This window comes from Carassius auratus, chromosome 42 (genome assembly GCF_003368295.1).
Source record: "Carassius auratus strain Wakin chromosome 42, ASM336829v1, whole genome shotgun sequence".
In the NCBI taxonomy this organism is placed as follows: Eukaryota; Metazoa; Chordata; class Actinopteri; order Cypriniformes; family Cyprinidae; genus Carassius; species Carassius auratus.
Window position 1 is genome coordinate 10,713,508 of NC_039284.1, and position 72,089 is coordinate 10,785,596.

Below are 72,089 nucleotides of genomic sequence, written 5' to 3' on the forward strand. Positions count from 1 at the left end.
AAGAAAATACTCTTGCAGATGTTTGAAACTGAGAAGCTATCCTGCCATCAGTATAACTGATGCTTCTCTTGCAAACTTGTTACAATAATTCACTGTCATTTGCATTTGTACAGAGATCCACTGATTCAGTGATGTAATTAGTGGTACTTTCTATAGAAGCAGTATTACTATCTCTAGTACTTGCATACTAGCAGCTTACATTTAAGTTACGTTCTAGCAGCAATAATGGCCACATAATTGTATTAAAGGTGCAATAGGAGATCTTGGGAAATGCTAACATTAACCTGATAGCACTGAAAGTGAACGTCCCACCCTACCTGCAATCACAGTCCAAAGCCACGCCCCCGGAAAGCATTTATGCTCACAGACCAGAATACCAGAGACAACATTACTACAATAGGCTACATCAGTGGTTCCCAATTCCAGTCCATGTTCCGAAGCGAAGCAAACCCCTGCTCAGGGAGGAGGAAGCAATGAACACTGTGTAGGGATCATATAGATCGGAACACAGTTTATTCATGTAGATCACTTCTAATGAGTTGGTAATCTGAATCGGGTGTGTTAAAGCGAGACTTGCAAAATATGTGCGCGAGGACTGGAATTGGGAACTACTGGGCTACATCATGTGCCATTCACAAGTGAGAAAACTTTAAAAGTACTACAATACCAAGAATGAAGACTGGGTTGTTGACGTTTGTCTGCCATTCTAGCTCTGTCTGCACAGCGTGCGTGAACTCGCTGATGATGTCTGTGCAAACCAGGTACACAGAGGTATTCAGAGATACCTACGTTGACCGGTAAGTAGGAAAGCCATTTAAAATGTTCGGACCTAGCGTTTTGATTTGACGTACATTTCTTGGTCCTACGCCTTGGTCCTACATTTCTTGGTCCTACGCCACAGAATATATAAATACATTTAGACTAGTTAATTATTTATATCGGGGTGTGAAGAGACTTTCAGCCAGCATTACAAAAAATGTCTCTGAAGACAATCACCTATTGCACCTTTACTACCTCATTGTCTCATTACCATACAAATGTCTGGACTTTTTCTTTCTAAAAGAAATTTATATTTTTATTGGACAAGGATGCATTAAATCCAACGTTGATTACGTAATATTGTATTTTGGTGGATTTATGCTTTACTCAAGGACAATTTAAACTGACTGGTATTACTTTCTGAAGAAAACAATAGTACTTGTTACTCCTTACAATTTAATTTCAGCTTACAGTAAATATGGTAAATGGTTAGCTCAAACATGCATTCTTGACGTGTGAGAACCAATGATCTTTTTGCGCATCAAATATATGTTTCAGTTTCAGTTGTAACATTAATCATTGAATTTCTGTCTTTAAACCAAACTTTTGTATGTCTGACATTTTTTTTTTATTTAATGCATTTTCATTTGACATTAAGAAGATGAAACAAGAATGTTGTTTGTTTTAATTTTTGCCAATTTACTTCTTTTTGAATTAATCAAAAGTGACAGGAAATATATACTGTTAAAAAAGTAAATGCCGTTTTTTTATTTTTTAGTCTTTCTATTAATCTAAGAATACTGGGAAAAAAGAATATATATATATGGTTTCCACAAAAATATTAAGCAGCACAACTGTTTTTAACACTGACCATAAGAAATAACATAAAATACTTATTTTAAAAACATTAAAAAAAACACTGTAGAGATTGTGCTATTTCTTTTCTAAGCAGTCATGTTTTTTTTTTTTTTTTTTTTTTTCAGCATGCCACGTGGTTGCTAGGTTGTATTTGTCAGTGCCAGAATATCAGAGGCTTTGAGATGGGCTGTATTCTGCCACTGACAAATACAACCTAGCAACCACGTGGCATGCTAAAAAAAACACCCAAGACACCTTAGCAACCAGAGAGCAAAACACTAGCATTGATGCAATGAGATTTGCATGGCCAAGCATCAGGCATCCGGAAAATATACAAGTCTGGATATATTTTATTGGGCTTTTTATTTCTCAGTAGACTCAATAAATAGCTTCATTGTTTAGTTGTGGCTTGTTTTCCTCCTGTGCGTGTTGGTTTATGAGTATGACATCATTACCGCTAAACCAAACAATGGCATTTTACTGAATGGATCCTCAGAGACAACTTGCATAAGGTTCAAAACTCCTCACTGAAAACTGGGATTTAGAATGTCTTTTCAACCTGGAAATTAATTACGAAAAAAAAAAGTATTCAGTATCAACATATGTTTGTAACATTTTTGAATAATGCTGCATAACAGATCAACAGGAAGTGGAATTGGTGTGTGACAAAAGGCTATTTTATTCATCAAAGAATCCTGAAATGTATCAGTTTTCATAAAAATATTAAGCAGCACAACTGTGAATTTAAATTTTTTTTATAGAAAGAAATGTTTCTTGAGCAGCAAATCAGTATAATAGAATGATTTCTGAAGGATCATGTGACACACTGAAGACTGGAGTAATGATGATGACCGTTTAGCTTTGCCATCACAGGAATAAATTACATCTTAAAATACATTTATAAAGAAAAAAGTTATAGCTATTATAATAATTAATACATTTAATATTTGTTTGTATATTATTACTGTTATATTGTAGATTTAATAAAATACATGCAGCATTGGTGAACATAAGAGACTTCTTTCAAAAACATAAATCCTGTTCAGTAAGAAATGCATGAAGATAGGAAAGAAAACTGCTCATTAAGAAGGATCATCATTTAAAGTTTAAATCAGCCCTGACTTGAACCTTCTTACCCCAAAAGGTTTAAGATTGTAGTTCAAAAGCTCCGATCCAGGATTTGCAATGGCATGAAAGTTAGATGCCAACTCTGCACTGTAATGTACACTTAGTGATCAATGGTCTAAAAACCTCATGAAGGCTAGGACTTGGCATCTCTTCTCAAACTGAATTAGGTGTTCACATTAGGATCCAAGTACTTATTTTATACCAGACAGTGTTTCATAAAACTACAATGTTCTTTTCCTTTTGTCTTCCTTCCCTCAGGCAGAGGCATTTGATCCTTGTTGTGCCGCTCTTGATCCATTCATGTCTTTTTGGTTACACAAAATACCTATAGAGGTTATCCCAGGGTTTGATGGGGATTCAAATTTTCCGGTCTTGGTCAGGAGGGGGTGGTAATCCTTCCTAATGATTTAAACAGACACGGAGTTCAACTTCTGTGAAAACACAGGCTGAACAATTTAATGGGAGTTGCTGAATACATATATTTCGCCTCATCCTGAACTTTTGATTTCCTATCAGATTTCTTCATCTTATGAGTCACGAGGTAGAATTATAAGCCCTATTTCTACCGTTACATAGTACACAGCAAGAGCCTTTTGTGTCAGTTGTGAAGATGACTCAGAAAGAATCTGAAGAGCATGTTACAAGTAAATAAGACATTTAAAGGGATAGTTCACTCAAAATGAAAATGCCTTCACCCTCAAGCTGTTCAAAACACACGTTTCTTTCTTCTGTTGAGCACAAAATAAGATATTTTGAAGAATGTTGGTAACCAAACAGTTAACGGTAGCCACCGACATACATAATATTATTTTGTGTTTAACAGAAGAAAGAAACTCAAAGACGTTTTGAATACTTAAGGGTGAGTAAATGATGACAGATTTTTCTTTTTTTTTTTTTACTATCCCTTTGAGTAAAATGAATTCAAAAATATTTTAGTACACATTTAAATTATTTATATTTAGCATTTTTATAAAAAAAATATTTCTTAGTGTATGTTCTAAAGAGCATCATAACCCTTCTTTGTTTCCATATTTCACATTTTTAATGTTCTGTTTATTATCAGGTTTATACTGAATCCCAGCTCTTCATTGTGACTCTTGAGCCCCACTGAGGTTATATTTGTCTGCTAGCTTCACAGAGTCCATATTTTTGTGTCATGCCAAAAGGATGTGATTAATTGTGTGCCTCCTAAGGAGCCTTTTGGACAGGAGAGACTCCAAATGTCAAGCACTGTTAAAGTAACTCTGAATCCTAATCGGTATGTTTGTTTATTTGTGTGTGTGTGTATATATATATATATATATATATATATATATATATATATATATATATACACACACACACACACACACACACACACACACATACATTTTTGTTTCAAGTAAATTATCCTCTAGCAATCTCATATTTATATATTCACAGATTTAAATACAACATGGAAGTGAACGTTTATGTATAGTATATGTTTCAATTTAATGCATACATAAACATTTCATTCATTCATTGGTTTCAAGGGCAATATGTCCATTTTTTTCTTGTGCATTTCTAAAATTGAGAATTTTAAAGATGTTCAGCTAATATAATATCAATAAGAAAAGCATCACCAAGCCATTTCATGTGAAAGGGAAAAGTAGAAAATAGTGCATATAAATGTTTGGGTGGACATTGTTCATTCATTCTTAGTTCATGTTAGCTCAGGTCTATAAAATAATATTTGCAGATATTCAGTGTTTGATTTTAATAATGTATTAGAAAATTATGAACTAACTAACTAACATTGAAAATTGCTTGAAGTATTTTTCATTGTTAGTTATTAACAAATGAAACCTTATTTTAATGTTTTAACTAATGATGAATTGTATTTTCTATGTAGTCTTATTTATTTTTTTTTTACATGTACAGTATTTATATTTTTGTTTCTTTTAGAAATCTAGAACGCATAATCTAGCATATGAAATGGATACAGAGTTCTGTATTACACACAAAACATTTTTAAATGCTGTCGCATTCCAAAGTTTTATTATGGGTGTTCCATTTCCTAGTACAGGAAAACAATTGACAGGATTTATGCATTAAAGGTGCACTAAGCAATATTTGAAAAAACGCTTGACCACAATGTCAGACCGAGTCCAAAAACACACTCACTGCCAATCAGTAACACATATGCATTTTATGTATACTTAAGCTTAAATGTAATAATAAATGTAGCTAATAGAATTTTAATTATGAAATATGTTTGCGTCAAAATAGATTATTTGTGATTTTTTTCATTGCTGGCCCATCAGAAGCTTGTGTCAAATGCAGTCACAGCCCATCAGCCCTGGTGACTCTGGGCAGCAGGGCAATAAAGGCCAGCACATGGGGCAGATGCTGAATTGTTACGCCCATTGTTTCAGCAGGAACACAACAGGAGGATGGGTGTAGGTAAGGATGCAGTTTATGAATCGCAAAGCTGGTAAGTCATACTGTTTCAATGTTTTTACTGGTTTAGACCCTAAAGGCATAATTACATAGTTTAGTTGAAGGCATTTTTTTCGTATATATTTTCCCTTAGTGCATTGCCAATATGGTTTTAGATTTGATCTTTAGCCTGGCAAAGATTTCCTCATACATATATATATACATATATATATATATATATATATATATATATATATATATATATATATATATATATATATATATATATATATATATATATATATATTTTCCCCCGGAGATGCTCCAGTGTTACATAAAGCTTTTGAACAATCACACTAATCAAATCATCTCCATGAGTGAGTTTGGACTTCAGCAGCTCTGCAATCTGCTGCATAAAGTGCCTTCAGAATCTGTGAATCTCATCTGGCCGAGCACGGCTCTATCTCTCTGCTTTTATTCACTCACATGGTTTCATGTTCTTTTGGTGATCTATTAACATGCCCATTAAATGCTTAATTACCTTCTATAGGAAAAGAGGTTTTCTTATTCAGGATGGCCCCTTTAAGTTTAACAGGTTAGTGGCAGTGTTTTTCAACCTGAAAACAGAAGACTTGAAAACAGAAGATGGGCAAGACAACAATGTACAGAGCTCATTGTTTTCCATTGTTTGTTTATAGCTGGTTGTCTCTACTTGAATCGCTTTATTACCAGCCATTAACTAGTCAGGTTATCAATAGACATCACATTTCACTTGAGATAACTCTGGGCTACTCTTTGATTAAGCGCTCTCATGCAATATGGGGGGGGGGGGGGGGGGGGACTATTGCAACGACAAGGTTCTTATGTTTTTCCGCATGTTAGACTTGTTTAGAATGAAAAAAGCTAATTTTAAACACTTTTTAGTCACTTTCCTTATCTTAGCATTGCTTCAGATCATGTTTCAGACAATGTTCATTAGTGATTTTGCTTAATTTTAACCCTAGATCTGTTCTTGTCAGTTGTTAAAAGATCCGGCTGAGTGATCAAAAGCTCAGGTCTCAATCACAGACAGACAGCTTCCTATCAGATTAAAGGAAGATGGTCACATTGGGGGGAGACAGGTCAAAGACTATCTAAGGCTTTTATGGGCTATAAAAGCAACAAACTCAGATTAGTGAGTGTGCTCAAAGGAATGGGAATGCTCATTATTTAGATGGACAAACGTGGGTTTAAAAGCATTAAACTTTAATGAAAAAAATAAAATAAAAATAATTATTATAGTAAAATACAAGCCAAAAGCATTTGGAAATGTATGCCACATTTAAATAATAGCAATAATAATGTACGAATTTCATTGCATTTAATGACAACATATCAAGTGGCTTCTGCAAACAAATGATGCTAGACTTTTTCTCAGAACTACCTTCACTTTTTGAAGTTCACGAAGATGTCGTACAGGCATCCACAGATGCAGTTTGTCACATTAACTATGAACATGATCCACTAACCTTTAAAAACCATAAAGTGTCAGAATACTTGCAATTCTGAATAGTGTATATATTGATTTGTTTCCTAAAACCTAACAAACTTGCTTTAAAAGTGAGCCCGTGCTGTTCTTTAAAATAACTGCCACTCTGAATTACATTTTGATATACTTTGCCAAGAAATCATACATTATTAATCTTGGCTTATGTGAACTAATGTATTCTGTGGCAACTCTGTATTTTTCATGGCTGTTTGATGGTCATGAATTTTAATGCAATTTCAATTTTATGATTATTATGATTATTATTATTATTATTATTATTATCATTATTATTATTATTATTATTAATTTCACTCCTGTACACATGGACCTGGCTTTTTTCCAGAGAGCCTCGGGACAGAAATCCCAGCAAAAGTTAACAGGCAAATTCCAAGTCCAAACTGAATGAAATTCTCATGTCATGTCGTGTTCTCTACTAGTCGTCCAACCATCCCCCTCCTTTTCCAGACTCCCTCCCTCTCTCTCTCTCTCTCTCTCTCTCTCGCTCTCAATCTCACAGACATGCCTATGTCCCTTTCTTTCATATTCACTGCTCTCCAGAGCTCCATTCTGACCGGTCTGTGTCTGTCAATGTCTCCTGCCTTCTCCATGTCACATTCCAGCTTCCAGGGCACAGCGTCCTCCTGACATGGGTTATAAAGAGAAGCACAGCTCCAGTATGCATCTGCACACGGCGTTATGATCACCTTCTACCTCCAGTGGCTTCGTTTGAACTGTTTTGAATAGGCAAACAGACTCTCTAAGGACAACTTACTTTTCTATTTTCTTCCTTCCTCTGAGTTTTTTGGACTTGTATGCAAACTCACTTACACAGACAGCTCACTCACAAACAGTGGAAAACTCAAGCAAAACAGTCTTTCACGACTCCAGCTCAGATGTGTGTTGCTTGGACAAGAGAAAGGACAGAATACATTGGGTGAGTTGGAGTGGAGCTATATGTTGCTGTGCTGTTACTGTGATTTTAGATCATTAGTTACTAATTCAACTAAATTAAATGAGTTGCACTCATTGAATAAATAAGTATTAACATTTCTAATTATTTTAAATTTATACATTTAGCAGACGCTTTTATCCAAAGCGACTTACAGTGCATTCAGGATATACATTTTTACCTATCATGTGTTCCCGGGAAATCGAACTCCCAACCTTACGTTTGATATTGCAATGTGCTACAGGAAAACTATTATTATTATAACTACTAAATTATATAATATATAACTTTAATACAATTATATTAAACTATTATATTGTACATTATATCAAAGACTGCTTTATATGTGCTTTACTGCTCTGTTGCTTGCAAGTTTTTTATATTTCAATTTTCAAAAGTGGAATGTCAATTGTGTATTGACTACAACTGTAATATATGAATAGCTGTAAAGTTCTCCTCAATACAATTCAATGCATTTGACTGTTTTCCCCTGTCTGTGGCCATGTATACAGACATGATATAGTGATTTTGGATGAAAGTCAGTTCCCCAGTCTCAGGTGGGGGCTTTAAGAAAACGCCATGTTGAAGTTAAAGGGGAACACCTTTGCTCTCTGTGTTAAATAAAAGCTGTCGAATGACTCTCAGGGGTTCTGGGCTCTGTTTGAACAACAGCACGCTCGCAGGACTTCCTTTAACACTTCACATTAGATGGATGTTTTTCCCTGCTCAGGAGGGCCAAACAGGGTCAACACCATCCCTCAAGCACAACCAGACACCCACTGAGGACTGAAACCAAACCTAAATGTTGATTATGGCTGTTTGTAGACACTTTGTAGAATTACGTAAGTAATTAAAGCGAGTTTAGAGGATTTTTGTGGGTTTTTGATTAACACTTTACAATAAAGTTCAGCTCAGTACCTTTAGTTATTGCATAAGGTAACATGCATTAACAATAAGCATCACTTATTAATCAAGGCTAATGCATAAATATAATACTGTTAATTGTTAATTCATGACTGTTCAAAATACATTAGTCAATGCTAATTTATACAACTTGAAATGTTAAAAATGTATTAGTTTATGCGAACAATAATGTTAAGCTATTACTGTTCAAAAGTAAAAGTAATTTAATAGTACAATTCTAAATTAACATGCTGAATCTTATAGTGAAGTGTAGATTTTTTTATTAGTAGATAGACAGAAATTGCTAAACTTATAAAGACACACAATTGCATGCACAGATACCTCAGTCTGGATGTTTAGCATTATATTCTTATCTAATGGCAACACTAACAGGAGCTTCTGTGTGCTGGACAACGGAGTCTGTGGAGAGGAAGTCATTCCTCCTCTATCTTCAGATACACAAAGACCTTAATGTCTAAACCATAATTGAACTATTAGGTAATAGCTACCTAGCCGATTGTTAGAGTGTGATGTCCTTGTGGCCACAGACCTCATGACTACAATACATTCACTCACCTTTAGAGTCTCCCTGCTGTCGCCTGCTCTGATTCTCGAGGGTCTCTTAATAGAAGGACCAGATGTTGGCAGGACTTCCTGCCACTCAAGTGGACTCAGACAGCTGCTTTGTGTCAGCTCCTGTCTCCTAGAGCAGTAACCGTGGGGCCATGTGGGCCTGAACACACACTGGGCAGCATTGTTTAGGTCTGAGTTGAAATAAGTGTAGTGGCCAGTGACTTCAAACTGAATGGTCATGTTGTTCCAGACCTGCATGACTTTCGTTCACCTGTGGAAACACAAAAGGAGAGATTTAGAAGAATGTTCTAGCTGCTCTTTTCTATACATTGAAAGCATACAGTAACTAGGGCCAGTCAAGATCCATAAAGAACAAAAAGCATTTTAATATATTTGAAAAGCATGAATAACATTTTATCATCAGCACCTTTTTAACTATTTCCTGAAATCTTTTAAGGAGTCTGTTGTTGTTCATTACACTCAGTTTATTTTTTTTATTTTCAGTTGTTCTCCAAACTTTATTTAATCCTTTTCCTGTTGGTTTGGTTGGTTGAATTCACTATGCTATGTAATTCAACAAAGTGGAAAAAAGCCTTGTGCCAGTATGAATCAGGCTCAGTAATGCACAGGACTCTGACAGGGAGCATGTGGTATTTTATGAGCCCCTGTGCCATTAAACGCAAAGTTTTGCCTATGTTTGTATGAGATATGTGTTTTGTGCTGCACTATGGCCGGCCTACCACACACTTTCACGATTCAGCATACAGCTGCTCTGCCAATGGGCTGCAGTTAAGCAATTAAAAAAGAAAACAATAACAGTTGGCTATGGTTAAAAAGAAAAAGAAAGGAACAAACTAAAACAATGGGCCTTTGTGTTGTCTGTTTTAAGGTTTACATCATTTTAAAACATGCCTGCCTCAATACTGCAATGTTTACTATTTTCAAATTAAAAGTCTTGCTCTATGACAATAAAAAAGTTTTTGCATTCCACTGCACTACCTTCCATTGTTTTACTATGCAAACATGGACTAGATATGCGTTAGGCAAACTAAACTTTTAAAAAAAAGCATCTCCAGACCTTGCATTTTTTCCCATTCCACTGCCCCGTGTCAAAACCACATTCTGTGTGAAATTAAAACTGAAGATTGTATTGGCTAGAGGTGCACCATTTCTACTGCACCACAAATCAGCTACACCGGACCCAACAAAGCAAACATTTGAACGTGTTTTTGGAATCAGACCAAATGCAGAAATTACCTCAGAAATAAAGAAAATATCCATTTATGTTTGACAACTCCACACATTGTAGCACGTTACATCTACTTCAGACAGCTACAAATAATTATAATTGGTTTTATTTGCTTTTTGAGTCTATATTACTAAAGCTAATTGATAGCTTCAGACCTCATTAATTGTAGTAGTTAAAATAGTTCAAAACTTCACATAATTTGTGTTTTCAATGGAATAAAAAAGAAATTCATATGGGTTTGGAAGACATTTCATGAGCTTGTGTGGTGAACAAGTTCGGCATAATAAGAATTAAAATGCTTTTAATAGTTCTTTGGCAGCCAGGAAGTCTAATCTGCATTAGAAACCAATCTTAGTTCCTTTTCAAACATGATCTTGCAATCATATGGTAATACTTTGCATCTGTCACACAGACAGTTTCTTTGGGACATGTACTGCAGATCAGTTAATGTCTGATGTTAACAGGGCTGACTCTTTGACCTATAATTATGCAGAAGCTAATTGTTTAATTCTAAGCCAGGTGTACGTCGCCTCCAGCAGATCAACTGCACAGGCAACAATTCAGCTGTTCACTACTAACCAACGCTTAACATAATGCGTTTTCTTTCAGACCTGAGATTCATTTACACACTGTGTAGCAAGTGACTCTGGCCAGCTGTTATAATTTGTTGTGGTTCTCTTGAAGGTTAACCAGTACTTTTTGGGAAAGAACTAACAATGCATAATGCATTATACTTTCTAAGATGGAAATAAAATAGCAAATTAAATAAATGATCAAGTGTTCTTCATAATCGCCAAATAGGTCTCTCAGATACCTGATCAAAGATGATACTGTGTACCATGTGCTCTACGATGGCAAGAGGACTAGCTGAATGCTTGTTTGTTTATCTTGTGTGGTCTGCTCTGAATGTGTGTTCATGTGATCTGTCAGTAAGAGCATAATCTAGCCTCCGGCTTGCTTACGTGTCCTGGTTTTTGTGAAGGACAGTGGAATTGCATGAACCCTACAAAGTATACATTATTACTTCAGTACAGAGCCCTGCACATGACACATTGGCAAAAATATATTTATCATGGCCCCTAATTAAGAATCCATCCATGATTTATTAATTTGTTCCCTCTTTTTAGTTAACCGTATAGCCACATTGTACTAATTAATTCCCTCATTTAGATTTTATTAAAATGAGGGAATTAATTAGTTAGGGTTAGGGTTAGACACCTTAGCCATGATTTACTAAAACAAGAGAACAACATGGGCATGATTTAGAGGGATCATATGATGCGATTAGAATTTGTCCTTTCTCTTTGGAGAGTTATAAGCTCTTGGTACATAAAGAAGATCTGTGAAGTTGAAAAGACTAAAGTCTCAAACCCAAAGAGATATTCTTTATAAAAGTCAACACTCGTCCGCGCCCTCCTAAAACAGCTCGTTCAAACACGCCCCCACATCTCTACATCACTATGTGGAAAGATTTGCATAACACTGCCCAGATGTTCATGCAAAGCAAAAAGGCGTACCTTTTATTATTAGAGAATAAAAGGTGGGGTCGTCACATCTGGTAGCCGCAATCCGCCAGTCACACCATTCTCAAGCATTCTTACACTGCATAAACATTTCATTACAAAAAATAATGTTCTTTTTAGCAGCTTCATATGACCCCTTTAATTAAAGCTATTTTAACTAATTAGTAAAACCTGGTCACGATTTACTAAAACAAGGGAATTAATTAGTACCGTGTGGCCAGGATTTAATAAAGCATGGAGGACATGGAGGACAATACGGCTCAATAGCCTCTGGTTATGAGTCTCTGCTTGAACTATACTGCTGTACTTATTTTATGCCAATATGGAGGTTTTGCATTTTTAGAATAATTACCCATAACCCCAAATTTAAAGAAACATTCAGTTGAGGATAGTATTCAACTGGGAATGTTGTGCAAGTCACTAACAGCCAAGGTACACAGAGCCATACAAACACAGAACACACACACTGACATCCCTCGGGGCCAGTTTGAACATACATCTCCACTAAAGTGCTCAAAAAAGAAGTGATTCTACAAAAAAAATAAAATAAATTACTTTAGTCAAAAACTAGGTTCTGTTTCCAGGAAGCCAGCCCTAAATGAACTCATCATGTTTTTCTTGCTGTTATAGCATGTTAAACATGGCTCTCATAAGTACCCACTTTTCTCTCATAGTGGTTATGGGTCAAAGTAACTCGTGCTAAATCAGAATAAAAGGGCAACATCCTTCAACAGCCCTCTGTTTTTCATACTAAATCTCTCATCTTTACAAACAGCTAAACACAGTGTTATAAAAACCCTTCTGAAAAGAAAACGGCTATAGTGACGTTAAATAATAGTAACATTCTGTCCGTCTCGTTTCTTTTCTAGGCAGCTGAGGTATGGAAAAGCTTAAGTTTCCCATCTGTGTGGGGTTAAGTACATTCAGGTCCTCCAGCTCCACTGTTCTGCTTCACTGAGCTAACAGAGGCTGAGTTGGAGAGAGCTAAGACTGGCCCTACATTCTGAAACATAATATTAGAGAAGAAAATAGCAAGAGAGAGAGAGAGAGAGAGAGAGAGAGAGAGAGAGAGAGAGAGAGAGAGAGAGAGAGAGAGAAAGAGAAAACACCAGGTAGAGAGGACGTGTAGCTCTAAGGTTGGCAAATGAATCTGCCCAAAGTCATGTTTTGTGATTATAATGAGAGTGAAATAAATCATGGCCAAATTTAGGATCTCTCACATGAAATACTCATTGATACAGATTTAATTCTGTTTTGGGTTCTGGTCTTTATGTTATTTTAATATTAATGTTCTAACAGATTGGAAATACATGTTACATTAAATAAATTATACCCAATATATATTCAAATGTACACACACACACACACACACTCACACACATTTCTGTGAAAATGAAATTCACAAGACTGAAAATCAATCTTTTTCCTGTTAAATATTGAAGACCTTTAATAAAAATCATAATAGAATAGAACTTGTTTATCCTTGGTGTAGCAGATAAAGACCATACAGCTTAGTTACTGAAAAAGGTTACAAGCTTCTCATTCTGTTCTTTTTAAATGACAGTGTTTTTGTGAATGTGCTCTTCATATTAATTTATAAACCCTGCGGGCTCATAGTAGATTAAGTGAAGTGAGTCAAATGCGTGTGTGGAATTATTTTGGACATACATATATGCCATCTCTACTAATCTCCCATCATAACAAGTGAGGAGATTGAGTGGTTTGTGGATACAACCAACTCTACATGAGATAAAAGTTGAATGATGCAAAAGAAAAACAGTCATTAGTTGTGGGAATTCAGTTCGCTTTACATCTGATCAAATGCTCACCCACTCATTCTACTGTGTTTATTCTTCAGGGCTTTTATTATGTAACAGAGACATGACTAGTTGAGGGGTCCTTTGTTTTACACTCTCTTTGAACAGAGCTCCATTTTGTCATTACCCCTGATCAGAAACAGCTGTGTGTTGCCCTCTATTTTTTTACCATTTCCTCTAAAAATAGAAATCTGAAACTCTCCAATGAATCTTTTTTATTTATTTTTTTATGAGCACTAGTTTAATCTCTCTCTACTATGAAAACAATGTTGAAGTCTGAGTAATTCCCTTTGCCCTTTCATTTCTCCACTGGATCTCATGAGTTCATAATAATTCATAATCATAATTTTATAAGGCCACTTCATAAGGAAAATAAGAGGCTCCTTCTGATGTTTTTATGGATTTAAATGGTCTTGCAGTTTGTATCCCAATCTTTATTCTGACGCTTGGAAGAAATGTTTAAAAAGGAAACTATCTTAGGAAGTTAATATGTTAACATTCAGCATGTAGATAAGCAGGGGTTTTGACAGATCCTTATAGTAATGTTAAGTACAGTTTATATATATAAGTTAATTAATGAAAGTCAGTGGGCTCTAAATTATGAAAATGATGAAATATTCCTAAGAATATCCTTTTCCCTTATAAAGAAAAATGTCTTAGAGGTTTGCCATGACATGAAGGCGAGTAAATGATACCAGAATTTTCATTTTCGTATGAACTATCCATTTAAGGAACTGTAAAACACTTGTGAAATGCACCTGTTTTCCACTCCACCTGTTTGTTCTTGAGGAACTGACACGGATGGCAACAGGAAAATGCCTGGCCAGCTAAAAGTGACCTGCTTGATCCACAATGCTGTGCAGCAGGCTGGTTGGCATGCTTGCTGGAGGTCTAGTTCGACTCATTTTAACACTGGCTGTGAATACTAATGACAGCAGTTGTGCATCCATTATTGTTTCAACTTAAATATCATGTTATGGGTCAAAGACGAAAAAGTGTTTAACCATAAAAAAAGTGTAATACTGCTTTAAACTGTTGTAGTCCCCCCCCCCCAAAAAAAAATGCTAAAAGTTTTCTGTTTAATTTAATAGCAATTATGTTTTTGTTTTTCTTAGCAAAAAATAAATATCATACATTTTCCCCTGATTTACAGAAGACAACCAGTAAAATGGCATTCAGTGTAACAAGCTTGTCAGGCATATTTACAACAAAAATCTATTTATGACATATTAAAAGACTAATTACTTTCACACCAAATACTAATAAGTTGTAATTTTACATTTTTAACATTTGCCACTATCCTTGGTTTTGCCCATTTGTCAGTAATAATTTTTTTTTTTTAAAGTAGACATTTTACTTACATTTAATGTGCTTTCTATGGACACAAAATCACTTTTGTACATTTTTCTTGACGTCTTTGACCCTTATACAGTAGTTGAGGAACAGGTGCTTGGATTCCTGTTAAAATGATTAGAGCCTGGAAAAGTCATATTAAAGTTTGTGATCTGTGACTATGCAGAACGGCCGCACTACTTAACTTATTCAATGAGGAACAACATCATTTTAGAGTCACTCATTTGCGCGACATCTATTTGTGAAGTCAAATGAAAGAGTATTGGCTCATGCCAGCTTTGAAGCTCAGGTTTGGGCTTAGTTTGGCTCGGTGTCTGATTAAAGCCAGGTTCCATTGGTCAAGGCCCTGAAATACTATAGGCTGCCGGCTTCAATAAAACCATGCCAAAAATGAGCTGCCGTTTTCCTTTGTTGATGTCGGCACGTAACGGTGGTTCCATCTGGAGGACAATGGTGAAAACTCTCTCCAAACATTTGAATGGACAAATCTAGGAACATGTAGTAGTGCAATTCATTCAAAAATACAATGGGCCTGGTGACTAAGCTTAAAAAAATGACTTTCTGATTAATGTATTTAAAATGGATAGATTCAGAGTTTTCTTGATAGAATTTTCAATGACTTTCAAATGTTTACACTGAATTGTCTGAATCTGAGAATTGTTAAACCAAACTTTCTGTCAAAGAACAGATCATAATCTTAAAGACTCAATTTCAGTAATACGTAATTAAATATAATAATATTTAAAGTATTAAAAATTTGACAAAAAAATGATGCACTTACCCTCGGGCCATCTAAGGTGAAGATGTGTTTTCTTTTTCATCATCACAGACCTGGAGAAATGTGGTGACAAATGAATGGATCCCACCAATGGATCCCCTGCAGTGAATGGGTGCCGTCAGAATGAGAGTTTAAACAGGTGATAAAAACATCACAATAATCCAGAAAAACTGGCTGTTTGTAAGAAACAAACTCATCATTAAGATTTTTTCATCTTCAAACTGTTGCTTCTGGCTAATATAGGAGCCATCTATCTATAATATTGCTTTCTCGTTGTCTCATCTGAAACAGGAGAGAAATATGCACAAACACTGTTCACACCCAAAACAGTCCAAAACAGCTGATATGAGAGGACGACAGGTAGTGGACACTTGGGGAAGCATTATTATAGATTATGAACTGGCATTTTGGCCAGAAGTGATGTATTAAAGTTAAAATACCTTGATGATGGATTTGTTTCTTACAAACACACAGCATTTTCACTTTCACTTTAGACTCTCATTAACTGCAGAGGACCCATTAGTGAGCAAGTGATGTAGTGCTAAATTTCTCTTGCTTTTCTTTTATCTATCATTATTAAGTTGAAGATTTTTATAAAATGTGATGCCATGTAAACTTTATAAAGCAGAATTCATTAAATTAAGCTGACATAAACATCATTTAGGGTTTTAGGATTAAAGTACAGGCCTCTCTTAACTTTGTGTTGATACTGGAAGATGTTACATAATTTAGATCTATTTTAATATGAAGACAGGATACGGCCCATGAGATTTGCGTGGGAAAGAAGAACTTGTCCTGGGAAAAGTCCAGTGTAGTTTCCAAAAACATGAAAAGATATAAACCACAAGAACAACAATTTAGTCATACTGTTTTCCAACCAAAAAACAGCCAGAAGTAGAGATAGGACTACAGATAATGATTTTCTAAATGTGTAAAATTAGAAAGGAACGCTCACTAACTAGTCGTCTCTCAGTGTAGTGCTCTTACATCACATCCTGATATGTACAATGACCAAGTTTCGGCAGAAATGTGTGTTTTACGCACTGTGGCTTTCAAATAGTCAGATAATTATCCATGACCCAGGCGAACACCAAACACACAGTAATGTTATTTTTTGATGTTTTTTTTTTTTTGGGGGGGGGGGGGGGTTCTGTCTAGTTAGGGAGGGTTTTGGTCCTGACTAATCACTTGTGGTTGAATGGAGGAGTGTGTGTACCGGAAAAGGACTCATAGTGATACTGTGTAATGTATGATCTCTGACACACACAAACACAGGAACACAGATTGGGAAAGAGAGTTTTTCCACTGAAGGTCTTATCGTAATGCTGAGGGGGCTGCTCTGTTATACAGATCATTATGACTCACACAGTAGCCAGCCTTTATTTTTTTTTATTTTTGCTTTGTCCATCAGCTCTGAAGAGCCAAAGGGAGGATGCTGAAGTTTCTTTCTCATTTTGACTTGCTTTTGTTCTTATTTCTCTGCAGTGTGAGATCTCATAAATGAACCACTATGTGTCAGCACACTCCAGGTAAGTCTAAATTTATAGTGCTATTCTATGTTAATCAGGGAAATTGAATCAAAAACTATAGTCAAAAAACTAAAACACTAAGTAGATCAAGTCTAGAGCACTTGAGTATTAATATTGGGACAAATGCATGTTGGTGTAATATTTGTGAGAGAGTACAAGCATCACAGATCGTAGCACTTTGTAAAAGTTTATGAGATTGTTTTGCACTGGCGTTTCACAGAGCGTTTAGAGTATTTACACTTGGAAATACAGTTTAAACATCAAATTATGGTGCAGAGGCTGGGAGAGATTCATAATTACAAGATAGTAATGATGAGGGTGAATGTAGAACTTTGTAAGATTGCACAGAAGAACAGACGCAGTTAAATGAGCTTAGGACTGCTGGGTAACAGATACTTTCCGCAAATATGGTACGAAAGAGGGCTTTAAAAACTAGACTTAATCAGAATTTTATAAAGAGTATTTAATTTTCTATTAAAATTAGCAATTTTTGCAAATTTATATTAACATTATCTGATGTTTGTTATTAAATGTGTTTAATAAATAGACAAAATTCAGAAAATGCGTGTGTATGTATGTATATATATATATATATATATATATATATATATATATATATATATATATATATATATATATATATATATATATAATATGTGTGTATATATGAAGTCTGGGGTCAAGATTTAGTTTTTAAAAGAATTTAGACTTTTACTTTACCGCAACAAGGACACATTCAATTAATCCTATGTGATACTAAAGGCATTTATACATGATAAATTATGTTCTTTTGTGCTTATCAAAGAATCCTGAAAAAAATAATTATATATAGGCTTATCATTTAAAATAATAATAATAATAATTAATTACATCAATTAGTACAACTATTTTCAACTCATAATTAGAAATGGAGGATCATGCAACACTGAAATATCAAGTAATGGCTACAAAAAATTAAACTTTAATTTCTTTTAAACTTTAATAATACTTAAACATTTCTTATCAATGATGTGCGTAAATGATTTTTATCAAATTAATGCAGCCTTGGTGAATAGACTTCTTTAACATTTAAAAAAAATTCTTACCAACCCAAAACCTCTGAAGAGTGTATTGTAAAATTATAAAAACAAATATATTATAAAGAAAATAGAATGAGAATTCACATTTATGCAGGGTTGCACCTCTATATTCTAAATTTTAAGGATACAGACATTTGAGTGTTTTAAATTGACCAATGTGTACCTATATTTGTGGGAAGTGCCAGCAGTCTGATTCCTGATATACACTGAAAGAGAAGCCTGTCTTCCTTTAAATGAGACAGACCGAAACTCTACATTCCTTTACACCCACGTGAATGCAGTCTACCTTCAGACCAGACTACTGCTGAAAAACATCTGATAACTCAAGCTTTCTGTCCAGCCATCCTGCCTCACTGATTCTCTGTTGTTTGTGTTCAGCCACCTTCGTTTCATTACGTTTTATTTCTTCTTCTTGAGATAGAAGACAAAAACCAGCCAATATGTTCTGGCAATATTTTACTGGTAAAAATGTCCCCGGTGCCTAGAAGTGGTTTATTGAATGTCAGGGGTAGGATGCCATTCTATAATAAAATCTTTATGAAAGCATATAATTTCTATTATGATTGTCTAAATTGTAATCGTCAATCATCCTGTCAGTGAATAATAATGTATGTGTTGGATGTCTTTTTGTCTGATCTTGTGTGACAGTTTGATGAGGAGGTTGTTACAATGTCTGTGGGTGCACAGTCAAATATAGCATTATTCTGCTGTTTGGAAATTTCCAGCCTGTCTGTAAAAGTAGTTTTTGCTGCACACGAGGTTATGATACAATCTAAATCTAGGGAGAAATCCCAATATAATTAAAGCAACATCATTATAAGCTAGACTGGTTTTAAACTTGCAGTCTCATCCTCTTTCACTTTCTTTCAGTTACACACAATAAGTGATCCAGAGAGCGTCTGTGGATGAAATGTTTACAGCTTTCCTCAATGAAAGGCAAGCCACACCTGTGGAGATGGCTTTAGTAAGCAATGCACTGGCTGCTTACTCCTTCATAGCAGGTAAAACAGCTTTGGTACACGAAAAATTGACACTTTTGAAAAGACTTTCGTTTTGTGTTCCAGGGTCACACAGACACACACACACACACCCATATATGTATATATATATATATATATATATATATATATATATATATATATATATATATATATATATATATATATATATATATATATATAATTGTGTTTATTTGTTTGTGTAATTATATTAAATGTACAAGAAAATCCACTTTTAAAAAGGTAAAAAAAAAGTTAAATATTCATTAACAAAAAGTATTCTCAATTTTAAGCAAAATATATGTTTTTTTTTTTTTTTTTTTTTTTTACAGAATTGAGCAGCCTTACTGTATAATACTTCTACAGTTTGGTAAAACTTTGTGTGGCACCATGTTTACATTTTGTATTTTTAAAATGTTTATTCTAATTATTTATACAATTTTATTTCATTACTAAAAAAAATGGCTTGTTTCAGAGTGGTATGTTTATCCTGATAATATGGAAAATTTAAAGGATAAATTCTTTGAAATAGTTCTGCATAATTTTCATAATGATTCCTTAAAAATAAATCCATTTTTAACTAAAAAGATAGATAGATAGATAGATAGATAGATAGATAGATAGATAGATAGATAGATAGATGTGTGTATATACACACACATTCTTTATTTAGAAATCAAAAACATTACTATACAAGAGCTGCTGGATACAATCATTAGAAAACAAATGATTACAAAACAACCTACTTTTACTCCGTCACACAATGTAAGAGTGGCCCGTTGCAAACTGTTACTGACCTGAACTGTTTCTGCAGATAACCCGGAATGGGCGGCCCTGTATTTTGTGTGTGGGGTGTGTTTGGGACTGGTTCTCACTCTCATCGCGTTAGTGGTGCAGATCTCCTGTCGAACCGACTGCAAAACGCAACAAGCGGCCAAGAAAACAGGAAAGACTTTGGAGAGCACCAGCGACACGAGCGACAGCGACTCGGACTGGGACAATACCTCCGACCTGTCGGCACGCCGCCACCGGCGCTTCGAACGGACGCTCGGTAACGTGTTCACCTCCGCGGAAGAGCTGGAGCGCGCGCAGCGACTGGAGGAACGCGAGCGGATTATACGGGAGATCTGGATGAACGGACAGCCGGACATACCGGGCACGCGCAGCCTGAACCGATACTATTGAAGTTTTTGAAAGAATGAGACTGAAGTTTTGAGGAAATATTAAACTATACAGTTTTGGGATACAGTAAGGGACTGAAATATGAGAAAAACAAACACTTACGAAACGTTTAGGAACAACTCTTCTGGTGGCACAGGCGCAACTAGTCAAGAATTTGTGTTTTTTGAAGGTGCACTCCGTATATGCCATAGTCGTGTTAAACTTATGGGCGGCTCGCAACCAACTGAAAAAGCAATGTTTTTGGTTATTGGTAAATTTAGGTAAATTGGGACACTGTTGCCATTGAAATGTCCTAATCAAAAATATCCCAGTTAACCTGAATTTATTGATGACACTGTAGAAATGCAATTTTACTCACGAGTAAGAAACTTTAACAAATATAAACTCTTGTTTTGCTCAATGTAAAATAAATCAGTGTTTATTAAGTTACTGATTTGACTTAACTGTTGACTTAATGATCCCCCCACCCCCCCATGTCCCCCAGTGCTATTCATATCTTTATGTGTAAAACAGTTTAATGAGGGAAAATTCCTTAGTGCACCTTTAATGAAAGCATGTTTTTGATGAAGAATACACCATGCAATCATAAACAAGTGGAGGAAAAATAATATGCTTGAACTTTGCATATGGTTGACTTGAAATATGTATTTTAGAATTAATTTTGTCTGAAATTAGGTTAGGCTATGTTGACTTTGGACGATTCAGACACCTAATTTTATTGAGATCTTATTCTTTTTTACAAGGTTAATATCTTTTTTTATTTAAGCAAAATGTATTTCTGTTACAAATATTTTTATTATACTAAAGCTTTGTCTTGGAGCTCAGGGTTTTCATGACCTCCGTGAAGGATTTTTACTCATTTGCCATATTTTGCCAGCCAACAAAATACAATGGTCTGTGCCTTCATTTGAGAAAAAAAAAAAATAAATAAAATCACTGTAAAAATGAAAAGATACTTGAGGTGGAAAACCTATTCACAATTTTACTAAAAGATCAGTTCTAGAGGGTTCTGCCAGTATGTCGATCAGAGTATCTTTTCATTTTTACAGTGATGCCTTCTTCAAGCAATTAGTAATTATGCGTGGAAGACAATCACGTCTGTTTTCCTAGATTTTTCACTGGGTAGTATGAATTTTCTACATTGTGCTATAGGTACAATCCATCCATGCATGAGCAGCTCAGTCCAACATAATGGTCCAGAAATGTCAGATATATCAAATATGTTTCTGTCCTCATTTTACCCTTTGGTGTTCAACATATGGAGCATTTTAATAATGTTACAAATAAGCTCATATGCTTCCAATGAGACATTCCACACTCATTCAGTGTAAGTGTTTCAGCAATATTTTCATATGCATTTATTAAAAAATAAATATGTGAGGAATTTGTATCTGGTTGTCTTTAAACATTTTTTGTTCTGAAGTAACGTGCAAAAACGTTTGTCTGTGGATAAAGTCACTGCATCTTTCGATTAAATAAAAACCAAAGCTTTCAAAACCTTTCGTTTATGCCAATAAACCTATAATTCTGTATGTCTCTTTGCACAAATCCTATGTATTAGTGCCCTCTGCTGATGACAGATAGATAGGCAGTATAAAGGGAAGAACAGGTACTGTAGGCTAAAACATATTTTATAAACTTAACTGTTTAAATTACTAGGACATTTATTAGAAGTGTTCTGAAGATTTCTGTAAAGTGTAAATGCAGAATGTTTAGTTCAAACATTTTGAAACTTATTTATTTTGACAAATATAACAATTGTCATAAAATATTATGTGTTCCCATACATATACACACACACACACACAAATAAATATTGTTGATAAAATAAAATACAGATCAGTTTAGACAAAATAATACCAGTTTATAGTTGTTATAATATGTGCTTATAATAAACTTTCTGCAGGTTTTATGAAGACAAATATATATGTATATATATATATATATATATATATATATATATATATATATATATATTATATTATATTATAAGACCAATTAAAGAAAATGTAAGGAATAAATTAAAAGGAGTTGTAATAATCTGTATTAACAACACTTCAAAATGTAAAACTAAATGTAATCTCCATTGTTTTTTAATACATTTTACCCAAAATAACAGCCTTAAGGCTTGAATAGCTCTGCTCCCATCCACTAGAATATGGAAATACCTTTTACTTCTGATCACGATGCAAAAAGTGATGTTCTTCATCAGTGTTTTCCAATGCAAATCTGTTTTTGATTCTTAAAATCAAAATACAGAAACACGATTATATAATATCCTCTTCTTCCTTTGATCAAAAGGATTTATGAATCATCTTTGTGATTAAAACAAGAACAAATATCTGCAAAGGTGCTTAATTAAAAGGTAAACAAGTTTTTATACCCCTCTGATAGATATTTGTTGTTGCTTTAAGCACATACACAGTTAATTTTGTAACATTTTCCAACACTTCATTTTACATTTGCATCGCAAGTAAATGCATCTTGATTGATTTAAGGATGTTCAGACATTTGTACTGAAAATAAAATGCTGAGAAAGAAAGAAAATGCAAATTAATTTTTTGGATTTATTTCTGTAATTTTATGAATTTAAGATTTATGCTTTGATTTAAGACCCTTTTAAAGCTTTAAAGGGGGAAAATTAATAACATCTTTAAGACCTGCAGAAACCTATTAAAATGAAAATATTTACCAGCTTTATCCCAAAAACTTAACTTAAAAATTTACCTGTCTTCTGGCCCCTCCTAATCCAATACTCTGCATTGTTTTGAGGTCTGGTATTGGAGTTGAGGTATAACATGGTTCCTGTTTAACAGCTGTTTGGCAGTCAGGTGCAGATCAGCTCCATTCAAAATGGACTGATCACAGCCATATTCTCTTTATCTAATTTAGAATTGCTGATACTATAAGAGGAGTGGGGTTCTGCACTGAAGCGAACAGTGCTACTGCAGTCCACAGGGCAGGTGTTATACACTGCACCCTTCTCTGGAGACTGCTCTCTCACTTCAGTAACAGAAAATCAACTGGACTACATTTAGATTGTTGACCTGTTTCCATGCTTGGCTGGTTGACCTGGTTCCATTACATACCTTCCCACTAGTCTGTGTCGGGTTCATCTGAAAGCCCTCTGTCTCCATACAGGTAGTTGATCTTGTCTCTGTTTCCAGTTTTGAGAGCCAGGTGTATTAAGGCATGATGATGTTGCCAGTCGCCCTCTAGAGGCTGAACAGAAGAGCTTCCTGCATGCTTATCAGGAATCAGGAGCAAATCCATTGAGAAAGTCCCATGATTGTGTGTGGAGGATTCCAGCGTTGAGTCCTTGCAGTCCACATCGGTTGTTCTGTCAGTAGTTGTCAAGCTCAATTGGAGTCTCAGAAAAAAAACAGAAAAAAAAAAAAACATTTTGGAATGTTGCAGTACACTACACCAGATTTTTATGATTGTTATTATTTTCTTAGAAAAAGTTTTATTTTATTTTTTTTTATTGATCAGTATCTGTATTGGATATTTAATTGTGTGCATATTTATTTTCCATTCAGGTAACTTTGCTGTAATCTAACAGCAATGTTTAAAACATCATTAATTTAATAAAACTGTTAAATATAATCATTAGTAAATCTCAGAATGAGTATCCATTTTTCAAACTTTACATAGTGATTCCTAAATTCAGTTAAACAACTTATTTTAGTTGTATATTTTAATATTATTATTTGGGTTTTAATTTTAGTACTAACATCACTAAAGCTAACAATTCAATAAAAATAAAAGCTAAAAGGTCAATAGGAATATTTGAATGAAGGATATATATATATATATATATATATATATATATATATATATATATATATATATATATATATATACATACATACATATGCATATACATATAAATATTTACAAAATAATAAATATGACAAAAACTATTACTAAAACTTGAACACTGAATATATACAAACAAAAGCTAATTCAAAATATGAATAAATACTTTGAAAATATATAAATAATACTAACATAACACTACAGTTCAGAGAGACCAACCAAACAGAATCCAGTCCTGCGGTATAGGAAGGGACCGTCTTTAATATTAAGGAAGAGAAAAATGCTCCTAAGATAAAGTTGAAGAGCTTCCAGGAAGCACAGTTAATGCAGATGTCTGTCTGCTGGGATACTTGCCAGAATGCTAAAATGAGCCAGTGGAAACCTGAGCAGGGATTTAAAGAGACAACCACAAAGCAGCCATTTATTAACTATTCATCCCTTTCCAGGTAAGACTTGGGCAATGACAAATTATTTAAAAGCACTCATGGCTGTCACGTGAACTAACTGTGATAGCTTTTGTGTGTGCAGTATTTGTCTACACAATATCACATAGCTTGACTCACCCACGACTCCACAGGACCACCAGTGAAACCAACTGCAGAAGAACATGAGGCTGGCCACCCTGGCACCCAGCATGTCCCCTCTCCATATGAGCAGGAGTCCTGTGCAGGTGACCGGGACAGAGCAGAAAGCACAAGCGGCTGTACAGAACCAGAAACCAGGACACATTCAGCAGGCTCAGTCCAACAAATAAGACTATTGTAAAAAGTTGAAGGCTGAAGGCTGAATAAACTGTAAGTCTGCAGCAGACTTTGAGGCAGGCTGAGTGTCAGGGCCTCGATCAGTAACAGAACAGAAAAAAACAGCAAAAGCCTATTGTATGATACATATTTAAACTCAATTACAAAAGTTTGTGGGTTAGTAAGATTTTGTATTTAGTTTTTATTTTGTTGAAAGAACATTAAGTTTTTGATTAAAAATGCAGTTCAACTGTGAAATATCATTACAATTTTAAATGTCTATTTTGTGTTTTAATAATTTTTTTAATGTAATTTATTTCTGTGTTGGCAAAGCTGCATTTTCAGCATCATTACTCCAGTCTTTAGTGTCATATGATCCTTCAGAAATCATTCATGCTGATTTGATACTCAAGAAACATTTCTTATTTTTATCAGTGTTGAAAACAGTTGTGCTGCTAAATATTTTTGTGGGAATTGGGATACATTTGTTCACAATTCTTTGATGAATAGAAGGTTAAAAAAACAGCATTTATTTGGGAAAAAAATCTATATAACAATATAAATGTCTTTACCATCATTGATCATTTTAAAACACCCTTTCTGAAAAATAATGTTTTTGATCAACTTTTGAATGATATACATATGTATGTATACATTGTTATTATTTTTATATTGTATATTTTTTAAAGAAAATAATCTATTATAGGACCTTTATGATGTTTTACATTGACATTTTCAGTTTTGGCTTAAATGTGATTTAAACATGTTCTCATTCAATTTTTTTTCTCAATTAAATATCACTTTCATTATATTGGACAGTATTTTAGTACAGTTTTCCATCTCTTTCTTTATAACTGAATTTAACCAATTCTAAATGATAGACCGTTTTTGACCTGTGATAGACACGCAGATGCAGACAGTGCACAAGCAGAAGTGACGGCTTGGATCTTTCTGCATCAGTGATGTACCACTACAGACTGAGCAGCTGCACAGCTGAGACAGAGAGACACAGAGCCAGAGTCAGCCAGGCCAGCAGCGCCTCCCCTCTCCAGAGGTGATGACATAAACAGCAAAGTCAAACAACAGAGTCCATTTTCAACAACAACACTATAACCGATCTGAACTGAATAAACATTGACTCGAGCTGAATAACAAAACTATTGTCTTCTGTAGAGCTGCTTATAGCTAAACTGGATGCATTTCATTATTGATGAACTTTACGCAGTTATAGAACTGAACTAAATCAGCACTGACTGACATGTGTATCATATTTGATGAAGATTTCATCAGTGATCAATTTTTTGGACAGCATTTAATCTTTAATTATCTTAATTTGTTATTGCCATTTGTGTGACTCCCCAGGGCCAAAATATATATATATTTTTAACAAAATAGATGAAAATCATCTTATTGTACATTTCACTGAATGATAAAGCATGTGTGTGTCTATGTGTCACTCACTTAGTCATACACACACTCTCTCTCTCTCTCTCTCTCACACACACACACACACACACACTCTTTCTCTCTCTCTCTCTCTCTCTCTCTCTCACACACACATACACACACACACACACACACACACACACACACACACACACACACACACACACACAGACCAGTGGCGGCTCCAGACAATTTTGATTGGGGGGGCAATGGGGGGGTCCTGGTCTTTTCAAGGGGGGTCGCATGAAAACCAACAAAAAATACATTGGACATGGCTAATAACCGCATATTTCTGCTACTAAACAGCAAAAAAAACACCTTTGCAATGTAAACAAATGACAGGCTACATTTGTTATTCATATCCTTCACACTGCACTTTCATGTCAGGTATATTATGCATTTTTATTGACATTGATATTTTTACATTTATTTCCAAATAGATATTATTGAGTTTACAGGCTAAAGTGGTCTTGCTGTTTTAAACACAGTTGCTTTTGTAGAAAAAATATTTGCATCACATTTAAAATATAATTATATTTTAATTCATTTCTGAATTGTTTTTATTTTTATAATGATAATTCAGAGAATGAGAAAATCTGTATAAGCCTTACCAGTGTTGTGATAATTATTTTTACGTGTTAAAAATAAATAAGTACTGTAATATAATAAAAGTTTATTCAAATAACATAAAAAAGACCAGACCCCTCGATGCCTGTGAAACTTTTCTCCCTCAAACAGCACGCTAGTGTTACTTCTACACTACAGGCTACACACAGCAATATAAACAACGTATCTGCATGTTCTTACATCACATCGTTCTTGTAAAATAATAATAAGTAAATAAACACCAAAATCACTTCGCTGAGAATGAAACACCACTTACCAGCTGCCACGATGTTGAAAATATCCTCTAGCAATTAAAAAATGCGCGTGCAGCGTGAGGAATCTTCCCGGTTGGATGAGGTCGTAGTCAGGTGAAAGGTCATCATGTTGGTCATTTTATTTACGGCTAAATTATTATTGTAATTAATAAATTGTACTAATATTATGATTGGGCGTGGGCAGGCATTCACAAAAGTTTATGTTATTACAAAAAAAATTTGAGGAAGTTTTGCTTTGACAAAAGGGCACTTAAGGGGCAAAGGAGCAGGTGCTCAAGTGAACCGGTTCTTTCGGACAATTCGATCAAATAAACCAGTTGAAAAAAAATGGTTCACCGGTTCTTTTGCGCTCGATGTAATGCCGTCATTGGCGATGATTGCCCTTCATTCAAGCCTTTGGTTTACCCGCGCTTATAACATTAGCACAGAATCAGTTCAGAATCAATCACCAAAAGAATCAGTTCGGTTCAGATGCGCTCTGTGTCAGTCTGCTTCACGCTGAATCACGCATGCGCAGTTATCATCAGCTCATCGGTTCTCGAATCACGACAGAAACGGTTCTCGGTTCAGTGTATGAATAAATGTCGAAATAATTATTATTTATTATTGTTCTGCGTAGTTTGAAGAGAAACATTTTTGGATCTTTATCCCGAATATATATATTTTTTAATCAGGAAGAGGCTGGGGGGTCAAATGGGGGGTCAAGGCATTTTTTGGCAGGGTCTTGAGACCCCCCAAGACCCCCCCTGGCGCCGCCGGTGACACAGACACACATACAGACACACACACAATAGAACACGCCCCCTGCTCTCCATTCATGAAAAGGCGCTCAAATGCAGTAAAACCATAGCAGCAATAATGTGCAATAACAAACCTGAACTCATAATAAAACATGTCCAAACAGACAAAAACCACATCCACATGCCGACGCAGCTGCCCAAATATGTTCAGAAAGCACAGATAACGGTTTGGGGAGGAATGATTAATCGAAAAATAACTTACGTGTCGCTTTCTCCAATAAAACAATAATGACTCCTGAAAAAGAGTAAAGGCAGACATGACTCCTTCTGTATCACTTCTCTTTCGATTCTGCATCGTTGCACTAAAGCGTCTTTTTTTCAAAGTTTGTGATATTATTTCTGCTATTGAAGGCCATTGTGTGTTATTTCTTATCAGTTTTCGGTGGCTGCAGCTCAATGTGACGTCACATACCGAGTATGAAACCCAAGCTTTTTTCTAAAAATAAAATAAAATAATAATAATAGCTTATTATTATTATTATTATTATTATTATTATTATTATTATTATTATTATTATTATTATTATTATTATTATTATTATTATATACTTGGACCGTTTGCACTTGTTCATTTAGGGTGTTTATATAATAATAATAATAATAATAATAATAATAATAATAATAATAATAATTGTACGTATGTGACTATCTTTTCACCTGTTTTCTTGATCTCGGTTTGCCTTTGTTTGGTTTATTAATAACTGTATTCATTTTTCTTAATTTAATTTATTTATATTTATGTTGACTATTAAATGCAAAACAAAGTTGAAAAAAATATTCAGACAATGATGAAAAAAACTCTTTCATAACAAATAATTAGAATCTAAATAAGGTTTACATAATTGCACTTCTGTAATTATGACGTAAAAGTTGAGACAAAAAAAATCCTAAATTACGACCTATTAATTCGACCCTTAATGCCACAGATTTTTTTATGTCATGATGATTTGAGCATGATTTTCTTTGGTTTCCATTCGATTCACTACATTTACACACGAAACTAAATTAACAAACAGTACCGCGATTACTCAAGAAAAGAGATTTGATCACGTGAGAGTCATAAGACCACGACATCACGTGATCCGTTGTTGCGCTATAAAGCCATCAGCGTGCTGTGCCTCTCAAGTTGTTTATTTCCGCCAAGTGGGTTTTTTGGGGAGTGAGGCACACATTTCAAAGAGAACGACAGCCAGCAGACAAAAGACAGGTAGGACTTTGTTCCAATAATCTTTTTTTAAATGACAAGGACGTGCGTTATTGTTAGTTTTTGTTAATCATTTCATCTCCAGATAGACATTGAGAAAAATGTAATGGCGGTAAAGCAGCATATCTTATATTATCATGCGAAACAATTTAACAGGGATAGTATGACAGTATATTCATTTCAAAGATACTTCCTGATCTGTTATGAAATGGATGCATTGTTCGTTTTACAGTTAAAAGGCCTGCAGTTGAAAACGAAAGCAGGAGAACTGGAAACCAGAGCTTGTTTTAACACAAGTGAACGCTTCAGTTTCTCGGATTGACAATACGCTGCTCGTTTACCTATAAATACACCGTTAGGTTTCAAACACAAGCAGCCTAATTTAGTTCTTCTTTAAGTTGATACTTTTCAATTGCACTAACAATTTAATTTGTGCGTTCTACGTTTTATAACGTTAGTTGGATTCTGTTGGTGTTGATGCTTTTTGAAGCAGTTTTTGATCAATCCTCCTGATTACAGCGGGGTTTGAGGTCAGAGTAGGCTGGCTTTCTCAAATTTAGCAGGTTGTTCCTGTAAACCGCTGACTCACACACACATCTTATGACTGGTGACGTCATTTTAGACCTTTTGGAGGAAGTGCAACTCAAGAAAAAAAAAAATATATTGATAAATGCGTGCTTCGACAACCGTTCACTATAGTTGAGTTGTCAAGATTGTGGAACAAGTCCGTAACGCGGACAAAGTGATGTGTAAAAATTGATAGCCTGAATGCACTGTAAGTCGCTTTGGATAAAAGCGTATGCTAAATGCATTAATTTAAAATGGTTTAAAACCACGTCTACTGTTAAACCAGTGCGTGAGGGGCCCCTTTTAAAAGTGCCTAAAATGTAGACATCTTACCCAGAGTAGTTGATCAAGACTTGTTTGGCTGGTTGTATAACTGTTAGGAATCTTGACCATGTTTATTTTAACATGTCCAGAGCTCTCACTTCAGCATGACTGCAGTCTGAAGAGGACACTACTGTAAGCAGTCAGTGATCCGTTTCATCTGGAGTTAGAGAACCGTTCTTGATGGGTCACTTGACTGCTGTTGATTCAAGGCTATGATGTTTAGCACTTAAAGCTTTATTTTGCTAAAGTAATTCATGAAACCGCATAGATGCAGCGTTTAAGCTGCAGATTGCATCTAAGAGTGGTTAAAGTAGGATTTTTCGACTGTTCGACTTAAACGTAAAGCCACCTTTCTGTATGTAAGTGAGGTTTAATTTGTGTTCCAGAATGTGGCGGCTGGCTTTCCTGTGCGTGGTCTCAGCCCTTTCGGTTAGCTGGGCTCGACCTCGCCTAGCTCCCCTCTCCCATGAGATGGTAAACTTCATCAATAAAGCAAACACTACTTGGAAGGTAAGAAGCTGTTCTATACACTGATTTCCTAAACCGCATCCTAGTGAGGATAAATGAGCCAGTATTGGAAAAGGCTTTGTATTGAGGCATTTTAGTTTTAGCGCCCATTGCATAATTTCACATTAAACTTATTTTGCCTATAGGCTGGACACAACTTCCGTGATGTAGACTACAGCTATGTGAAGAGGCTGTGTGGGACACTGCTGAAAGGACCGAAACTCCCCGTCATGTGAGTTCAGTAGATGTGTGTATGTGGTGAAAAGTGAATTGAAAAGAATCAAAAAGGAAGTGCAACTTTCATTTCCGTCATGGTATACATATGACTATGGTCATATGATGCTATTAAGATTTCTTTATACTTATCTGCATTCTGGTATAACAAATCTTACCTTGTCTTTAACCAGGGTACAGTATGCTGATGACCTCAAGCTCCCCGCTAACTTTGACCCCAGAGAGCAGTGGCCCAACTGCCCCACTCTTAAAGAGATCAGAGACCAGGGTTCTTGCGGTTCATGCTGGGTGAGGGCTTCTCTCTGGTGGCTGCAATACAACCTTAGATTTCCATTACTTATGCATTTCATGTTTTGAGCATCTTCACTTTCTTTGCAGGCATTTGGTGCTGCTGAAGCCATATCTGACAGAATCTGCATCCACAGCAATGCCAAAGTGAGTGTGGAGATCTCCGCTCAGGACCTGCTTACCTGCTGTGACCGCTGTGGCTTTGGGTAAGATGGACAATGCTGTGATGTCACTGCAGCTACAGGAGCGGTCTAATGTGTTCTGGATAACACTAGGCAATTATGATGGCATTAAATGCAGTTATTGTGTCATGTATGACTCAATTGATTTAACAATGTCAAGACTGCAGAAGCTATTTTTGACTTTCGTCCTCATGCATTTGGTGTTTTAGTTAATGCAATTGCTGACTGCAAATCACTTCCAGATTTAGCACTTTAATTGGCACACTAGATGGAAATTTTATGTTTTATTCTCAGATGTGACGGTGGATACCCCTCATCTGCTTGGAATTTCTGGAGCTCTGACGGTCTGGTCAGCGGTGGACTCTATAACTCCCATATTGGTTGGTGACTTCCCTGATAATATGATTGATCGGGAAACCTGGAACCTAATATAACTTGATTTGTATTTAGGCTGCCGTCCATACACCATTGAACCCTGTGAGCATCATGTGAATGGCAGTCGCCCTCCTTGTACCGGAGAGGGTGGAGACACTCCTAACTGTGATATGTCCTGTGAAGCTGGATACAGCCCCTCTTACAAGGAGGACAAACACTTTGGTAAGAATTTGCAGACCTAAATGGTTCACTTTCAGTGCATGTTTCACCCCGATTACGTATTTGCATCTAGTCAGACATCACTTTAGATCAGTGGTTCTGAATCTGGTTGATTCCAAGCCTCTCCATTGTCCACAAGAATATCTAAAGGCCCCCAGCCCTAATGGTTTTTAAAATTGTTTCTTTACAGAGCCCCACACATGACAGAGGGGAAAATAAGAATGGGGGAAATTGAGCACCACTTGCCAATTTGTTCCGTTGGTTTAGTTTATTTGTGAGCTTGATTCTATAATTTGTGCATGAAATTATTAAATGTAGCTCGTTTCGGTCCACCTCATAAATTTGTTGTTATGGACTGACTTGAGTTGGGAATGAGTTGATGTTCTCAAAAGCCTTGCAGCATTGCATTGAATCATCTTAAATGAATGCATCTACATCGATTTATGAGAAAGCAGACAGGAAGTGGATTTATATAAAAATAGATTTTCCCTGCATGTCGTTTGTGTGTGCTCTGTACTTTATTTAGTGGTTTTCCCAGAACTGTGGAATCCCCCCCCCCCCTTTTTTCCTCTCTCTCCTTTCTCACTCCATTTCTGTGTCTTGTCTGTCTCTACAGGGAAAACATCCTATAGTGTCCCATCTAATCAGAAGGACATTATGAATGAGCTCTTTAAGAACGGCCCAGTAGAGGGAGCTTTCACGGTCTACGAGGACTTCCTGCTGTATAAATCAGGTTGGTTTGTCTTGACGTACATGGCAAGAGTACTAATACAACATGGAGCTGTTGATGATATGGTTCTTTACTCCTTTTTTTTGCAGGTGTATATCAGCATGTGAGTGGATCTGCACTAGGGGGTCATGCCATTAAGATCCTGGGCTGGGGAGAGGAGAATGGTGTCCCCTACTGGCTTGCTGCTAACTCTTGGAACACTGACTGGGGTGATAATGGTAAGGGTTATTTTCTTATGAAGACTAAAATGCTCCCCTTATTGTCTGAAGTTTGTTACCCAACCAAATTTATTTCCAAGTTTTCTTGTCTCTTTTTAAAAACACATTTCCAGACTGTATTGTGTACAGGAGTTTGCTTTTATCCGCTCAATATTTGTTTTTTGCAACTACAGGATATTTCAAGATTCTCCGAGGTGAGGACCACTGTGGCATTGAATCTGAAATTGTGGCTGGAATCCCAATGTAACCAAAAACGGCAAGAGGAGGGCTGAAATGAGTACCGTTCAATTTAGACATTGAACATCTTCAACTTTAAACTGACTGCCACTGTCTATGGCCATGATACATGATGCATTTATTGTTAATCACGGAGTTTTTATAAAAGGGATCCTTGATCAGGTATGTTTTAGAACTGGAATGACAATAAGGCACTGCAGAATGTAAACCGGTCCGGGTCATTGGGTCAATTTTGGATCAGTTTTAGAATTTCAGCACAACTATGCATCAGCCATATTTTTCCAGTATGTTTGACTTTTAAAATGAGCTTATTTAGGTTGAATGGTTTTTAATTGATTTGTTTTAATGCACTGTCTAATGTAATAAATACTAAAAGTATTAAATGTACTGTCATGACTGGTTTTTAATCCCTCTAAAGTCTTTTATTCCAAGCACCAAGAAATGAGAATGGAAGCAGGAATATCTGACTTTTTTTTTTTTTTTTTTGTAAGTGCAGTATATAGCTTCACTGTGCAACGGGTTCAAAATGAAACTTCCGCAATACTGCTCACTTAAATTGTTCACTTATGGCAGTGTAATTAAGCACTCTAAACCATTCTAAACCATCAAATTCTGTTGTTCTCATCTGAAATGAAAGACTTTCAGCAACAGTCTTGAAGCCCAAAATCTACTCCCCACTTCTAATAGAGCTTTGTTTATTTCAATGGTGTTTAACACCAAAACAAAAAGAGCTAGGTACAGAAATATGCCATGAAGGTACAAAACCTTTACAATGGTTGCTAAATTGGCTGTGACTAGACTCCAGTATTTAACAGAGTAAATCCAAGTTGTACTTTCTGGATTTGCATAGTCTGGACCGAGCATTACTTATTCAGGTGGTTGTTTTTGGGTCCCGATACGCCATTCAGAGGATTCACAAGGTGATTTGTACCGCAATGCTAGCATTAACACATGCTCTTCAGTTTCATAACTTTTAGTATATCCAAATTTAAATTATACGTAAGTCACAAAAAGTATATGCAGCAGGTGAGTGGTTTCAAAAGTTGATTTGTACAAGTTTCTAAAGTTTGCGTTTCAAGCTTAAATTGGGACTAGATCTCTGGTTGCCCTTGATGTACTGGTATGTTCTTCTGTTCCTGATGAGCATCTTGCACTTCCTGCTCTTCTGGAGGCTGCAGTCGGTCCTGCTGTTCTTCAGGCTTTTCAGGTATCTGATTGTGATCCTCAGCCTCCAAGTTTTCTTCTTTAGCTGAATCTTCAGTCTCATTTCCATGTTCGGACACTTGGGTGTGTGTTTGTTCCTGTTTTAAGGCCTCCGGAGCAGGTGGAGCAGGAGGAGCAATGTTTTCTTGCTGATGGTCTATGGTGGATGATAACAGCTCTGAAGGAACCAGCAGTCCATCCTGGTTCAGATCATGAGTTTGTAGCAGATCATCCACCAAAGATATAATCTACAGTAAAACCAAAAATCATTCAGACACCAGATATCCCTTTTTTGTTTTCTTTTTTAAAATCTATAATTTTGCTAGTCACGTTGCTGGACACTATAGTTCATGTAAGCATAGCTAAATAAACCGTATCATACACAAATTTATACGGTGGTCCACCAGTAAAATCTTTACAAAATTTGACAAATTATTCAAACACTTTGACCTGACCATGTTTTGCTTGGGTGTTATCTGACATTATCAAGATGAGACAGTTTAACTCTGAGTTCTTGTCATATTTTATTACCATTTTCTAAACTAGTGTATATAAACTTAACTCAAACTCTCGCTTAAGTCATAAGAGAACTCAAGGCCATTTTTACTTTGAAGGTTGTAATAAAACTAAGCAGCACTCACAGAATCTGATGACTTTGGCATCATTTCATGATAAGTCAGGAAATCTGTCAATAGTTGCATCAGTTCGAGACCATCCATCTGCCCACTTCTGTCATAGTCATACAGGGAGAAAAGGAAGAAGATCTCTGTGACAAGAAGAGAACAAATCATACAATAAGAAGCTTATTAAAAACCTGAGAAGACTCTATACTGATTGTACTTGGATCATTTTTGCTGTGTATTTAAGAAAATAAACCTATGAAAATGTTACAAAATAGTACTGAAATGATTGAAATGGTATGTAAAAATGGAAAAGCACACAGAAGCAGTTTAGTGAGAGACCATGTTAATAATGAACTATATTAACCTTGTTCCCTTGTGTTCAGCTCTGGACTGTTCTGTCCTTCCTTCAGGCTGCTCTTGATGTAGCTTTGCAAGAGCCTGTCATACAGAATCAAAGATCATAGGCCACTTTAGTTTCGCTTTATATTATTACAGTATTTATAGAAGGAAAAAAAGAGCTAGAATATGAATTAATACTGTACTTTATTGACTTATTTAACATTTACACTTTAAAGAAACATTTTGGTATAATGTCTTTCATTAGGAGTCACTTTAAATAAGTTGGAAGGCACAACAACATTTTGTTTTGGCACCTTTTCTATCTGTTGCTTGTTCAGCGTGACAGTGTGTCAGCTGTGGAAATCTCAGCATTATCTCTGATGTGACTTTGAACCTTGGGCCAACTGTACTACCTTATTGGATCAGGTGGGTTTGAAGATCGTTAAGCAAGACTCGGAGATGTAGTCAAAAGAAATTAACCTGCGGTTGTCTTCGTTGGACCCAAAAGGATTTGCAAGGTCTGGCACAACGATGTCATCACTGGAAAACAACAATCAGAAGAAAAATGCCCATTTATTTCACATTTAGAAAAAAAAATCTGTGAACAGTGTGTAAATGTTTCACGCCATATTTTACTATTATATACATCCTAATCAAAATACTCCATCCATTATGGTAGATCAGAATCAGAACATATGTAGGGTATATATGAAATATTTATGAATGTACAGTTGTTATTTACAGCTATATAGTTCAAGATGTTAATTACAGTTGTACAATTCTGAGATGTGCACATATACAATTGTTAAGACTGAATATAGCCTCATCTAAATCTAAAAACATTACAATACATTCATTTTAGTTAGTTGAATTAATATAATGTCAAATATTTAATAATTATAGCCAATTGTGAATAAAAAAATTAAGAAAAATTAAATATAGTGCTTTCTATTTGATTTATCTGCCATTATTCAATTATTACTTAAATTACTCAACTAAATTGTCACACACACATATAATATTTGATTTAGCATTTCAAATTTTTCAATAGATCATAGTAAAAGTAGTAGTGATATATATTTTTATTTTAAATAATACTTAAGTAAAAAATTATATCAGATGCATTTTACATGTTCTAAATTGTTTTAATCAAAATTGAGCAAATTGTACTGTACCACACTATATACTATCTTGGATGATATCGCACCATCCTGTACATTCTCTCTAAATAGGTTTCAATTTATCAGTAAAAGCCCACTTGGGGCACCAATAGTCATAGTGCAGTACAGTACAGTAGAGTATACTCTCGTAGCGTTAATGCGGCCTACCTGAGCGTTTGCTGAACTTGTGGAGCACACAGACTCAGTGTAAAGAGGCTGAGCAAGAACAGTATCCGTGCTGTGAACATATTAACTGCTCCACTGGATCGCTTCGGCACACCTGTCACCACAGTCAAACGATTCATGAATCATTAGAGAGGCAATTCGATCACTCAAGCATGATTCAGCAACGAAATCTAGTGTTTGAATCGAACACCAAAATGATTCTTTCGGAAATGAGGAGTCTGAGTTGACCAGCCAGTAGAGCCTTCTCTTCTTTTATTTTTTATGCGCACTGTACTTAAGGATGCTAGTATGTTTTAATGACCACCAAGGCAAACATTAAGGATTAACAGAGAAGCTAGAAGTGAAACGTGCCTGTAACGTTACCTCTCGCAGCGACGGTTAGCGGTCGCCCAATGATGAAACCCAGCCCGGCTGATGAGAGCAGCACAGCCCCGTATGTTTGCATCAGTGACGGGCTACACGTGGATTCCGTGGACGTGTCGTTGGCCGAACAAAATCAGCTCCTCCTCGCGCTCTCCACATTACGCCTTCCACCGGCTTCCAAAATCGCCACGTAGAGTCGCTGACACTGCGTTTACAACATGCAATTACTCCGCATGCACCGCCTCTTATTTTGGTCCATATCTTATCCGTTACTGCGGAAACCCTGTTAGTAAGTGACCAGTGTAAGTAAGAGCTATTTCTTATACTAGAATTTGGAGAACAAAAGAACACATGACGTCAGAAAATATATTTTATTGTTTTTGTATTTAGAAGTGTGTAATGCACAAACGTTTCATACGGTCCTGCTGCTGACAGACTTCCTGCTTTATATTATGACTGTAAAAATCAATGGTTTTGCACAATTTGACCACAAGGTGGCAGGCAACTATAATGGAATAATACCGTGTCTTTGTCAAACCAATGCATAATAATAATAATAATAATTAATGTAATAATCATTGATAACAAGTTGATTTAATAATTAAATAAATCACGAATTAATAACTACTGTTAATAATAACTACCGAATTAATAATTACTGTAAAATATAAAAATGTATAGTTTTACTTTAGTTTTACTTTATTTTACTTTACTTTAGTAATTTATAGGCTTTGTTTTACAAGGTTTTGCCACATGATGGCGTTGCTTCCCTTAAGACTACGATAAAGTTTTCTCATAAAATAAAGTTTTCGTGTTGTTGAAATATTTTCACACAGTGGGTTATAAAGACACAATAGCAAAATAATAAAGGCCAAATTACACATTTTGTACTCCTCAGGTGTATCTATCTATCTGTCTGTCTGTCTGTCTGTCTGACTGTCTGTCTGTCTGTCTGTCTGTCTGTCTGATCACATCATCACTTAGATGCACACACTCAGAGTTGGTGATATAATTGATTCACTAGTTGTTGATCAACTCAAAGTGCACTAATGCTTAGTTTATGGTAGAAAATCAATACCTGCATTGCCAGCAGTCAGTCATACTGTAGGTAAATCTAATGTTGATTGAATATTTCCACTTGTATATCATCTGTGTCCAGACAGAGGTCACTGAGAGGTGTTCTGTCAGAAACACATGGAGGTAAAGCCATCGTTTGTACTGCACCCAACACTACACAAATGTTTCACAGTTTTGATAAAATTGTTATTTACGTTCATGATCATAAATCGAAACAGCTTTCTTCTTAGCCATTTGTAAATCTCACAAGTGTGTGTTGTGTGTGGTTGATGTTCGATTTCCTAACAGCTGTGCCAGTTTCGTGTATAGTAATCGGTATCATCTGTTCTGCCTCATATAGAGAGTTCAGCCAAAATGCTATTGTGTTTTCACAAACATTATGAACAATTATTATGCTAATCCTTCTAATCCAGTGCTATTGGAACCGAGTTTTTACTTATGGTTACGTTTGGTTTGTTTAACCACACCTGAGTAAACTGATATAACAGCTGTTGTTAGTAAATCACAGGGTCAAAGGTCAAAGCAGATGTATTTCCTGGAATTATGCTGCACACCTTCATAGCGTACCTCGTTTTATCAACGATCGCACATAATACCAACCGTGACTACCTGTGCATTACACAATTTTAATGCACACCTTCCAGCCCATCAGAATTCATACAGATCATATAAATGAAAATATTGTCCATGCAATCTGATACTAAATGAATGACCACAATAAGATATGCAGATATTTTAAAAAGCCTGTGTGGAGCCAGAGAGGAGCACTAATGCCCTTCTTGTTTCTGTCAGCAAAAATTTAAATTTTGTGCCAATGATAAGTAGAGCATGATAAAGATGATGAGCATATTCTCCCTGCTCTGACTGGTGTGAACAGCCCTTCTGTACACTATGCATGAGCTGCTCTTTTCTTTCCCGTCTCCGATCCCACTGTCTCTGCAGCATCAGTGGGTTGAGCAGCACAAACAGAAGCCTGTCAGAAAGTGCTGTTGGACTGGGACAGACATTTCTTCTCCCAGTCATTTCACACAGTGTTATTTGAGGTCAGCAGGGTTACATTCAGGATCTTTTTTTTAATGTAGTCAGCCTGCTGTATAGACACAAACTGAAAGCACAATGATTGCACATTAAAACATGTTTCATAACAGTATAATTAATAAACAGGAAGTTCCTATAGACAGGAAAGCGGCTGTTATTCTAGTCACACTGATGATGATTGCCTTAGATTTTCTCAGTCAACCAGCCTCACCTTAAAGATGAATACCTTTGTCAAAAAGATTTTTCTGGTACATATGATGGCTATGCTCCTTAATCAGCACCAATCCAACACTAAATGGGTAATTATGCTTGTTCAAACTCTACTTTTTAGCTTCTAGAATTTCCCTATGTTTTTAAATCAACAAAAGTAGTAAAAAATACATTTAATAAATAAATAAATAAAATTGTATTTAATTTTATTAAATAAAAAAATCTTAATATTTATGATCAAAACGAAACAACTACTACAACAACAATAATAGTATGTTATTTAAAAAGAAAAATATTTTTTATATATGTTTTTGTCGAAAAAGTAAATATATATACAAAATAAAAAAGTAATGTATTAAATATAATTAAATAATAATATTTGTTTATTTTAAAAAATTATGATTAAGATAAACTAAATATAAAAACAATAAATATAACTGACAGTGTTGAGGAAAGTTACTTTTAAAAGTAATGCTTTACAATATTGCGTTACCCCCTAAAAAAGTAATTATGACGCTATTTTTGCGTTACTTTTTAAATATGAGCAGGGCTGGATTGTTTTAAATAAAATAAGTTATATTCATAGCAAATAAATAAAAAATAAATTCACATCTGTACAGTAGAACACAGGAGAAGAAGGTTCAGTAATAAAAAAAAAAACATGAAGCACAACTGTTAGTTTATCTAAAGTCATTTTTGCTTAGTATGGTTGAACTGGATCATCAAAGGTCATCAGCAAAGACATTAGTTAATAAAATGGAATTAGATACATTTGTTTTTAATGTTATTTTGTTTTTAATATATTTAATTATTGCAGGTTTGCATCATATTCTGAGTTTACATTACACAGTTTTAGTTCATTTTGATTAATACTAAATCTGTTTTTTTTTTTTTTTTGTTGAAAAAGTGGGATAAATTAATGCACATTCACATTTAGTCTAGATCTACATCATGTTCACACAGCGTTCACACAGTGCACATAACACCCCTGTGCTTCTGAATTCTCCCAGTATGGGGACATGAAGACTTGTCAGTCAATAAATGGGAAAACAAAGTAACTAGCGTTACTTTTTTGAAAAGTAACTCAGATTTTTTCTTTTCAATTAAAAAGTAATGCGTTACTTTATAAGTAACTTAAAAAAGTAATATGATTACATAACTCATTTTAATTGTAATGTGTTACCCCCAAAACCGATAACAGACCAGTTTACAACAGCAAAAATAACATGACAAAGAAGAAGAAAAAGATTGTCATATAAAAGGAAAAAAGAAGAAGGTTTGTATTTTATGTTTCAGTAGCAGATGTGTTATCCCAGTGGCTTTCCACTGTTTGCATGAAGCAGTGTGAATGTTTTGTTTTCTCATCAGACATCACCTTTTGGGAAAGGGATCTGTGTGTTTATGTGAGGACGTGTGTCGCCTGGCTGTCACTCAGACTCTGGATTAACTGACAGTGGAGGTCTGCTGCATCATGGGAAGCCTCTGTTCTATCTGCCTCATTGGGCTGCTCAGCTCCCTTGAGAACCGAACCATCAACGGGGTTCTAGTGAGAGCTGCTGTAGCTCAACATTCTCAGGGCTTTAAGAAAACCGTTCACGAATAGAGGAGGAAAAATTAATATTGGATTGTGTGTTTTATCAATGGTGTGAATAAAGGGTTTCTGAAATGTTATTAGCTTATAATGTTGCTGAAGTAAAAGTTTAAAGGTCAAATGATATTAAATCAGATGTTAATGGGGAGAAATGTGACTATTAATAGCATTTGTCCAGTTGAAAGCTATGAAGTTTGATATTGAAAATATCAGCAGAATATCAAAAGGAAATACATGTAAAGGCATGTTGGATGGATGTAGTTCCGCACTGATTGTTCTGCAGTAACATGAAAGACCTGGACACTAGAGAACCCCTCGGAGGAGTCCCACTGCTGCTGCATGGAAATATCCACACTTCAAACTCCAGGCTTTCTGCAGTGTGCAGAGAGCAAAGTGCAGGCACAGAGGTTTGGCCAGAGGGAAAAAATCAATGCTTAACTGGAATGTAATATCATTTCTGTGATGGGTTAAACATGTTGTGTTAACTGGATTTTGATTTGTTGTTTTGTGGGGCTGCCTACAGCTTAATCAAGTCTTGTAAATACAAATAAAAGTTCTTCCATTCCTCATGATCATTTTTTTTCCAGCAAATACACCATAGTAGCAGTTAAAAATAGAACAGTACAATAGCAGAAGAACAGACTGATTAACAAAGGTATAAAGGTAGGGAGAACAATGTTGTGTGGAAGGCCAGCAGTGCGTCTATGCAGCCCTTTCCTTCCAGCGCTAACTCCCACTGATATAAACAGAGCGTTTGTTTTGTTAAAACATGCATCAAATTCTGTATTTTATATATTATAGAATAATATAATAATATTGGGAGCAAATTATCTTTTGACACAGTTTTAATTTGACCAGCTTTTTGTAAAAGTGCATGATAAAATATCTTACTTTATTGGAACAGTTAGCGTATATATTAAATTATGACATTTAGTTCTTCACATGCATCTAAATTATAAATGAGAACAAACACAGATGGGCGGACAGACAGACAGACATAGATCAGATAGATAGATAGATATATAAATTGATTGATTGATTGATTGATTGATTGATTGATTGATCGATTGATCGATTGATCGATTGATTGATTGATTCATTGATTGATTGATTGATTGATTGATCTGTAAGTCATTAAAGTTGGGAATTCACAAAGTTTACACAGGTTGTGCAAGTCTGGTGGGTTTTTTTTCTTCAGGATGTCCTCTGATCAAACTAGTGGCATAGGATTTAATGAGTGGAAATGTTCTTTCACACTGTGGCTCTTGTATTCTTTGGACGCTCAGACATGCTTACATAACATCTGCTCATGCTTGAAGTGCAGAGTCCTGATTGGTTCTTGATGACGGCAAGATTTACATCAGCTTCCGACTGTATTAGCCATCGAGAGTGTGTTTGTGTGCCTCTTGTTCACGCTAGCATTGCTCTTTCCCACACGGACCCGATCCAGTTCAGTTTCCCACAAAGGCCCGATCTAAAGGTCTTTAATTCAGGAACAAAATAATTTTCTGAAAGTGCTAATTTTACTAGACATTGATTAGGAAAAACACCCTCAATCGCCTGAAGAATACGAATATTGGTTTGTTTATTCTGCTTCTTTAAAGGCAAAGCACAGAGATGTAAAACTGTGTAGAAACACCACAAATAATGCTCAAGAAATGCTCATAAAAATGCTGCTGAAAAAAAGCACAAAGATATTAGCATAGCAAGAACAATCAACGCTTAACAAGTTTTCAAAAGTTATCTTGTGAAAACAGAGCAAAGGCAAGATGAGCATACTGTTATTACAGTAAGTATGGCACTGATCCTCTGACAATCAGCTGACAAATCAAATGTGTTAAAATCTAGGCAAGAAAATAGTGAAAAATATTTTAGATTTTCCAGTTTCTCAGTATTCTTAAACCAGAAAATATCATTTCAATGAAACGAGTATATCTTGTCTGAATAAACCGCATTTCATCATTGAAAAAGTGTAATGAACTGGATGTTTAGCTGGTGTTGAAAGTCTTTCCATTCATACTTCTCATTGAAAACCTAATAATACACTATGAGGAGATGATACAGGCAATGTTTCAGTTTATGTGTAAAAAATAAAGCTTTTGCAATAATAATAAAAAAGAAAGCTAAAAGGTTTTATGCACCTGATCGATTTTGTTTTTTCTTTCAGTCTACTGAGGGTTGTTATATGCAATCTATTTGTCTGAAATCTATTATTATTGTATATTATCCACTTAGCATTGACATAAAACCTTTATGCATTTGACAGAACATTCATGGTCATTCCTCCAGTACATTTAATCCTCAAAGCATCACATAATGGCACTTAAATGCTATTATTAAAAACATATGACAAAATAGTTGCTTGTGAAAAAAGAAATTGTAACTGAACAGTCTGAAAAGTCATAGTTTTATCTCAAGCGGTGATAAAACACTCTTATCTTTGGCCATGCTTCTGTTCACCAGCTTCCACTGTCATCAAGTGACATTTGGCTTTAAAGTAAGTGAATTGAAAGAAAAACTTCACCTAAAAGTCAAATTCTGTCATCATTTATTCACACTAATGCCATTTTAAACCATAAGATTTGCATGACTAAATCTTAAAGCAATTCACTGAAAAAATCATATCAAAAGAATGATTTGTTGTGTTACAATGAAGAAAGTCAGTTACATTAGTTATGTTAGAACCACTGAGATACTATTATAGTTTTGTTAATATTTTGAACTGTATATTTTCCATTTTAATTTTGATGATTACTAATTTTATTGTGTTTTTGTCATTTTCAGTAGTTTTGGTTACATGCTATATTAGGGAACACTATTCTAACTATAGCAAGTTGCTTCTAAGCATGCATATCACTAGCATATTGGCTGTTTATTAGTACTTATAAAGCACATATTAAAGTCTTATTCTCCATGAGCATATTCTAGGTCCCTGAACTCTGTCCATTACCTAAACATAACCACTACTTACTATCAATAAGCAGCATATTACAACTTTATTGATGGAAACTCTTTGTTAATAGTGAATTTGTTCCCTAATAAAAAATGTCTTTTAATTCATTTTATTTTTTGTTTTAGTTCTTTAAGTAAATGCTGTTCAAATAAATTAAAGTGGAATGTCAAATGGTTAAAATAAGTTTATATACATAAGGAACAACATAAGGTTGAGTTAATGATGGCAGAAAGTAATTTTTGGTTGAGCTATCACTTTAAACCTTGTGCAGGTTAAGGCAAATATAACTGCCATACAATGTATTTATGCTATAAATATATTTATACATTGCATTAATACAGAACTCTCTTTATTCAGCAGCCTATGAAATGTTAATGATTGTGTTTTGGACATATTTCCAATTATGACCAATTCAGTCAAAAACTTTCATTTGCTTACAGAATCATGCTATTGGTGCAAATCACATCTAAATTAATGCAATGAAACAAGCTGAGATTCCTCCACTCCAGCATTGTTTCATGTATTGTTGGTCACAGCTGCTTTTAAACAGAATGTGTATGTGGATTTAAAAAAAAATCCATGTGTTAACGAAAGATATAAACTAAACTGGTGAACCACCAGTCACAGCTCTGTCAGTAGCATAAAAGCTCAGATATTCTTGCCTCATACCCTGTAATGGTTTTTGAACAGACGACCACAGATGCTGGGCTTGGGATACACATCCAAAAACCAATTACATTTGCTTGTGTTTGGACAAGATTAAAAAAAAAAACTTTTTCAGTATCAGTGTAGCAGCTTCTGGGAAGTCCATTCCTGGTGATTTTAAGGCACGAATATAATTCACTGGATAATAAAAGCTGCTTTCATGTTTTGCGCAAGAACACAAGACTTTATCAAACATCTTAATTCCTACAAAATGTATAGACAGATTCATCTGACTGTCACAAGGCATAAAGTCACTCTCTCACTGATTCTAGTAGATCAGTCTACATCCAGGAAAGATATGAACGCTCCTGATATAGCTTTTGTAGACATAAATGTATCTTCCTGTTCTGTTTTCGCGTGTGCAGGAGAAGCTTGAGCTTTATTTGAGATGTTCAATGATGGATATCTCGCCGTGATCGGGGCAGTCCGGGGTAAGACCGTTCAGGTACAGGCTGCCATTTCTGGTCAAGCTCGGGAGACCATCTTTCTCAAGTTCATCTGTGAAGTTTACAGACAGGGTTCTCTTGCATGGCATCATGTCCTGTCCTGGGTTTTGGCCTAGCTCTGATGACAGCTTGCGCTTGATGTACGCTGCTCGCTGAAACTTGTCATAAATTTCCACACTCAGGCGGCGACGTGTCTCTTTGAATTCCGCTGACACATTAGCTGTCCATTCTGCAGCGTGAGCGCGGAACTCTCCCACCTGGAACAGAGAGAATCTTCAGTGGGACCAAACGCAGTCGGGTGTCACATGTGTTTAGAAGCATTTAAGAGGTGTAAAGCAGAACTTCAAAAACCTGTTTTCTGTGAAAATGTTTCAGCTCGAGGGAATGAGAAGCATGTGGGCTGATTCAGCCTGCAACTGGGAGTGTTATAGAAAGTAATTCAGGCCTAGAGTACTATTATAACTCTACATTTCATCCACCATGTGCAGAGATGCTATGGATCTTTAGGGCCCCATAATCCCATTCAATAGCTTTTATTGGGCTTTTAATGGGCTTTTATTAGGCTTATCATGTACAATTTAAGTGTGTCTAATTCCTTTTTAACTGTCTCTGGCTTTTAACTTTAACTCTGGCTTTTAACTGTTTGAATGCATAAGCTGCCAAGCTGTACTTTATCATATATTATATATATGAAACTTGTCATAATTTCCAAGCTGTTATATATATGTATATATATAATTTCTTCTTTTTTTTTGAGTAAATACAGTACAGCATTTTTAATCCTAACCCTATTCCTGCCCCTGAAAAATAGAAATAGCCGTTTGTAAAATTATATATGTCATTTACAGTATTTTAGAGCAATTTAAAGCATCCTAGATGGATAATGCACTCTTTGTACAGTACAGTGTAATCATCTATCTGCTAATGCACTCCAATTTTAGGATCAGTAATGTTCATAACTACTTACCAAACCCCCAAAACATACAGAAATTATACATGGTAAAACTCTTTAATGTTTGATAATATAATTTTGCTGATGCACTACTACCAGGAAGCCTCTTAAAATATATTATAATCACACTATAATTTATTTACGAAGAAATAGTTCACTATGGGCCTTGACAATATCAAGATGACTTGCATGGGTGGACTATGAAACAATGCCTCTCAAAACAGTAGTTGTAATAGAAAAACAATACAAAAACAAAAAAACGAATGAAAATATCAGATGAATGTAAACAAGCAACTTCTGCTTTCCTCTCTGCTGAGGTCATTAGATGGTAAGTTAGCTCCCTACAGGACTCTTGAAAAGTTATAATTTGAGAAGTTTATTCCTGATGTAGAAGAAAATATGAGTGTGTACTACACAGCACCTTTTGGCATTTAAGAGACCCCGAAAGGTGATGTATTATGGATGAGAATCAGGTAGCAGAACTGGGTCATTCAGATCTTTCATATTAATCCTTCACTGCACTTCCTTCTCCTCTATTTCTGGTGAGATGTGAAAACGGACTCAGGTTTCAGGTTCAGATTTACAGTAATCTGCTGCCTCATACACAGCTGCAGAATACTGAGGCATACGTTTCTCCTTTTTATGAAAGACTTTCCTTGCGTGTTTTTATAAAGAGAAAAATCACAGTTGCGATGGAAAATTTTGGGATGTAACTTCTTGGCAAAAATGCATATGTACAGAAAAAAGGTTGTGCATTTATGTCTGAGTTGGGTATGCCCTACATTTCCACACTTAATTCCTCAAATTATATTTAGGTTGCAGATAGAATGCAGAATTGTATTCAAATTTAAATCTGAGATTTCATTCCATATAGAATCAAAATGGAAATTAAATTCAGGAAATTAATATAACTGCTGTAAGTGCAGTTTTTAAATTGTATAATAATTCACTATAAATTACACTGCCATTGAAAATTTGAGGCTTTTTTTTTTTCAGCAATCACATACCTCCTCTTTGGTCTTCTTGGAGATGACCCGAAGCCAGTCTCCAATCATACTGAGGACTGCAGCGAAGTAGGCAAGACCCACCAGGATCCAGAACCACACGATGGGCTTATAATAGTCCAAATACTCAATCTCAGAGCCTCCTGAATAAGATAAATAAACCCATATCAATCCACTGAACTCATGACTAAATTTCAGTTTGTGTTGTTTTTCTGGGCATGTAATTGCTTTCAAAAATGAACACGGGACCTTGAAATTGGGACTGAAAGAACAAAGTAGTGACTTCATTCACCTGCCACAAAGTCTCCAAATCCAATAGTGGTTAAAGTGATGACAACAAAATAGATGGACTCCAGAGTGCTCCAGCCTTCAATGTGTTGGAAGATGAGGGCGGGAAGGGCCACAAACAGCAGGCACCCAAACAGGATGAACAGGACCGTGGATGTCACACGGATTTTAGTTTGGCTCACGTTCCATTTCTGAGAGGAAAAACAGAGGAGAAGGGAGGTGAGAATGCTGGGTGGAAAAACAGTTAAGCTCATTATAATCACTGTTGACAGACATCTACAATACTCGACCAGACACCGTCTGAAAACTAATAATCCGCCTGGCTTAAGTATTAGCCTTTAACTAGTTTAAATACCCTGTGAAATCAAAGTGAGAGTTTTATGGGCTTTAAACATTGTGTTTTAGCTTTGAGGAACCCTATATAGTAGTGAACTCTAAAATAAAAAATAAAAAAAGTAGGAAATATAGATCATAAAAAAATGGACAAAGGCAACTGATGACTCATGCTGCACTACACAGAGTTTTGTCCAATCAAACACTGCAAATAACCATTAGCATAAACAATCATTCATTACGTAACTAAAGGCAATAAAATGTAGAAAAGTGTCAACACAGCACAGAAGGCTGAACTCAGTTTATAGAGTTTGAGAAATATACACTTGTCCTGAAAACCATGTATTTTTCCCTTCAACCTTCAAGAATTGTTTACTATGTTATACAAAAGAATGAGTGCACCAGCAATAAATAATTCACTATGCTGCATTGACGGCATTGAAAAATACTATATTGTGCTCTTCATCGCACACGTCAACGCTCAAAATTGTTCCTCCGCAAAAGCACAACAGCTCAGCAGAGAATAAAAGTGTGTACTGTATGTGCACCGAGTGTAAACAAGATGGCTCCAGAAGCACTTAAGTAATTACATTGAATCATCAAATGTGACGGCACCACAAAACCAGGTAAAGAGTAGTCAGCAAGCCTTTCTGCAAAACAATCATTATTTTAGATTAATTGAGTGAAGACAATATAGTACATTTCTGATGAAAGGGATTTGAGGAGCACAGACTGTTTTTCTAAATGAATGGTATATTAATTTTATATGTAATCTTTTGACTTTCCATAGTGGTAAATAAATATTTCACAGAACTGATCTAATCTATTGTTTTAACCTGAAGAGCTATTTATACTGTTCAGAAAAAATCATTTATTCCAAAAGTTCTGATATTTTTTATGTAAAATATTGAACATGGATTAAAATGGTAGATTATAAATTGTGTTCATCTTGAATATCCTGTGAGGAATACTAATAGTTTTGCTAAATGATTTCCACTAAAGTTAATGAAACACTCACCACAAACATCTTTTCCACTTTGGCGATCCCTTTGCCAAATATGGTTCCCAGCTGATCGCCCACTCCAGCCAATAGGAACCCAAAGAGAGGGATCCCCAGCAGGGCATAGATAATGCAAAAGATCCTGCCTCCTTTAGTGTGTGGAGAGACGTTTCCAAAGCCTGCAGAAACAGAAGTCATTCTGTCAGCAAGGCTCTGATGATCCCAGGCATAATGTGTGGGCATATCCTGCCGAAATAAATAGGTAATACTTTGCTTTCTGAAGATATTTTGTTGAGTCAAATAGCAGAAAATGTTCAAACCATACTCCCCTAGTGCATTGAAAAGATTTTTATTTAATTTAGTGTGCAGACAGCTCTATGGGAATTTATGTTGGGATGCCTTATTTATCTGTCAGGAAACATTAGAGCTGTACTCTCCTGCCTACATGGAAAGTCTCCTAGTGAATACCATTCAATGCCTAAATTTAGCTATAGCACGAGAGCAAAGCAGATAAAATCATTACAGAAATGCAAATGCGATGAATGAAACCCAGCTAGGATGAATTTCAGCTGCATGTGCAAATGCATTCATTTTAATATTTATTCAGGCCTCATGGAAAGAGGAGGAATAAGTGAATTATGCAGATATGGTAGCGGTGAGGCTCGGTAAATTATACTTGATATCAGATTCACCCATTGGCATATGTCTTGATTTAAACTCCATAAAAATATAAAATAATAATCAGTTTAATGTCAAGGATTCAATCTTTGGGTTCACTTCAAGGGATTTTCTGGGTTCAGTGCAAGTTAAGCTCAAACAACAGCACTTTTTTTTTTCTTTACAAATTTTAAAACTTTGTGGCCATGACAACATAATGCCACAACTCTAAAAATACACAGAAGATTTAATAAGTGTTTTTATGCTTTTAAACGCTTTAAAGATCGCCTCCATTTATTTCCTTTGTAGCTGCCTCACTGTAACCTTGATTTTGAAAATGTGTGAGAAAGAGTTTAAATAATTTGTTGTGTAATCAACAATATGCCACAATTAATGTAGATTCAGATTAATTTCTACTCAAATTTTCCTTTGAAACAGTGAGACTACAAACTGCTGGTGCTGGTTGAAAAAAAAAAAAAAAACGTTTTTGGAAACTATGATTGGGACTCTTTAGAAATGCTAGCTATATTGAACTTGTTTCAGATTGATGAACTTCACTAATATTAAGATGAACTGAACAAACACTGAACTGGCTTGAGCTAAATAATGACCCTACTGTCTTTCAGAGCTGTTTTAGACATTAATGTGACTTGACTCTTCATTGTTTTGCAAGAAAGTTTTAGAGTTAGAGACAGCGAGAATACCAGTAGTTCTGGTTGTACCACAGCAGAATTTAAGCAATTACAAGAGCAAAAAGCTAAGCCGCTGTACAAAACCACCCTGAGAGCAGCAGAGCAGTGGGGTGCACTTCCGCAAGAGCCTCCATCCCATTACATCTCCATTTTACTTGAAGCTCTTTAACTGGGCTCAATCTCTCCTCATGCATTCTGTCCTCTTTGAAATCTAATTAAATAAATAAACCTTGAAAGACCCATAAAAAGTGGTTATCTGTGAGACAACCTTAATTACACATGGCACAATGGAGATGAATAACTGTAATGTCTTTACACATAGTCTCTCTTGTAAAAAATGATCCAAATATGTTCATGGCTGGATAAAAATATACTTGTTCCAGCAGATTAACTATAAGGACGTACGCTTCTTAGCAGTAAAAATTTATAACGTGTGTTAATGGCTTCAGTATTTCTATTTTCTCCTGATACAAACAATACTATGGGCAAACTCATCATTGTTCAGATAAAATCTAATTTCCTGACCTTAACTAGAGACAAACAACATGTAATAATTGATAAGTCAGAGACCCTAGAGCCCAAAGTGGAGGCTTGCCACCAGGTACACGGTTGTACAGGTTTCTTAACCACTCTACCACGACGAGTAATCACAGGCTTGCTAGATGGGTTTGGTGTTGTAAGATGAATGCATTTGTGAGAGTGTCTGTGCAACATCTATCTAGTAACAGTGTAGCTGTGGGTTTTAATTACCTAAAGCACACCGGAATTTTCACTATAACCTTTCTGTTTCTAAGCAACTTTATTGATAAATCACAGGACAGCATTGACAAGAAGTTCTCTTTGCTTTAGTCAAAATCACGCTGCTCGTCTCCTCACTCTGCTCTCATTGCACTCTGCTTCGGGATGGCAAATGAGGTGGCAAAGCTGATTTTTAGGCTGGAAATTGCCACCCCGTGCCACCTTTATGGACTCACCCCTGTTGTCTTTAAGTCTGACATTTGTTAATCACATACACTATTTGGGGTCATTCATATTTTTGATGTTTTGGATAGAATTTAAATTGTGAAATATGGGAAAATCAAGCACAAATCTGAGTCACTGGTTTCAATAACCCAGAACAAAATAAAAACTTTGTTAAGCCCTAAAAGAAATGGCAGGACTACAGAATAAAATGTCTCTGAAAAAAGTAGTTGAGATGCCCTGATCTAAACCAATCAGCACCATGATCACATTCACGAATCATAAGACCTAAATGACTGAAATCATGTGTTAAAAAAGCAGGATAATATCGGTTCTTAGCAATAAACTGACAGAAATCTCAGTCCAGTTTGGTGAGAAATGAACATCATGTGCTGACTTGGAGCACAAAACAAGTCCAGTTGACACAAGTAGCAAAAAATGTCATGCCACCCTCATTAGTGAAGCAGCACTACATGATGACTGACGCAAACCTGATGTAACAACAGTGTCTGAATGAGCTTAATGAACACACAAGTGTGTCTTGTGAGGGCTTCAGCATTGGCACATTTTCAGCAATCATGTGTAGTAGTGAATGCAATGCTCTCACCAACAGATGACATGCGGACAAAAGTGTGTGTGTGTGTGTGCCTGTTTAAGTGTGTGTCTTTGCTTATTGGGGTGGACGGGGGAGTTGACAGGTTTTCATTCAAATTACAATAAATTGCTTTTTTTTTTTTTTAGGTGACAAAAAGAAAGATTATTTGGTTGCCTATTGATGAACAAATGAGCCTTGAAGGCCAAGCCTGTGAATGACTTCCCTAGGTGACACAAACACAAATAAAAGATGATGGATGATGTTCATTCGTGTGAGCAAATAAAATAAATAAAATAATACAAATAAAATAAAGAAAGCAAAATAACTGAAAACAACAAGATGTTGTTTTAACATCTGCCATGACTCCAGTCTTGAGTGTCACATGATCCTTTAGAAATCATTCAATATGCTGATTTGATGTGTAAAAAAAGTTTTTCTTGTTATTATCAGTGTTGAAAACTCTTGTGCTTCTTAAAATTTTTCTGGAAACGGTGACATTTGTTTTGCAAGATTTTTTGATGAACCAAAGAAACAGAAATCTTCTCTAATTTTACTGTTGCTTGTGAACATTTAAATGCATCCTTTCTAAATAAAAGTATTAAATTCTTTAAACAAAAATGTTAGTGAGCCCAGACTTTTGAACATTTATACAAATCCTGGAGATCTAATATGATGGGAAGCAGCTCCAAGACCTTGGCCTCTTTCATCAGCATATAAGGTCAAGCTATCAGACCCGTTCGCTTCATTAACTGCACTTTACACTTCACAACCTAAGAAGGACACTGGGGGGATTGATGAAGGGGGCTTGCTCTTTAATCCACTACTTGGCTGAGTTCCAGCAGGTTTCAAAGGTGTTGTACACATGAATTCAGGAACAGTCAAAGCTGTCCAGAGGATTTGTTAAGGTTCATTAATCAAGCTTATTAAATAACGTTAATGCAATTTCCTACACAACCTCAGTGAAGTCAAAATGAAAAATGCTGCTGCTGATTATTAAGTGAGAGATGTATCCATAATGTGCTAAGTGTGTAGACCCTAAATAACCCTACATGTATGTAAAATAACCCTATATGTCCATAAATAATCAGGGTTACACTATTATTACAAACATATTGTTCCTGTTGATTATCATACTTGATATTTTAACTGCAATTCGATAGAATTTACAATAAAATGTAAACAACTCATTTTAATTGTTCAAACAGTTTACCCAAAATTATTATTAGTCCTTTGTGTTCTGCTGTAGAAATAAAGAAATAAAGGGTCTTGAAAGACATAAAGGTGAATAAATGATGAGAGAATTTTTATTTTTGTATATACTGTCCCTTAAAGATACTTATTTTATGTAGGGCAACTGCATTTCATATTCTTCACCTTTTTAAAGAAAGAAATTAATGATTTTATTCAGTCACAATTCAAAAAAAAGCATTTAGAATGTTACAAAAGATTTATATTTCGAAATAAATGCTGTTCTTTGGAACTTTTATTAATAATAAAACATTTTTTTATATATAATTATCAGAAATGTTTTTGAGCAACAAATCAATACATCAGAAAAAGTGTTTTCTGAAAGATCATGTGACACTGAAGACTGGAGTAATGCCTGATGAAAATACAGCTTCGCCATCAAAGGAATAAATTACATCATTAAAATAGATTTTAAAAAAAAGTTATTTAAATTTGAAGAATGTTTCACAACATTACTGTTTTATTGTATTTTTGACCAAATAAATGCCTTGGTGAGCATAAGAGGTTTCTTACTAAAATATTTATGAAGAACCTTTAGCCTACACTAAAAACAAGCTGAGTGACTTACAGGAGCACACCTAAATGGAAAGCTGTAAGTTATACATTTCAAGAATAATGAATTGCAGCAACTATAATCTAAAATATTCTTATGTATGCAGCCCTTCTTCTTGTCTATTCAGTTTATTTTCCAGGCCCTCTAAGTAACACTTGTTTCACCAAGTTGCTTTTGTCACCTTAATGAAGTGATAATGCAGTTCAAAAAGCCACTAATCGATTAAAGAATCAATTAGAGAATTCCTAATGAGTCCAGCTGTTACTCACCTATAGTGGTGATGACAGTCCCTGCAAAGAAGAAGGAGCTGCTGAGGTCCCACATGCTGCTCTCATTGGAGGGGTGACCCGAAGGATTGACCCCGGCCCGGATAGCAAACACCACTTGCTGTGGATGAGAAAACAGGTCAGGGATAATCTCAAAAAAATATACAAACCACTACAATCTTAAACTAGGAATAGATCACAGAAATATAAAAAGACATAATTTACTCCCTTACCATGTCATACTGACTCTGTATTTACTTTCTTTGTGAAACACAAAAGGAGACATTCTGCCTAGTACCTGCCATCATGTTTCACAAAATAAAGAACAATATTACAGGGTCAGAATGACATGAAGGTGATCAAATGATGACAAATGCTCAGCAGGTAAGGGATAACATGAATATACAAGACATGTTTATTTAGAAACTGACCACTATATTTTGCATTCACTAAATTAAATTTATGCATTTAGCAGACGCTTTTATCGAAAGCGACTTACAGTGCATTCAGGCTATCAATTTTTACCTATCATGTGTTCCCGGGGAATCAAACCCTCAACCTTGCACTTGATAACACAATGCTCTACCACTTGAGCTACAGGAACACTATTCAACAATGCTATTTTCAGTACAAGCCCAGGGGAAGCAGTTGTGTGTAACATGTTTAAATCTAAAGCAGACTGCATGTCTCTGAATGAACAGGATGACTGGCTCCAACTGCCCACATTCAAAGCCTCAAATAAAGACACAAGTCTGTTCTTGATCAGTCTTCCACTGCATCTCTGGTTTTACGTCACACATTACCGAGTCAGTTGGGAGTTAAGACAGAGTTGAATCTGTAATATAATTAACTGTCAAATCTGTTATAGTAAATGGCTGCCTTATCAAATGTGTGTGCCTGTGTTTGTGCAGCAGGGATAATATTATACTTCATGTATTTCTTGTGTTTCAGACTGTGCCTGTTTTTTTAAAGAAGCGATCCTTGCATAATTGGGATCGATATTCCTCCTTCTCTGATCATTGTGTTCCCTGAAGACCTAAAGTGACTTAGTACTAGCTGGGATTGATTCCAAACTTAGGGAATGTATGGTTCATTAAAGAGTTGTTGTTTTGTTTTTAAATCGGTAAGTTAAAACTTTAGAGACTCAAATTACTCTTAAGAGTAAGTGGACGGTCAAAGCTTTGCTGGAGTTGTTCTGTTCTCATTTCATAAGTATGCATATTTTAGAAATTAAACTAAATGAAGGACTAAAAAAGTGGAGCTGTCCATGGTCCTTAACTTGTAGCTGACTCGCTAGCTGACTCACTATTTCTCTCTCTCAGCTAAACATGACTTGGGGTTCTACAGTATATGTACGTAATGCAAGAATGTATTATGGTCATCTCGCCACAATTACAAGATATAATGTCCAAATAACAGAAAATTATACTGCAAAAAAAAAAAAAAAAAAAAAAAAATGCTATTACAAGATGTATGTTGAAACAATGGAAAATTGTTAAAATAAAGTTGCAATTATAATAAAATTAATGTTCAAATAATGGTAAATTATATAACAAAATAGAAAAATACATTTGCGATTGTGATATGCAATGACCAAATAATGTAAAATTGAACATGAAAAATAAAGTTGCAAAATAATATGTATAGTCAAAAAAAAAAAAAAAATGACCTGCTAAGATTAAAAGATTAAGTTGAAGTTCGGAATAGTAATGACCAAATTATGCAACATTAACAAATAAAAAATGAAGTTGCAATATTAAGATGAAACGTCCAAATAACTGAAAAATAATATAATAATTTTTTAAAAGTTGGGATAATGAGATGCACTTTACCATTGTTTGAGCATTACATTGCAAAACTGAAAAATAAAGGTTGCACCTATGAAATGTAACTGCAAAGATAAAAAATTGCAATTAAAAGATAATGTCCAAATAATGGGAAACTTAAAACTGAAAAATAAAGTTTCAGTAATTAAATGTAATATTCAGATAAAAAAAAAAGAAACTACAAAGACTGAAAATAAAGTTAAGAAAAGTAAACTGCATTGCAAAGTTGAAAAATAAAGTTTTAATTATAAAATGTAATGTCCAGATAACAAAAATAGCCCTGCAAACATTAAAAATACAATTGCAATTAATATTCAAACAACAAATTGCATTGCAAAAATTTTATTGTGGTTGGAAGTTATAAGATTGCTATTGAATTATCAAAATTAAAATGTATGCACCAGCAATGTATCCAGCAGTATGCAACAGCAACATTGCAATAAGGTGTTTAAATATACATTTTTTTTTATTATGTGACATTAGGTTACTACAACACATTAGCCCTAAAAGTAAAAGTAATTTTAATTCAGATGTTGGCCATGCTATTGCTGACCTATTCCATATTCCAGTCCATTTCTCACAACCTAGAAATCTGTAGCTAAAAAAATAAATAATCAATCAATAAACAAAACAAAACTGAGCACATTTCACTAAGCAGTTAGTGAGAAATGTAAACACTTTCAAAAACATCTGCACATGAGTGTGCAGGTTCTCCTGGCCTATATACTGTATAGCAGGGATGCAGTAAGACCCCTCAGCGTATCCCATCTGCTCCCCAACGCCTCCTGTTCCCAGCTGGCTGCACGAGAGCTCAGCCAAAAGTGAGAGACAAAGAGAGGCCATTCATTCTGTGGGGAAGTTTTCCTGTTTGTGAACACCTTCCAAGTGTCGGCACAATCACCACTGGACTTGGACTGTTGGCAGCAAAGCAACTTGGCAGGAATGAACATTTGTTCAGAGGTGTGTGTGAGCGTGAGCATCGTAACACCAGTAATCAAGAGATGGGAAGTAGGTGAATGCAGTGTTTGGGATGTAATTCAATGTAATGTCAAGGGGGAGGGGTGTTAGAAAATAGGGAGGGGTTGGAAAAGGTAGAATTATGGGCAATCAGAGAACTGGATAGGATGTTACTTTAACACATAACAAAACACTACAAATGCACTAAAACTATGCAAATCATGTAAAGAAATATTCTTCAAATATAACAAATAAATAAACAGTTTCCATCCAAGTTGCAAATTACATTTAAATTTAATGTTTATTATTAAAATAAGTATTTATTTACATGCGAAAAAAAAAAAAAAACATACAAAAAGCAGCACTTCTATCCCAAATTTACATGATTTTATGCACATTTAAGAAATTTGATTCACATTCTGTTTTTGTCCTGTTTTTTTTTTCAAGATTCACATAAAAACATGTGGATGAAAACTGCTAATGAAAGCTAATGACACACAATCATCCAAGACCTTTACATTTCTACTAGAACAATTTTAGAGCAGACAAAAAACTCTGCACTTATAAAATGTCACTTTAAATTCAGTCTACTTCTTGCACAAAGGTAAATACCACAGACTTCACAAGACAGAGCTAATTAGTGATGTAATGTCAAGAGTACATTTAATTTCCACACAGGTGAAATAGTGTTAAGTGAACTCACTAAAACGGACAGACCCGACTGCCAGCAACCCCAATTTGGAAAGCAGATAAAGTGTATTCATTATTTTAAGCATATGAATATTACAAAAATACAGTCAAAACAGATCAGATTGATCTGAAATGTTTATGATTTGGTATTACAATCTTTTGAAGAAATAACACTGCATCATACTTCAGAAACAGAACAACATGCACGGAACAATTTATGTCCAATTAGTGTTTTCTGGCTCCAATTAATCAGATTACAGACCGTTTCTGCCAACTTCCGAGCTGTCATTATTGATTTTGGCAAAGATTAGTCTATTCTCCCAACATCCTGCAGACAAAACCACTATATGCTTTGAATCAATATCCAGAAGACTGTTTTTACCCATACAAACAGATACTTTGCATTTTAATTTCAAGCACACAGGTAAATAATTGGAGTTTGTACCTTGACCAGGTCCTCCAGTTCAGAGGCATTGACACAGGCATGCCTGGAAAGGAAGTTAATTTTCTCTTGAATGATGAGGTACTTCTGAGTGCTCTCCTGGGGCTGTTCCAGGGCTTTGAACACCGTGGCTCCTATTATCAGATACAGAACAACCAGCAGGAAGATTGCCACTACTGTTTTCCACTTCATTACGGTGGTTATGGTATCACAATCATCCCCCGAGTTATATACAATGGGCTTGGAGGAGAACGACAGCCGTGGTTTGGTGTTGTGTGTGGCTGATTTAGGATCTAAAAGATCAGGTGCAGCCACTGGGGCGAACAAAGGGAGAGAGAGGGCAAGACAGAGCGAGGAGAGAGAGAGAGAGAGAGACAGAGATGGGTTATAAAAGGCAGCTGACATTTTAAAGAAATGATTGCTGATGAAGCTTTAATAATTCTCTGTATTTTAATTTAAAGAGTTCTGCTTTGTTTACCGATATTTATAACATTATTTTCCCATGTATCTTTGTACATGAAAAAAAACACATTCATGTTTTTTACATGGATCCATTAATAAATAATAGCAGCAGCTATGAAAAGCACAGACAGGTTGCAGGGTTTAAAAACAGTGATGAATATGATTTAGATTATGGACGTACATTTATAGCTTGTTATTATTGTGAATCAAAATCATTGAGTATTGTACATTGAGTTTGTAGGAATATTGTGTTCATGATATATGCTCAAACATTTAACTGATTAATTCTAATTACAAGCATTTAAAAGGGAACTTGGGAGGATTTTTATACAAGGACATCATAGAAGAAGTGACACTGGCCCTTCATCTGAGAGGAATTTAATTTGTTTCTTTCTCCACTGACTTATGCAGTGTTCCAGACAAGTGTGAAAAGCCTCTCAAACCAGTGATAGTGAACATAATGTTCTCCTCACTAGTAGCCAGTATGCATTTTGCCATGCAGGCAAAACATGTTTAAGCACTAATTTAGAGTTTCAGATTTTCCCTCTGTACATAATTCAGACCTCAACGCTTATTAACGCCCCAGAGGGCTCCAGCAACGCATGTCCACGTTTTCATTATTTTCCATTCATTCATTTTAATCATAAGCAGATCCATTTAAATCACTTCTCTTTTGTGTTTTTAAAATGTTTTTGTTGTCATCTCTTTTTACATTGAATCTAAAAAGTCATTATATCACATTAAATAATTTATTATTTTATGATAGGCAGCGCTGTACTGCAAAACTGATTGCAGTAATATTCCTCCTACAAATCTGGAAACATGTCAAAGTTGTGTGGGTGGTGTGGCGCTGTGATACATAATCTGAGCTGGTCACTGAAAGGTTACAGGTTCAGACCCTGCAGAATGCAATCCAATAGCCATCACCTTTGTAGCAAGTGCACTGCAATGATCGTACACTGTTTTACGTGTTTACTGTTATATTTTACCTTTATGTGCTTTCATTGAGACTTAATTCCAGCTACTTTATTAATAATTATAATTTTATGAAACAGTGATTTTAGAACCAAATCTACAATGATATTGCATTAACTCTTGCACAAATAATTATTAAGATTTTACTATAGTTCACAATATACGTTACGTCACGTTATGAAAAAACTATCAAAAAAGAAAAAGAACAGCAACAACAACATTTTTTTTTTATTTACTTTGATTATTGTTAACAGTTATGGTTACATTTCGAAAATAATTAAAGCATGACCATATTTTAATGTCCCACAAACATAATTCAGGCCTGAATGGGTTAAGTATCGTGCCAAATTTAGGCTATGCAACACATGGTAAACAATTAAATTATTCAAACAAACACTGCGCACTTACTACTTTGTCAGATTTCTTCTTCCTGCTGCTCCTCATCAGCTGGCTTGAGTGCTAGAGCACTTGACTTGTCTTTCCGTTCTTCTCAGGAGCACACAGGCAAAAACGGGATGTTAATCATGGCACCAAACGCACTCGCATCCCTCCGTCTTCTGTTCTGGACTATCATGCCTCTGTCCAGTTTTAAATCTCCACGCGAGCAGTAGTATCTTGGAATCCAGCGCTGGATTTCGTGGTCGAGTAAGCACTGGAGTGAGAAGGGAGTGTCCAAAGGGGGCACACGGGTAATTGAACGGGCTATTCTCATCATGAGCGCGCTCAATGTCCGTCTCCGCGCTCTCCGTGTGTTCGCAAACTGTGGGCAGGTTTCAGGATTTCATGCGCAGGTCACATCGCATGCCTGTCAGAAATAGGGAAATAAGGAATCGCGAGGAATTTAACTATTCTGGTTCCGATTCTTCTGAACGATTCAAGTACTTTTGAAGAATAAATATTTGGTTATGGGATGGAAGGACCCTCAGCAGCTTATTGCCAACTTAAAAGATAAATTCAGAGTTCAACAAAGCAGATAAAACAAACAAACAACCCAGTAACTTTATGACGAAACTAAACTTGTGAATAAGGAAGCTAAGTGAGTCTGATTATTTCAGAATGGTCTGAGTTATTCTTGAAAGTGTTTTGAGAATCGGACTTGCCCGTGCTGTATTTTTTATTTAAAGGGGTCATAGGTTGCTTTTTTAAAGATAATTAATTGATGTATTTGGTGTTACAGAATATGCTGACATGCTTTAATGTTCAAAAAACACATTATTTTTCAAATACTGCACATTATTGTAGGTCCTCTATGCCACGCCCCTCTCAAACTCCACGCCTCTCTTGTTTTCTACAAAGTCCCTCCTTCTGACAAGTACGGTCTGCTCTGATTGGCCAACTGACCCAGTGTGTTGTGATTGACTGATTCTTCTTCTTTCTTCTTGGATTCTTCTTTCAAAATAAATGTAAAGACAGTTAATAATGTCCTTAGTTTTACCATTAAAGTCAGAAAAGGAAACAGAGTGACGTGACAGACACAGTGTTGAAGCTCGTATGTGTTTGCAGTACACAAGCCACGGACAGTTAGCTGACTCCACTGTGTGACCGCTTCTCTCTCTCTCTCTCTCTCTCTCTCTCTCTCTCTCTCTCTCTCTCTCTCACACACACACACACACACACACACACATGCAACACGCAAAACTGCATTTGAGCAAATACTTTAACTAATAACAAAACTTACTTACATTTCATGTAACTTACAGTTCATTTAGAAGTTCCAGATTGTCGTAGTAAAGTCAGAATTACCTCCTCTCCTAGGTTCATGAAATGGTCGTCCATAAAATGTGTTGCTGTTCTGTTTTAACTTGTAAGTAATCTTAAAGATTCCTAAATACATTTACTTTCGGAAAGCCAGAGAAAGTGCTTCTGCTTTCTCCTACTAGTTACACACAGCATGTCCCTGACATGGCTGCTTCGACACTAAATGCGATTACTGAAACCACGCCTTCTTTCTTTGCATGAACATTTGGGCAGCATTATGCAAATATTTCCACATAGTGATGTAGACATGTTGGGAAGGTTTGAATGAGCCATTTTAGGGGGGGTGGCAGAGCCTTAACTTTGATAAAGAAAATATCTTTGGTTTTGAGACTTTAGTCTTTGCAACTTCAGAGATCTTATCTATGCACAATCAGCTTGTAACACTCCAAAGAGGAAGGAAAACTTTAAATCGCATCATATGACCCCTTTAAAAGAACACGAAAGAATAATTCATTCTGCAGTCAGACTGCTTTGATCACGCTGTATTTTGTGATTCATTAAAAAAGACACCGGCTCATAAGAGTTATTTGTTTGGGAATTTGTCAGCACTGGTAACAACAATGCCTCAATATGAAATACGTCAAAGTCATCGATAAAGGGAAAGTGCTCTTGTCCAAAATGTTATGGGCATTTAAGTGTATCATGAACAGAGTAGAAAGGACTAATGGTTGTCATAAATTCATATCTTTCTGGTAGTTGTCCTTGTTTATTTATATATTTGAAAAAAAAAAAAAACACAGACGCTTTAAAACTTAGGCTTGGCATGTTTGTAATTTATGTTCTAGAAAAGATTTGGAAATATATCCCAGTAAAAAACCCATAGGCTATAACTCCAAATGTTATTTTAGGTTTTAGGACTACAAACCTAATATCTGTATATTCTGTGTTAAGAGACATGAGAGAAATGTTTTCTCTTGCTTATGGAGTACATCTTGTGTAGAGTTACATTTTTGTAAAAAAAAAAAAAAAAAAAAAAACACTGTTCAAGGCTGCTTTTGTGCAGATTTCAAATATTTACGCAGCTTGCATTGACAAATTTTTATTAAAATACTGATATATATTCTTCTTATGTGCCATTCTAGTTCAAACCATCCATCAGTACAACAAAATTTCCATAATGGCTTTGGTGCATGCAATGTTCCAGCTGTGAATGTATTAAAGACCTGCATTCCTAATACATCTCCCATTGAGATGAAAATGAAAAGGCACAATGTTGCTTAAGGGAAGAAGCATTCTACCTCATATATTTGTTTGAACATGATCAGACATGGTTTTTTCAAAATCAAATGACAATAACTGCATACAGTGTGTTTGTGGCAAGTGTTTACTGTCAATATGAATGCATAATGTATTAGTTTTAAAGAGTTTATTTGACTTTGCATAACCACTGCCCTTGCTTTAACTGCACAAACTGTAGAGATGATGTAGAGAATTATCATAGCTGATAGTTCCCATAGTTCATGTTAAGACATCATAGTTTTAAAATACAGTTGTGCTGAAAACTTAAAGTCACCATCATTTCCCATATACGCTAGCGTCTGTTTCCTTTTCCTTTTTCCCCTTGTCTTTTCACCTTGGCAATGGCACTTTCTCTCACTGAGGTTGCTAAAATTAAGGGTCCTTTGGGCACTGACAGAGGTACATCAAAGGCACATGTGCACTCATATTCCATGCTCACAGTGTTCATAAGCTTCCCCCATGAACTGCGGCTGGTTTATGCAAGTTTGATTTTGGAATCACCATATTACTCATGTATGGATCCTATTTCAATCAATGTACAGTTTTGCAGTGCTGTGAACATATCTTTAATATCCAGTCTTTTACAACTCAGCTATATGTGCCATGTTATGTTATGAGGTAAATAACAATAGTTACAGTAACAGAATTGCCTCCTTAAAAACTCATATTTACTTCACAAATCTAAAAATATTGATGTCTACAAATCCCTCATAAAAAAAAAAAAAAAAAAAAAAAAAAAAATAGTGATTTGCTGTGACTAAATGTGCACGTTCATGACAATGTTATATACGAACACATTATAATTTATTTGGGGATAATGTAGGCCTACTCGCAGCTGGTATTATCATGAAACATATTTTTTTGACAATGAACTGTTGACTGTACATACTTGTGTAAATATATGTATATAATTTTATCATATCATAAACCCAAATGTATCTGCTTGCAGGCTGAACAAATACAATTGCAGAACTGCAAAGGATTATAATTAGGATTTACATCTGCTGTCTCGTGGCATTACGTCTTAAGTCTACAGTGCTAGTCACATCTTCAAAAAACTGTAATATGGTGTAAGAAGCATAAACAGTGGCATTTGACTCCTGTCAGCTTAGTTTATTAAGCAGCGCGCACACAAGCTGTCATTAAACTAAAGTTAGTGCTGAGACTCCTGCAGAGAAGAGTTGTGTTTACACTGTACAGGGCTTCTAATTAAAGATACTTCTTTTTGATGAGAATTTGACCTATGGTCTTCCACGCAAATCCATTTTTACAGCCAGGAAGCAGAAAAATATGTACCATGTAATTGTATTGAGACTGTAGGCTAGCCACAGGACAACAGTTATGATGATATTTTACAACATTAGGTATCTTCATAGAGATTATATTTATATCGTATTCATGGCAGGCAAAAGCATAATTGTGATACTGAAAAGTGGGAAAAAGGGACTGTGTTAGTGGTATAGCACTTAGGAAAAAAATAAAAATAAAAAATAATAATAAAACACCAACAAACATAATGGAAATGAACCATGCCCTGCTCCAGAACTTTAACATTTCACTAAGATATATTTCAGGTCAGAAAGTGCAGGGACACAGTGTCATATTTTCTATTTATAGCACATCCTTCCTTGTAATGCACTGAAAATGAGGTTCCTGTAATATTATTTCTCACACTATGAGAAATAAATCTAGTGCTTTTTTTTGTTTTTTTACATTGACATCAAAGAGTTTCCGTGTAAGAGACCCTGGTTGTTGTGCAGAATTTTCATTCTTTGATGAATATCTCATTAAAACAAACATTAAAACAGTTCTTGAGTGAAAACACACACATTCAGTGTAAAAAAAAATGTGTTTCTAAATTTTGTTCAACAACCACGTGGCATAATCTATTAGAGAGAATCAAATAAAAGATAAAAATGTTTATTGCAGAGCAAAAACTACCACAAACCAGCACACATCTGTCTTGTATATTTGTTTTTAAGAGATGTAAAGTGATTCTTATGTAAATTTTCAAATTTAATTTAATTTGGCATAAAGATATAGTCCAATCAAAAATGAAGATTCATTTACTCGCCCTATGTCTGTTTAAACATGTTAGATCAGCCTGGGCTGTAGGTCTTGCAGTATTGTTATGCCTTTACTTCCTGCTGTTTGACCTTGCAGAATTAAAAAAAAAAATGTCATGTTTATGCACAGCACATTTGGGTTTAAGCTCATCACTAGCATTTGTCCATTTATTGGCTTTCACTCTTCACTTCACTTGACTACTTGAAAAAACACTTGGGTCAAATGTCAAACTGCTGTCTCAGTGTGCATCTCTCTGACTGACAGGGAGAACATCCACCGGCACTGGAAAGTTAAACAGTGCCTATTCTTTTTTAGGGGCACACAGTATATAAATAGAGGTCTGTTTTCTGATCTCAGCAAGATAACGGTCTAATCCATGTTACATAACATTTTGAGTAGCAGCCCCTTTACCCGGAGTAACAAAAATATTTAGCTATTGTTTGCCATGCACGTGAATGAGCTTATGCTATGCCATAGAAAAACACTGACATTGCATGAAGGGTCACCATACAGTGTGGTCAGTGGGAACGTTCTCCTGAGCAAACGTTTTTTCAGTCCATCTCCATGTCAAAACACATTACATTGAAAGTGAAATGGTGACAGGTGAAATACTTCAATAATTTAGTAGTTGATGTGAAACAACTACAAACAACTTTTTATTTTTCCATTCATAAATAATGAATGGATGGCTGTTTGCTTTTCACTTTCAGAAAATATGGTCTTTTCAGACTCACTAGTTTATTTAATTTGCCTATTAATAATGTGCAGCAATGTATAAACATCTCAGGAGAACTCTGTCATTTTGTCAAGTCTGCCATAAAATTATTTTCTTCTTTGAAATTTTCACACATCACATGATTCATATTTAATATCTAGCATTTTTTTCACTAATGCTGTTTTCAGCTTTCACCCTGTTTATACCTTTTGAAAAATCTCTATTAGAAGCATCTCTTTTCATGAGGTGGAATTACATCAGAACTGAATCACAGCTATAATAAAACAAATAATAATAAAAATATGCCATTTTCACCCATTAAATATTGAAATGGCTTTTGCATATTTCACTTTTTTTATGATCATCATTTTAAACACAGTTTCATAGTTTGAGTTGGAAAGTGTTTACAAAGTTCAATCAAAATCTCTACATAAAAGGCTCGTAAACAGATGATGTAGTTTATTAAGGCATGGTTAAAAAAAAAGTTTTTCAAGACTTTGTATTTAATCATAAAAAAGGATGGAGTTCATGAAACATTCATTATGTCTTGTTAAGCCTCTAAGTTCTCTGTAAGGTCTGTTGTTACTGTACGTTCTATAAAGTTTCCTTTCTGAGCAGATGGATTGTAATCATAGGTGCCCAAACTGTTTTCCCCCATAGAACATCTCTGGGGAGCACATCCTTCATCCATCATCACATCCATCATCAAGGAAGATGACACTTACAAAGCAGCTACCAATGTTGAATTTCACAGGGTCCTTATGTTCTTACCAGTTGCCTTGTACTGCTTTGGCAATGACTACAAGTGTGGAATATAAGTGCACCATTTAGAAGGTTTCATAGAGGTTAAGAGCCTCCTTCACTTTGCCAATGCAAATTAAATATATAGGCTATAAAGCCCATTACAGCCCTTTAGGAAATTCACGACTGTTGAACAATGCCTCCAGAAAAGACCACTGACAGCCTTGAATGTGAAATGCAAAATATAGTACCAGAAGAATAGACTTAGCTCTTAACCTCTAGAAGGTTTTTCTTCTTGTTTGTTTTGAGGAACAGATTGGAAGAAATACTGCAGTTCACATGAATGTTGATTGGTGGTCTTCTTTACCTATTTATGCTTGAGCTTGAAGAGATGAGACTTATCAGGAACTTCCAGTTACGTGCCACTTTCTGCTTATCTACAGCTCCGCTGGGGAATTCTGAAGTCGAAGGTAAGGATGAGAATGGACATCATGTCACCTCTGGGATTGGATGGGATGAGGAGTCAGCACATGCTGTTTGACTGTAATTCCCAAGTACAGTCAAGGATATGACTGCTACAGCCAGAGAAACTTTCACAAACATCTATGCTGCCTTGTTTTTGATCCACTTTAGATCTCAGATGGACAGCTACTCCGCATTTTGCTTCTTGAATTTCTTTTATGTATTTTTTACTTATTTTCTGTGTGTATGTGTGTGTTGTTATTGGCGGTTGGCTGGAATCCCAGGTGGAAGCTAGAAGTGTCAAATTAACTGAATATTTCACTGACCCATTACTAGGGTGAGGTGTGTTCTACCTATAGCTTGGATGGATGTGTTGGCTCAGCATCAATTGGTTTTCTCCCCCAGATCTCGCTGACCGAGAGTGAGGTGAAGGGGAGCATTATAATGAGAGACCGAAATAAAATATCTATCAGAACTCAAAACACAGGCTGCAGCAAGGGAAAACTGGAGATTATTTTCTCTCTTTCTGTGAACTGAATGCAAACGAGTAGATATACTGTGGACCTCTTCTCACACTGTGAGCCTATTGAAAAGTCTACAGAGTGTTTCTGTAACAGCAGCAATATAAAAAAAGAATCAAATTATGAAAACTTTTCCTTTCATCATAAAAGATTGTTATACTTTCATAGTTTTAAAATGAAAATCTAATTTTAAATATGTCATTCTGTGGCAATCACATAATCGTGCAACAGTGTGTTTGTGCCAAACCAACCAAAATTGCTTTTATATGAAAGGTCAGTGCAGTCTGGGGCAGTTGTTACTTAATGGTTAGAGAGTTAGACTTGTAACCAGAAGGTTGCAGGCTCGATTGTCAATACTGGCAGGAGATGAAGGAAGGGGGAGTGAATGAACAGCACTCTCTTCCACACTCAATACCCACAACTGAGGGATACAAGGTACCTAATCACCATTTGCCTCCTTGGGGCTGCAGCAAAAATGGCTGCCCCTGCTTCACGAAGGGTATATTAGATGATTACTAAGGAAATAATCTTACCGTTTATGGTTATGTGACCCAAGTCCTTGTGATTTATTGTGAAGGCAAAAATAGGAGATATGCAAATAATATATAAATAAAATAATCTGAGTTGTTTTGTTGCGATATATTACACATGCATTTGAGTTTAATTACATTTAGTAGAAATATATAAGTTTAATAGTAGAGATACTACACATACATTTGAGAGTAAATATATGTAAATATAAAGCATATAAAAAAGCTCTTTAAAATTATATTTATTTGCCACAATTTTATTAACAACAATAATAAGAGATTCCTTAGAAGAATAGCTAATGGGTTGATGGATGACACGCTTCTCATGTTGAAGATAATAACTCTGTCTTTTATTGCTCCCTTCACCAAGTGTGTTCTAAACGGTTATATTTTAAGATACGATTGCTCTGCTTCCTTTCAAAGTCCTCACTTCAAGGGCTCTGCCCCACATAGTGATGCTCACTTCCAATGGAATTCACCACTCACCAACTTTGTCTGTTTTTGCCCTGTTCCAAAAACTGCCAAAGTAGAACTACGTTTCTGAGCAACACACAATGAATCAGTTCTCTCTCTGACTGTGTCTTGTAGTATATTAGCAGCAGATCCCTTGAGTGCTGCATGTTAGTGGAGTGAGGCTTCCATGGATTTGATTTGTTGGTCAAGCACATCACAAAGATGCTCAGTCAAATTGAAATCCGGGGAGTTCAGCACCTTGAACTCTTTGTCAAGTTCCTCAGACCATTCCTGAAAAATTTGCAGTGTGGCAAGATGCATTAACCTGCTGGAATAGGCAGCTGCCATCAGGGAGCACCATTGCCATGAAGGGGTATACATGGTCTGCAGCAAACTTTAGATTAGGTGGATTGTGTCAAAGTAGCATCCACATGAATGCTGGCACCTCAGCTTTCTAGCAGAACATTGCCCAGAGCATAACACTGCCTCCATCTGCCTGCTATCCTCCCGTGGATCCTGCTGCCATCTCTTCCTGAGGTGAACAGTGCACATGCACCCAGTCATCCACCTAATCTAAAAGAAAACATGATTCAGCAGACTAGGCACATTCTTCCATTGCTCCATGGTCCAGTTCTGATGCTCACATACCCATTATAAGTGCTTCCGGTGGTGGACAGGGATCATCACAGTACCCCTCATGCTGTCCCCCTCGATGCACTCTGTGTTCTGAAAGCTTTCTACCATGGCCAGCATTGGGTTTTTCAGCTATTTGAGCTATACAGTAGCTTTTCTGTGTGATCAGACCAGACAGCCTTTGCTCCTCATGCATCAGGGAAGTTGTCCTTCCTTGCACCACTTTTAGTAGTTATACTAACCACTGCATACTGGGAACATCCCACGAAACTTTTGGAAATGCTCTGACCAAGTCTAGCCATCACTGGTCCTTTCAAAAGTCGCTCAGATCTTTTCACTTGTCCAGTTTTTCTGCTTTCAACACATGAAAATCAAGAATGGACTGTTCACTTGTTGCTTAAAGGAGTAGTTCACCCTAAAATTAAAATTTGATGTTTTTCTGCTTACCCCCAGTTTCTTCAGTAGAACACAAACAATTTTGTAAGTATTTAAATATTTTGTATAATGTAAGTAAAATGGTATCACGGCATAAGTTCCCATTAACTTACATTATGTGACTGACAGACTGCAACATTTTTGGGTGAACTATCTTTTTAATATATCTCACCCCCTGACTATTGTAATGATATAAGTAGTGCTACTGACTTCACCTGTCTGTGGTTATAATATTGTGGTTGATCAGTGCACTGTATCAGCTCTCTTGGAACGACGCTCAGGCAATCAAATTTGAGGACTGGAGCTAAATAGGAAACAGAACATCAGATGTGTATAGAAAAACACAAATATAAGTGTAAAACTCTATTTATGAACAACTGTCTTAAATTTGCTTCTGTAGTGTTTACTCTTGGTGGTACCAGAATGAATAATGCAATTTTTACATGCAATTGTAGTTGTTTTACACAAACCGTGCTGTTTTGTACAGATAATTTATTCAGACCAGGTTTTTCGTTGTGTGTGATGATTTGTCACCTAGCCATTTTCTATACTGGCAGCTCAGAAATGATCCGATCAGTCTTTGGACAGTTAACAGTTTTGGCACCTCACATGAAAGTATAGGCAACATTTTTCTTCCTCCAGTAGACAGCACATACATAGTTTGTCACGGATTGTAAGCTGATTAATTTAACATGATGTCCTCACAGTGCTTGATTTTAATCAGTATCATTCACAGCAGAGTCAGCACACTCTGAAAAAAAGAAATAGGATAAAAAAAATGGCATATTATAAAAAAGCACATGTAAACTAAAGCTTTAAATTTAAAATAAAAACAGTCAAAATATTAATAAATTCTTTAGTAGTCTATAAATAATACTAAAATAACACTGGATCATATTATGGTGAAAAAATAGCATTATTATTAGGTAGAGAGAACACGACTAAAAAGTTGTCTACAGTAACTGTATAGTTACTCTAGTCTACAGTTGAACTAAACTCAACATTCAAAGCCGCTTTAGATGTCAATTAATGTCAAATGGATTGAATGTATTTCAGCGAACAAATTTAGAGGAATTAAACACTTGTTCTTTGTATCCTCACATAGTCTTTTTCTTCCCAAATCCTCTCAAGTAAACCTTAACCGAACTTTAGGGGAGATTTTCAGACCGAGTTTAAGAGCAAAGGTATTGATTTAAGAGCCCTGGACAGACCTGTATTGAATCTGTCAGAATCTGAACTGATTGAGAATTAGATCCCTGTTTGTTACAGTGTCCATTAAAAACAGACATGTATTAGACATCCGCCATATAAATTTCTACATACAGCTAAATGCTTTCAGGATGTCATTTATCAATCCTTACTAAAATGGCCTGCTGTAATTCTTGTGTGAGAGTAAACAGGCAAAAGGCCACTTTTATATAACAGAAGTACACAAACAAACATATTTGTAGGACAGAGTGAATTTTAGTAAAGCAGTAAGAAAAAGTATTGACATATGGTAAAATGGTTATACCATATAAAGTAGTTATAATGTTTCTATAAAAATAAAAACAAAACGATAAAAGAAATCAGGTCAATCTAATATATATCAAATGATACAGCTATTCTATGTTAAGGATTACACATAAAAACAGTAGAAAATAAATAAAAAAACAGACAGAACAGAAACCAAATACAAATGATACAGCTGCCTTTGAATATTATTTACAAAGTTAAAAAGCCAGTGCACAAACATCCTGTAAAATATAGCATTAAAAAAAGGAAATTCTCATGACATCCCAGTAATCACTGAACTTGGCAGTTGTCGTTTTGTTTTGGAGAGGCAGTGATCGGTTCCTTTTTGAAGCTGCGAGAGCGCCTACTTGTTTTCTGCTCTGTAGCAGGCGCTGGGCTTTCACAGCTGTTTTCCTGTGGACTGTCTGTGAGTGGAGATAATACAGCAGCATTGCTCTGGATCGCCTTAGGCACCTGGACCTGAAAGAACATGAACATGATGTCAGGAGAGAGCAATGGTGTGCTGTCAAGAATGCCCAGCGGCAATATCAAAGTTCAAAACAACTCGTACTATACACCTCTCTGGAGAAAGTGTCAAGATGTGGATAAGTGCAAATGTATAAATATAAGATCTTGCAATCAACCAACCACAATCTTCTGTCCTCCCCAAACCCATATACATGCACTTTGAGTAGAAGAACCAATGCTGAATAGTAACTATATAACTATATATATGAATAGTTGCTCATCCTCTCCTGCACCCTGCCAACGGCTTGCATCTGTTTCACTTGAAGTTTACTGTTCATTAAGAACTTCAGCTTCAGGTATGTCAATTGTAGAACAACTTTAACTTAGTGAAGCACTTGCTATGGGATTAAGGGCAGTTTTTTGGAGGGTCTATGTGCAGAAATGTTTGCACAATGTTTCAAAAGTATAGCCACAAGATTCACTTATACTGTGGCGCTATTCAATTCACAATTACTTTACTATAGCTCATTCATAAAAGTTACTCTACAGCATGTGGTCTTTGCCTCCCTTTTTGAATTCTTAAAGAATAACTGGGGAAATCTCCAGGAAATGGTGACCTTTGGAAAGGTGACATGATTAGGACTTCGGAGGAAGTCAAAAGCTGACAGGAGAGCTTTAATGTTTCACAGCACTAAACGTCTTTCCATCTAATCTGAAAAGTCATGCAGAGTTTCATGACAAGAAATGCTTTAATGGTCAGTGACTTTAAGAGTAGTATAAATCAGTTTTCTAAGGGTCTCTAATGCCCTCCTGTGGTTAAAGAAGAATGACTAAATGTTTTCAGCAAAACAATGATTTTTGTTCTAAATAACTTTTCTAATATACATTTCTAACTTTGTACCTTTTCTGGTCTTCTCTTTTAAAATGTGCTATAACTGCACTGCTCATTCTGACGACTTGTTTTATAATTGCTTCCAAATTTGTTAGCTACCAATCCAGTATGACTATTTTGCTGACCTTTGACACATTGCATGAAACCACAAGGGTTATTAAAGTAAACTAAAACCATTAAAAAACTTGACATATAACCATAATAAATAAATAAAGGTAAATAAATATATAAACTCCTAAGGTCAATGTAAAATTAATTTTACTTTAATTGCCAAAGCAACATCTTTTTTTCTGTTTAGTTTACTGGAATTAAAAATGCTAATTTAAATGAAAAAATAAAACTATAACAATATCTCACTGATAATAAAATTGCAATGGAAACCACTTAAATTAAAATTTTTGTACAAGATATAGAATTGTTAGACAAACAGCCAATCTGAGCCCTTTAAAGAATCTCATTAAAGAAGAAATATTAGATATTGCTATTTGCATGTGCATGTGTAATATTGCC

The 72,089-nt window shown here is 35.4% G+C and overlaps 4 protein-coding genes and 2 pseudogenes across 8 annotated transcripts; 2 read left to right on the plus strand and 4 right to left on the minus strand.

Moving 5' to 3' along the window:
• Nucleotides 1-6,987: 6,987 nt before the first annotated feature.
• Nucleotides 6,988-22,110, plus strand: LOC113060626 (protein eva-1 homolog A-like). 4 transcript variants are annotated; one of them, XM_026229702.1, is made up of 4 exons: nucleotides 6,989-7,607; nucleotides 17,304-17,347; nucleotides 19,297-19,427; nucleotides 20,239-22,110. In XM_026229702.1, the coding sequence occupies exons 3-4, from the start codon at nucleotides 19,337-19,339 to the stop codon at nucleotides 20,607-20,609; spliced, it is 462 nt and encodes a 153-aa protein (XP_026085487.1). In that variant the 5' UTR covers nucleotides 6,989-7,607; nucleotides 17,304-17,347; nucleotides 19,297-19,336; the 3' UTR covers nucleotides 20,610-22,110. The 4 variants fall into 4 exon arrangements, with proteins under 4 accessions (XP_026085490.1, XP_026085487.1, XP_026085488.1 ...); XM_026229703.1 differs by lacking the exon at nucleotides 6,989-7,607 and adding an exon at nucleotides 15,829-15,957; XM_026229705.1 differs by lacking the exon at nucleotides 17,304-17,347 and having other exon boundaries at nucleotides 6,988-7,607.
• Nucleotides 22,111-23,321: 1,211 nt separating this feature from the next.
• LOC113060297 (XK-related protein 5-like) lies at nucleotides 23,322-28,864 on the minus strand (annotated as a pseudogene).
• Nucleotides 28,865-29,345: 481 nt separating this feature from the next.
• On the plus strand, nucleotides 29,346-33,756 carry LOC113060627 (cathepsin B). The gene is made up of 10 exons (XM_026229706.1): nucleotides 29,346-29,499; nucleotides 30,774-30,897; nucleotides 31,041-31,126; nucleotides 31,302-31,416; nucleotides 31,507-31,622; nucleotides 31,893-31,978; nucleotides 32,049-32,195; nucleotides 32,809-32,925; nucleotides 33,012-33,140; nucleotides 33,314-33,756. The coding sequence occupies exons 2-10, from the start codon at nucleotides 30,775-30,777 to the stop codon at nucleotides 33,385-33,387; spliced, it is 993 nt and encodes a 330-aa protein (XP_026085491.1). The 5' UTR covers nucleotides 29,346-29,499; nucleotide 30,774; the 3' UTR covers nucleotides 33,388-33,756.
• A 268-nt stretch (nucleotides 33,757-34,024) lies between these two features.
• LOC113060628 (cell growth regulator with EF hand domain protein 1) lies at nucleotides 34,025-37,512 on the minus strand. 2 transcript variants are annotated; one of them, XM_026229707.1, is made up of 6 exons: nucleotides 37,240-37,512; nucleotides 36,871-36,982; nucleotides 36,023-36,082; nucleotides 35,568-35,641; nucleotides 35,222-35,346; nucleotides 34,025-34,828 (listed from the first exon to the last, which is right to left on the minus strand). In XM_026229707.1, exons 1-6 carry the CDS (start codon nucleotides 37,331-37,333, stop codon nucleotides 34,469-34,471), a joined length of 825 nt encoding a protein of 274 aa, XP_026085492.1. In that variant the 5' UTR covers nucleotides 37,334-37,512; the 3' UTR covers nucleotides 34,025-34,468. The 2 variants fall into 2 exon arrangements, with proteins under 2 accessions (XP_026085492.1, XP_026085493.1); XM_026229708.1 differs by having other exon boundaries at nucleotides 37,252-37,505.
• A 5,218-nt stretch (nucleotides 37,513-42,730) lies between these two features.
• On the minus strand, nucleotides 42,731-60,086 carry LOC113060629 (potassium channel subfamily K member 2-like). The gene is made up of 7 exons (XM_026229709.1): nucleotides 59,580-60,086; nucleotides 57,738-58,048; nucleotides 53,823-53,940; nucleotides 48,867-49,027; nucleotides 47,520-47,706; nucleotides 47,231-47,370; nucleotides 42,731-45,528 (listed from the first exon to the last, which is right to left on the minus strand). Coding segments are annotated over exons 1-7 (1,242 nt in total). The 5' UTR covers nucleotides 59,581-60,086; the 3' UTR covers nucleotides 42,731-45,204.
• A 10,424-nt stretch (nucleotides 60,087-70,510) lies between these two features.
• Nucleotides 70,511-72,089, minus strand: part of LOC113060298 (centromere protein F-like) — a 4,860-nt pseudogene continuing 3,281 nt past the window's right edge.

What these genes read in the sequence shown, in the direction of transcription:
- LOC113060627 (XM_026229706.1), top strand. Translation starts at nt 30,775, where the DNA reads ATGTGGCGGCTGGCTTTCCTGTGCGTGGTCTCAGCCCTTTCGGTTAGC. An exon ending in AAGCAAACACTACTTGGAAG is followed by an intron (nt 30,898 to 31,040) that starts GTAAGAAGCTGT and finishes TTTTGCCTATAG; the next exon opens with GCTGGACACAACTTCCGTGA. An exon ending in CAAGGAGGACAAACACTTTG is followed by an intron (nt 32,196 to 32,808) that starts GTAAGAATTTGC and finishes CTGTCTCTACAG; the next exon opens with GGAAAACATCCTATAGTGTC.
- LOC113060628 (XM_026229707.1), bottom strand. Translation starts at nt 37,333, where the DNA reads ATGCAAACATACGGGGCTGTGCTGCTCTCATCAGCCGGGCTGGGTTTC. An exon ending in CAAGTTCAGCAAACGCTCAG is followed by an intron (nt 36,083 to 36,870) that starts GTAGGCCGCATT and finishes GTTGTTTTCCAG; the next exon opens with TGATGACATCGTTGTGCCAG. An exon ending in TCCAACGAAGACAACCGCAG is followed by an intron (nt 35,642 to 36,022) that starts GTTAATTTCTTT and finishes TCTGTATGACAG; the next exon opens with GCTCTTGCAAAGCTACATCA.
- LOC113060629 (XM_026229709.1), bottom strand. An exon ending in AACTGGAGGACCTGGTCAAG is followed by an intron (nt 53,941 to 57,737) that starts GTACAAACTCCA and finishes TCTCATCCACAG; the next exon opens with CAAGTGGTGTTTGCTATCCG. An exon ending in ATTTGGAGACTTTGTGGCAG is followed by an intron (nt 47,371 to 47,519) that starts GTGAATGAAGTC and finishes TATCTTATTCAG; the next exon opens with GAGGCTCTGAGATTGAGTAT.
- LOC113060626 (XM_026229705.1), top strand. Translation starts at nt 19,337, where the DNA reads ATGTTTACAGCTTTCCTCAATGAAAGGCAAGCCACACCTGTGGAGATG. An exon ending in TGCTTACTCCTTCATAGCAG is followed by an intron (nt 19,428 to 20,238) that starts GTAAAACAGCTT and finishes CTGTTTCTGCAG; the next exon opens with ATAACCCGGAATGGGCGGCC.